General features: G+C 32.5%; 1 protein-coding gene across 1 annotated transcript; it reads left to right on the top strand.

The window, feature by feature from the left end:
* Positions 1-28,106: 28,106 nt before the first annotated feature.
* LOC128982012 (uncharacterized) lies at positions 28,107-30,609 on the top strand. The gene is made up of 2 exons (XM_054401050.1): positions 28,107-29,834; positions 30,520-30,609. Exons 1-2 carry the CDS (start codon positions 28,107-28,109, stop codon positions 30,607-30,609), a joined length of 1,818 nt encoding a protein of 605 aa, XP_054257025.1.
* Positions 30,610-57,150: the final 26,541 nt, after the last annotated feature.

The raw sequence follows: 57,150 nt of genomic DNA, 5'->3' as shown, positions 1-57,150 counted from the left end.
TATTCACTGCAATAGTGTCGCAGTGTTTATGAATATAGAATATAAGTTGCATTATCATTCGGTTGATAAAATAATTTAAATGCAAAAGAAAGCCTCGTAAATTGATTTAATTTGATTTAAACCTATAAAGTGATCCGTTTGATAGGCATATTTACAAGTTGATTTAAACTACAATAATTTACTTATGCAATCGAATATTTTTTCATCTGCACCTATACTAGTTTTTTCATAGTTTGAAATATATTTAGAGGATCAATGTATGTATGTAAATTTCCTATATCATACTCTACCATAAAGTCATATCATACCTTACTATCGTTGAAAAAAAATTACGGTTTCAAATTTGTTCAAGGCTATCTGTTTATTTGGTACTAGTCTATATTCCAGAAAGTGAAATATGCTTATTCTAATGTAGACAAATTCTGCTAATATTATAAGTGAGAAAGTTGGATGTATGGATGTATGGATGTATATGGATGTATGTATGGATGGATGGATGGATGGAGGGATGTTTGTGAAAGTAAACGTGAAAAATACTAAACCGACAGGGTTGAAATTTGGTATATAGAATATAGAAATATTTTTATCTCAAAAATCCTTTCGGGCTCTGCCCCAGTGGCTCTGGAGTTTCCCATGTTAACCCTATAATTCATGTTTTAATAGAATTAAAGGAATAAAAAACTTGTACTGTTTTAGCTGCACAAGTCGGTTCTATGATATTAAATATCATTAAATAATTATAAGGTTTACCAACAGGGTGTAGAACAAAAATCTTTTGCCTTTATGACAAAAGCTAATTTGAACCAACTAGCAACAAAAATCTATGGTACACAATGAGAACTTAACTTTTTTCTATGGTTTAGGTGCAGTGTAAAACATTATGGCTATGATAGATTATCTATACTATAGCAAACCGTATAAATTAAAAGAACCGAATTTTCTCAAACCATGTCCACTCCCATAACTGCAGTAAGCATTTTATACTTATATGCAAATCCCGTACAAAGAACTTAGTTATAAAACGGTAGTTTTCGAGGTAACATAATACGGAACTAAATAATGATAGGACAAGATAGTACACAACTTATGAAATTTTGTTTTAAAATTATTGCTCATAAAATACACGAAAATGTTTGATGAATTACGTGAAATCGCATATAATTTTGGGGTCCAAAAGTATTTTTCTAAGAATAAAAATGAATAAATAATTTTTTTAAATGACAAAATAACCAAGTAAGAGAAGCCTAGTTGATCATTGTGAAACGATAAACCATAAGATATTTTGAGGACTGTTAAATTAAGAAAGTGTTAAGATTCGCAGAGACAAGATGTTTTCTGTTTAACTTAAGGTGCAAAAACTTTAAAATTTATTGCAAGTCCCATTAACAAGGTTTCTCCAACTTTTGACACTAATAGGGTTTCAAATTTTACCTTGTAGATTAAGTAAGGAAGTTTGTAAGGTTTTGCAGTGTCATTTCTTGCTGTATAAGAAATAAGCTTCCTTAAAAGTACCAGGACTAATAAATGTGTGTTTTAATAAAATAATCATTGTATGAACAGATTAAGATCTCCAAACATAGAGGGTGCAGTTTGCCTAACTTACTTATATTTTTGACTTCACAAGTTAACTTGCAGCTTTAAGGCTTACTCCTAATCACCGGCTAATCACCCAGCTGAAGACCATTGGCGTTGTATAAGATTTCAACCGAATTATGTAGGTCAGAAGTCTCATGCTCAAATCACTGGACTAGCTTACCATATTTTGGTTTTATCCAACTATTCAGCAAAGTTATGACTTTATCTGATAATTACTCAAAGACCCTCATTTATCTTTTTACTGTACAAACATCCTATTTACAATTATGAATACTTAAACCATTTTGAGATAGTGTAGTAACTATTGAACTGTTAAACGAAATGAAAAATGGATCCCCTTATATTTTAATCGACTAAGTCAGCCAGACAAACAAACAAATAATAAATCAGATGAACTTATGATCATACAAATAAACAATTCTTCCATGGAGGTTTTTTACTGGAGTTTCTCTTAGAGATAGAAAGTTGTCCCATCTTTTTGGGGGTTTTCTAGATAGGCAAGTTTAAAGTACGCTTAAGCACCTGAGTCAAAGCTTGACCAGAAAGCTAAGATCTATTAGTCATTGCCAGGGTTTGAGTTTGTGACTCCAGGTTAAAAGTATGGTCCTCTAAACGTTAGACGAAAGTATACAAGTGTTTAATGGTTTAAAGTCAATATGAAATTACATCAGAACCTTGATAACAATTATCTTATAGGATTGATGAAAAAATACTTGTTATCAAGGTTGACTTCCTAAACCCATAGAAGTCCCATAATACAGGATGGCCACCTATGTGCGTAAACGTATTTTCTCGCTTCTCCAAAAAAAGGTTTGCTTCTTATCAAGGTTTGCAGTTACATGTAATGTCAAATCAAGGATATTTGTAAAATTATACTTCTTGTCAAGGACCATTTGCCATTATAGCTCTTCATATTACGGTATCAATAGTTTAAGGGCAGTTCGGAAATATTTACACTTTGTTTGAACTAGATAGAAAATTGTTGCAGGATCTTTGTAATTGTTACAAACTTTGGTCAATTCAGCTGCCACATAATTTCAAAGTAGTAATTGTTTTCTCCTTCTTCAGTTACTGAACAAGTGAACAAGTACTTAAAGAATGTTTCTTTTTACGTTTCTTCGTTGAGTCTCAGAAACCAATTACAGGATGTTACTAGTTTTAGTAGAAGAATCTAAACTTGTGCAATTGAAAAGTGCATAAAGTTGGAGATTGTCACAAATTTCAACTAGTTATGAAAGGTTTTCTGATGTGTATGTACATGTTTATTTTGTTGAGAGTTGTGCCCACATACATTTATTTAAATTAAGTTCCATAAATAGCTTAGTTCGCTCATTTAAACTGCCCTAAACAGAGGTATTTAAATATTTTGTACCAAAGAAAAAGGAAACACTTTGAGTTGACTTAGTTATGAAGCACTATTTCAAGTGCATTATGCTATTTTCAATGATAAAAGTCTTAAATTTATAGTGAGTAAAAACTCTCTTTAATTGATCGTATTGGTATTTATTTTGTATTAATAAAAATTTTCCTTTAATGCATGGATATATTCCTTACACATTTATCTTTGGTACACCAAATATATTTTCTATAAATATATATCCGTTTTATATTATACTAGTAAAATAGGATAATACCAAATATTTAAAAGATAAGTAAATAGATACGTCTGACGTTTTGTTCAGAAGCTGTTGATATTGAATATAAAAACTCGAGGTAGGATTGTTTTGGGAGTAATAAAGAACGTTTCAACTTAATGTAAAAATACGACTTCTTCAGTGGCGCCCTTAAACATTTTATATGCTTGTTAAGAGACCTAATTTTTCTCAATTTCGTTCTAACAGTGTGGTGGAAGTCATCAGGGATCTTAGAAAAACGTATTAGCATCTTTCCGTTACATTTTGGCTTTAAATAGGCTGTAGAAAAGCCTTTTTAGGCTTATAATAAAAATTAGATATTTCACAAAAGCAAAACCAGAAATCCGATTGGTGTACTAAAGAGTGAAATTTAAAAAGACGTGAAATGAAAACTGAACACAAAATAAATGTCCTATTATCTGCCAATCTCAATACACAAACCAGATATCAAAGTTGTGTCAGGAGTTATCCAGCTTCAATTTAACCTGAAACGTTAGAGCTAATAAGACGTCTATTGTGGTCTCAGAAAAAGTGAAGATCCTTAGATATGGTTTCGTAGACATGTTTGAGTGAAGTCATATTCAATGAAACTGCAATCAAAGTTTATATGATGGTTGAAAACAAGTGTCACCACTGGTTCGTTAGATGAGACAAGATTTTAATTGTCGAGTCGTGAGTTCTGACCCCGCGTTTTGCAAACTTTACATCAAGTGTTTATATCGTAGTAACGATTAAGTGACATAAAAAATAAAATATGTAACTTATCTTTATAGATTGAATGGTTGGTTAGAACCTAACTGTTTAAGACATTGTTTACCTTTACAGGCCTTAGATATATTTACTGTTAAAGGCAATGAAACTCCTTTCATAAGTCTCTGCCAAAGCTCCAAAAGATTTACGTTTGCATAACATCTTGTCTTGATACGCTAATCATCCTTAAAATGTACTATATTAAATTTGTAAAACCCCTTTTGATGGTTTGGATGGCATCATTCATTCCCAACCCAAAGCGTTGGTCGTTTTGCGTTCATTAATAATATAGTGAGCGATTTTTAACTTATTTTATGACAAACCATCATTTTATTACATATGTGAATAAAAATATGTAAATTAATGAAATTTCTTTTGATTATAGGAGTTAAAAATTAAATTCTATAGTTATTGTTATTAGAAGGAGTCAGGTCTAAGTAGCGTCGTTATAGGACGGAGATGAAGCAATTTGTCCATTGCTCCGTTGGCTCAGCCGGCTTAGTATACACATTCAGTAATTATTCTCAAGACCCAGTAGTTTCAAATTTATTTAAGTGTTTAAACATAATTACAATTAACTGTAATTATAATAATTAAAATAATAATTGTAATTATAATAATTAAAATAATAATTGTAATTATAATAATTAAAATAATAATTGTAATTATAATAATTAAAATAATAATTGTAATTAAGATAATGTATTTACAAATCACTAACAATTACTTCAGTTAATGCCTGGGAAAAATTCTTGAAAGATATCTACCACACCAATACTTCTGGAATAAATTATAATGGGGAGTAAAACTACATAACTAAATTAGACATTTACTTTGATAGATTCTCTCAAATTAGTGATTACATAATAATGATTACTAGTTGCTCTACCCGTGCTTCGCTACGGGGTGAGAATGCAGAAAAGAATAATTTGGTTTTACTTTAGGATACTATAATATACTATAAGGAACAGTTACAACACACTTACCAGGAAAAACATATAGGCAAAGGCTCAATCGTACCTATTGATTATTTAAATGAATATCTCTTAATGTATTACAGTACCATCATTTTATATAGTGTATATCATTTAAAATATATGCAAAAGTATAACTCATTGACCACATGGCACCAAGAAACAATTCTCCTTGTAAACAAATTAAATTAAATAGCAGAACAGCATTTCTGACAACAGCTGGAGTTTCATAACAATGTTTGTGTCCCATGTTAATCTTATGGAGAAATACAAAAGTTTAAAGGGCCCCAGGGCCTCACTCTCTAATTATTTCCCTATAAAAAAAGTTTCCTGCACAACTTCACGTTACGCTCTTTCCAATGACACCAAAAACATGTCAATCGGTTCAGAAGTTTCGGAGGAGTAATTGCCACAAAAAATCTGCTTGCGTATTAAATAAATATAGATTATAAATTTTATTTAGGAACCTCATAAGACAATCAATAACTTAAAATGTTTATTGCTTATAGTTTTTTCAATACAGTAGTTACTTTTTTTATGGAAATGATTGAAAGTCACAATAATATATATACAGGGTGACACGAGTTAGACGGACGGTTTTTAGTTAAATAATACTCAGCCAATGATAAAATGAATCCATGTTTATTTACACAAAATCAAAGCTTATTAATTATTGCCATTATAGTTAACAAAGCTCCAGGTACCAGCAAAGGTCCAGTGGTTTTAGTTAACCTGCCATTCCAGTTATTTGTGAAAAATTATGTCGTCAAGGAGATGTCCAGCATTTCCAATGCAAGACTCAAGTTTTTTTCTCAAAATCCTCCAACACACGGACTAACATCTCTGCAGGGATAACAGCAATTTCTTGAATGATTGCATTCTTTAATTCGTCCAAATTTCGTGGTTTGTGGTTATAAACACAGCTCTTAAGATACTCAAAAAAAAAAGTCGCACACGAATAAGTTGGGAGACCTGGGAGGAACTTTGCCAAAACGTGATATAATCCATCCTGGAAACATGCGTCTAACAACAGTCATTGAATTGTTCGTGGTTTGTCATGTTGCCACATCTTGCTGGAACCAAACTCGTTTCAAGCGCGTTCGTCGTCTTCTTAGTTCTGGTTTCATGAAAGTTTCAACCTTACGAATGTATCGAGTCGAATTAACAGTAACTGTGGCCCCGTCTCTTCGAAAAAATAGGGTCCAACAATGCCAACAGAGCTAATAGGACACCAGACTGTTACTTTTCCTAAGTATGGAGGACGCTGGTGGATAAGGGGTGGAATTAAATCAATCGTTTTGCCTTTGAAAAAATAAATATTCTAGTGGTTATGATGACTTCCCCATGCCTATTATTAAAACAATAGACCATTTAAAATATCCGTTACGGTATTTTATCTTGTAAACACTTCTTTTATTACAAGTATTTTTTCTGAAAAAAAAATATATATGACAGTTTTTAAAAACGGGGGACCCTCTATACCTTCAAACTATAGACCTATATCTTTATAACCTTTCTTTTCTAAGATCTTTGAAAAAGCTACTTGTATAAAATTAACAGAATTTCTGGAAACCAACAACTTCATAGATAAAGTACAACATGGGTTTCAATCCGGCCAGTCTGTGAATAGTGCTAGTGTTCAGTTCATTGTATCAGTAATAGATTCGGCGGATGAGATAAATACTGTTACCGGGGTCTTTATGGACCTGTGCAAGGCTTTTGATAGTGTGTCACATTCCGAGCTGGTAAACATTTTGTTTTTTTTGGGTATCAAGGGGAGAGCTTTAGATTGGTTTAAATCTTATTTAAATAACATACAACAATATGTAGAAATAACTAATGGAAAGGAAATAAAAAAAAAGATAACACTTAAAACTACTTATTTACGCTTATACTGTTGTTCACAATACGGTAAATATACATAAAATATGGTAAGTGGTGATCAATTTCGATTGGATACTCCAATCATCATCAAGAAGCTAATTACCTTATTACCAAGAAGAAGACCTAATTACCTTATTAATCAAGAAGTTAATCATCATCAGACCCAATAGGTGATCGACCATCATCAGTCCAATCAAAAAATTCAATTTCCATATTTAAATATTTTTTTTATAAATTATAAATAATTATAAATAAGACAAAGCACATACCTTTCTCCACATATCAGAATAATAAACAAGTTCATCACAATACTTTACTGGAAGGTAAATGACAGAAGAACTACAACATTTAAAATTCTTAAGACAAGTATTGGACAAATATTTTAATTGGAATCTCCATATTGAACATATTGGCCATGAAATTCATAAAAAAACATGGCGAATTCTTTAGAATCCACCTACTAAATAAGACTACCTTGTGTATTTTACTTGTTATAACTTATAATTTTTTTTCTGTTTTGAGATAATCTTATTATCAAATTATTACGTATCTTAAGTTTCTCATTCGTAATAACAGTATTGTCTTTGAATTAGTTATAACTTTGGCTGAGTTATCACTGTTCTCAAGTTATTGACTAAGACTGGCTTATACACTAAGCCATGATTGTTTGCGGCTGATTCGCCGTGTGGCAATTGCCAATTTTACTAAAATGTTTATGAATGCAGACGTATTATAAGATTAGAAACCATTCAAAATTAAGAAAACATATTTTATTTCTAAATGGATTTAACAGTGATATGTGTTTTCCTTAAGACTTAAACCCAACTGTTGTAGATATTTATCGGCAAAAATTCATTAGATAAAATGAGACACTTACGTAAAATAAAAAAGTCATTTTAATTACTCGTGCTAATAAACAAATATACGTAATGTATAAGAGTAGTTATAACTATTTAATTTTATAACCAAGTTGTTAAATTAGTGGGGGTAAGACAGATTGATAACCCATGTTAAATACTTACCAAAGGAGCACCAGTCATTACATTGTAGTACATTATTATTGTAGCCAAGTTGGCTACATATACATCGAGACCAAGAAACTACAGCAATGTCTGCCTGATTAACGAGAGGAATGGAAGTAGTGTTTCAGAATAATATTAAAAGAGTATAAAAACCCTTTGTTTTTATGCGTATTTTAGTAACATCGACGTTGTTATCACACGCTTTTTAATACACCCTGGATATTTATTATACGTGTAGTTGAGCCATGTTATCTAATAAAAAAAAAAATATTTTAGTTGAACACGATTCGTAATTATTTTCTTTACTACAAGCATACGTGTAATCTAAATTACAAATCGCAAGCTACACACATACATTTAAACTTTAACTGCAACTAGCCACTGTGTTTATCTGTACAATAAATATGTACACAGAAACAAAGGAGTATGTATTTACTTTTTCCGGATTTCACATTACTTTTGCTCTGGAAGAAATGTTATCAAACCTGCCTGTAACATGCCTGTAATCTCACAATTTTATTCTTGTTATTCTCTCATTTAATTATACTCAAATGAGTTTTGTTTAGAGTCTGATAAAATTTATTACATGTAACTTTGTTTAAAGATGTACCCACATTTAATAAAAATCCGGCTGTATCCATAACTCTTTTATTTACAGAATGATGTATGTTTTTAAAATAAATAATTTAGAATATGGTGAAGCCAACTCAATAAAAATGTAATTTTAGAACTATAAGATTAAAATAACAATCACATTTTAATATAAATCTTGTCAGTTTCCCTACCCTATTTTCAAAAAGGTAGTAAGACAAAATGTGAGAAAACAAATTAAAAATTGTTCTTCATTGTTTTTTATAGCACATCAGTTATATTTTTTCAAGTAAAAAACAACCACCTATTTCTGTTGAGCTGAACTTAGGGCGTAGTACAATTTCAATACTTTTGCAGTATCCCTCAATCTCAATGACAATTATTGTTATGAAGGTTTAGTCATGAATGTTATTATGTAAATTTTACCCGAAACTCTCAAGAACTAATTGTACGTCTGTTGTGGTTTCAGCAGAAGAGAATTGGACTAGTGTATTTGAATAGATCTTCTGGATCTAGTTTTAAATCCTCTGGATGGAGTTTTCATTCCGTTGGTATGTAAAATAAATAAAATAAAACAACTGCTTTTAATACAACTTCCTAAAAGCTTTTAGGCTATGTATTTTTGCAATTTAACTATTTGACTCTATATTTATTTACAGCAACCAGATAGTTCATTTCAAACCAAGATAGCATTAATATAGCCTAAATAGGCTAAAACACTTAGGGCTATTGGTTTTAATAGTTTAGACCATTAAAATTAATTAATGAATATCGATAGATTGTTAATACTATTCCTTAGCTAAAATGTCCAATTACAATGTAGGTTTTGGTGGGTTTCAAGACACCGTAGAAACAAAGTACTAACTTATTTTGTACAACTTTTATTGAATAATGACAAAAGATATTTTGAATATAAAGTAAATATAATTAAATTGTTATTAGCAAATAAACGTTTGACTGGCTTCTAGAATTTGTACCTTTCATCAACCATGTAAGTAAATAATAAATACACACTAACAAAAACTTGTATGAGCTTTTTTTAACTAAAACTTAAAGGGTTTCCTGATTGAACCATGTTCCTGAATGGTAACAAAGTTACGCAGTTTGCACCAACAAGCCATCTTGATGAACAAACTTTCTTCTATCATATTTGATGCCATAATATGAACAGCAATGGTGGTAATATGAAGTAAACTAATTAATTTAAAACCTAAATATCATACACCACGATAGGTAAACATATTAATAGTCATGTAATAAATACCTAGAATGGGATAGTAAAAACATCATTACCATGGTGTAAATTAGTCAAACACCAACCATGATTAATATATTTTTATAAAATTGTTACATTATAATTTAAAACTAAACTACCGAATTGTTTTGAAAATATTTTTCTTATAAGGATATTTTGTTAGCACGTAGATTCCACTATTGACGTTTTAGTGGTATTTTAGTTTACAAAAATGCTTCAATATACAATACTATTGTTTTTTTAGCTTTAAAATATTGCTGCAATGAAAATTGGGCATATTCTGGTTTCAAGAATAAAATGGTAAAAAAATAAAAATTTAAAGCCCCATCATACCCCGTTCACATAACCCAAAGTTACAAGTATACAAGTATCAAGTTGCTGATTCACAAACCCAATGAAGTTTATCCCGCCCTAAACCTTCAAGCTGATTTAATCAAAATCGGACCAGAATTACTAGAGTTATCATGTTGAAAGATGCTAAGCATATTTTGTTAGCACGTAGATTCCACTATTGATAATGAATAACGTACATGAGACGTTATAGGATAAAAGGGCTTTTATCAGAAGTATCTTATAATCTGGTTACTTTTGCTGCTGGCTCTTAAATAGATTCGCTCTTAGGAAACGTTTTGTTTCACTTACTACACAGTGGGGTAGTTTTAATTTGTGATATTAAATGGTAGTGTTTGTACATATTCGTATAAATAGAGTTATCATTTTATATACGAAAATCCTAAGCTGATTCATAGGTAAAAATGAATGTCAGAAAGATTTATCTCATCATCACCTTTTCATCTACGGCAGAGCGTAGTGAAACCTACTACATATGTTTCGGCGATTATTAGAACACTACCATCGTTAAGCTAATATAAAGATCTACTTTTTATGGTGTCATCAGAACCGGCTTATAGTTTACACAAGAGACAAAAACTGCAACAATGATTCCAGTTATGTCTATCTATATCTATCTGTGCATTCAGAGGATTCAGATCAAACTGTGGTTTTGGGTTGAACAGTTTTTGTGACAGTGACGTATTGCTTATCATTTATTTAGTTGAACCGCATTTTAAATCAACTTCATAATTGATTGGATAAATAGTTATAATACAATCAATGATAAAAGAAGGAATGAATTAATTTTGACCACATAAAGCATAAATTACTCCACATAAATTAACTCCCTAAACAAGGGTTTAAGGGGTTCACTAGCCATTCTGTTTTAAAAAGTAAAGTCTTTAAGTTAATACTTTATTATATTGTGTATATATAAGTCTCTATTATATTGGTTGTATATAATTAAGTTTTATGACTGTGATTCATTACAAGAAAAATCTTGTAAGAACGCATAAGAAATCAAAAATTAAAATTGTGTGTTTTTTTACTAAAGTGATCACTAGTCACAAAGGACCTTCAGAAATGAATCGAAGTCAAAATGTTTTATTGATAGAAGGTTTGTGGGGTAATTTGCCAAAAGAATGCGACAAAGAGCAAAGTTTTGTGGTTAGATGAAACGCCAGCTGCGTCAAAATTTATCTTTTCCTACCAAACTTTCAATCTTTCTCTTTTGACTGATGCAGCCTTTAAAATCCGAATTGGGGAAATTTTATTCTTTGAGTCTAAAGAGAGTAAAATATTAATTATATACTATGTGACATAAAAGAATAATTAGTAACATGTTTTACTTGTGCAAAACGCTTATCCTGGACGGGGATATAGAAATGCTAGCTTTACTGCTATTGAACTTCTTACTAGTTCAGGTTAAGTGTAAGAGAGGGCCATGTGGCCCTAACTTTGCTTGGTTGAATAAATAATTTTTTATTTACTAGTGTTAGTGTGATGGATCAAATACCTTCCAAGCACTACATAGCTAAATATTTCAGAGAGCCGGTACTACGCTATGCAAGCAACCGAGATGTCATGCCGGATCAACAAACAAGAAGTTTGGTTAAATTATAATCATAAAAAATAAAAAAAAAACATACTACTACCATCATATTGCTATTGGTTTGCACTTGTAGGGTATTTAGAATTAACCACTAGCCTACTGACCACATGCATCCAACTAAACACGCGTAATCCTGTAGCCTAGGTTTTTCGTATTTCAGAGTTAGTAGTAAAATAATTGACAAGTAATACAATGTAAAATAATACTGACAAAAGTTACTTAAAGTGTATTAGATACCCTATGGCACTTGACCAAACCCGTTATGAATATATTTTGGTATTATTCATGACACTTGCAAATCAATTGTATCAGGATCTCATAAGCACGGCTACGACTATTCCTCTTAAATAAAATCGTTGAGTAAATACTATTCAGATATTATTCCTCCACCCTTATCCAAAATAATGAAAAGTATGTCACTCTCCACTGGCGGGTCATAACACAACTTAACTTAACCCTCTTCACAAAGCTCTACAACGCGCTTGTCAACTTGGACCTCGCAACAACAGTCCTCGTTCCACGCTCGATTCCAAAGCTCCTCTCAGACCACCACTAGACTCTACTGTCCTAAAGTTCAAGGATATTCGATACTTATCTGAACTGATAAACCGAGACAACGATCATGAAAAATCGACTTACACTTTCAAAAATCGCCCTTTAACTGCACCTTTTAATTTTATATATTGATACTTTATTTTTGGCCCCAAAGGTGTGTTCAATATTGATATACATTTGTGGTGAGACTTGTTTCTTTGGTGTAAGGATGTGGTTTAAGGTTAGCAGTTTTTGTTTTCGGTTACGTGTTTCTTAAATACCAGCTACAACCACTGCTTCGTCATATAAGGTTTATGATTTAAGTCAAACTGTTGACTATATCGTATAACATTCCCCGAGTTATCTTGTAATGACTATCGTGCTTGGATTAGAAACACCTTGATAGCTTATAAGGGAAACCCCTCTAATCCTGCACACATTTTCTAGATAAAGTTGCTACTTAAAAGAGGCCGCTTGACAATAACAAATACACTTATTATGAGTAAGGCTGTGATCTCATTCCCCATAGTTTGAAACTTTACTCGATTTCTCTGGATGCCCACTTGCATATTTTTTGTTTGGACCCCTTTCCATAAAAACGAAATCATACCCCTCCTTGTAAAAATGTAGTTGACGTAGAGACGAGAAAAATAATGTATAGTCGAATTGTGTTATGTACTTATAATGTATTAGTAGAGTATTACTAAGATTCAACCTAATATGCATTTAGAAATAATTTATTATTATAATACATGACCAAATAGTACTTGATAGTATTTGTTATGCCTTGCCACGAAAAGAGAACGCTGAGAAGAAATGGCGATTCTTCGCCGTCCTGTGCAATACAAACTGCTAGTTATTCAGTGCTTGTTCTTTATGTATATTAATTGTATCAATGTCCATCTCACACGGATGCTTTTTTTCCAAGTTGGAACACATTAGGCACCAACAAACTCTATGGTTCTTGTGTCACTTTAATACTCAACATTTATCTGCAACATCAGTTGCTGTATTTTAAAAATATATAATACTTAACTAATAAGTAAACGATTAACATTCAAAGTTTGGATACTATATCACATTAGATTATATGAGAAAAACGTACTGTCACTTCTCATGCAATGAACAGTACTCCACGAATTACTAGCGAATGTTTATTGTATAGTCGAAATTATACTGTCATAATGTCTGTCACAACATCACTAGTGTGAGAGATATGATGATATATGAGACACATAGCGCCATGTTAAAACATTCATCTCTTTTGTATATCTCAACTCTTATCTAATTACAATTGCTTACTTTGTTATCTGCGTTGAGTATATTGATCATACATGTTTATCACCTCCTAGTTTAGTACACGTATAGAAATAGCCGAAATCATTGCAGTATATTAAAAAATTATATAATATGTAAAGTGATTCGTTGAAACAACAATGGTCGCCGTTTGAACCCTTTAACTATTACTGAATCTAGAGAAGTATTTAAGTGTTTTCACTTGTTGCAGTGGTATTCATGTTATATAACGACAATTATGTAAAAGGCAAAACATTTTATCTATTTTGGACAAAATTTCACGAAGCTGCACAAGTCACAGTGAAACACGAAAGTGTACAAAACTAATTGTTATGTAAAGAAAAACTCTGAGTGAAATGTAATTTGTAATTTTGTTTATGTAGCGATTACTTTTACTTCACTTTTAAGAACCAATGACCTCAATTAGATTTGCTAATTAATTCCTGAATTGTTATTTACCTCCATTATTATTTACTTTTATTTCACTTTTAAAAATCAATGACCTCAATTAGATTTGCTTATTGATTCCTAAATTGTTATTTACTGTGCTACATAAAAAAAACGCAACTGCTCAAAGAGAAGTTGGATCTTCCTTATGTTCGACGGGTTTAACTTTAAACCTCCCAACTACAAAGGAACGTCTGTCAGCTGATTGGACAGCTGTGAGTGTGGAACATCTCCTACGGGAAATCAGCTGATCGATATCCGGGATACTGCAAATGTATCCTTTGCAGTTTTTTTTGTATCCATTGCAGTTTTTATAATCAAGAATCAATCATTTTTGGATAATCTTATATATGAAAAAAATTGGTTTTTCTTTTCCGAGTTCGTTTGGCTCTTCTACCCGACCGATTTTCATGATTGAGGTCTCGAATTGAAGGTATGCACGTACAGATTTGCTATCAAGCATCGGCATAAATTTATCTATAATCCCGACCGGTGTATACGTAAACGAAATTTGCTCTCCATGTATTTCTTATGGGAGTTAAATTTAGTTTTTCGCTGCCAAGTTCGTTTGGCTCTTCTACCAGACCGATTTTCATGATTGAGGTCTCGAATTGAAGGTATGCACGTACAGATTTGCCATCAAGTATCGGAATAAATGTATCTCTAATCCCGACCGGTGTATACGTAAACGAAATTTGCTCTCCATGTATTTCTTATGGGAGTTAAATTTGGTTTTTCGCTGCAAAGTTCGTTTGGCTCTTCTTCCGATTTTCATGATTGAGGTCTCGAATTGAAGTACAGATTTGCCATGAAGCATGGGAATAAATTTATCTATAATCCCACTCGGCATATACGTAAACAAAATTTGCTCCCTATGTATTTCTTAAGGGAGTTAAATTTTGGTTTTATTCGCCGAGTTCGTTTGGCTCTTCTACCCGACTAATTTTTATGATTGAGGTATGAAATTGAAGGCATGCACGTCAAGTTTTCGCATAAGCATCGGAAAATATTTACCCACTGTATTACTCAACCAAAACACATCTTTGGATTTATTTTCTAATTCTTACTTCAATTTAAGATGTACCTTTACCAGTTATAATTTTATAATCCTATATATTTTAGTCTAAAACTTTTCAGTGAAATACTGGCTTTCATTTAAGCTATTAGTTATTCAAATTGGTCGAGTTTCAGTAGGATGCCCGGTCGTTTAAGACAAATCCAAGATGGCGGCATCTAACCTTAGGTATACTAACACCCATGTTGTATAACCTCACTTTAGGTGTATCCACGTGATTTAACCTCACTTTTGTCCACATGGTCGTGCTATTGCTCATGAAACTATGCTATTGTTATCTTTTTGGTGAATTTGATGTGTGTTGCTAAGAAGTCATATGAGGTAACTTATGTCTTGTGTTGACCTCTTTTCTGTTGTGTTGTATAAGTTTCAACCCCTAGGGGTATTTTGTGTCTGTAATTCCTGCGTAATGTACGTCCTCTTTGTCTTGTTACCTATTTAACTATTGTGATTTCCGATCATGGTCTTTAATTACCGATTATGGTGTGTGATCAGTTGACCGATTATGGCTTTTGATAAGGCCTTAAGTACCTATTATGGCCAGTGGTCACTGTCTGTGACTACCGATTATGGCCTGTGGTTATTGATTATGTCTTTTTTTACTACCGAGTATGACCTGAGGTCACTTATTACGGCCTATGATTGCCCTCCGATTGCGGACTATGACCTATGATTACCGATTACGACCTGTGATTACGGATTACGGCCTGCGATTACGACCTGTGTTTACGGATTATGGCCTACGTTTACCGATTACGACCTGTGATTGCGGGTTATGACAGCGATTGCGGATTACGACCTGCGTTTGCGGATTAACACATTCAATTTTCGATTAGGTTTTGATCCACAATCGCTTATCCATTATGTTGTTTTTTATGTTATTTAACCATCAAATATGGCCTGTTGTTGCCGATTATGGTCTGTGATTACTGATTATGACCTCTAATTACCGATTACGCCCTTTGATTTTGATTACGGCCAACGATTTATCACTATTTATAGCGTTAACTATCTGGCCTGCGTGACCTCTAATAATGATCTTTGATTGCCAATCACAGTCTTAGATTACATATTGTGACCCTTGACTACCTGCCTATAATGACTTGGAATTATTGATTACGACCGATGGTTATAGCACGTGTTTAACTACTTTTGCCTCCGATTATGTTTTATGACTACTGCTGCCAAACCAAGACCAACCTATGATATTATGTGACTACCTCACGATACTTATCAATTAGGAAAACCACTATGGTCTGCATAACTTGATGATGATATGGAAAGTGTTTATGGTTATCTATAGTTTCATTGGACCTATCTGTAAATAGCTTAATAACGCATCTAGAAACGTTTAATGCATTCAGCCACAGCAGAATTAACATTTGTTTTGTTAGTGCGATTTAACCCATATTTGTACATTGGATAGTAAATTCTGGTTATTTCAATAATATTGTACATGTTTGTTAAACATGTAAGGACTTAGCTGTCTTTTCAGGAAAAAAATCATTTTGATGATTTGAAGTTAGCAATATATAATGTCTAAATCACTTGAAATTTGTATGAAAACTATAATTTTAACTAATTATCATAGCTTCTCTTAACAAACCTATGGTATTTTACAAGATAGTTTAGTGTAATTCCGTCGTCTTCAATTATTTCATCCATCCCGTTGTCTGGAACTGTTGAACATTTTGTTTTATTACTATGCTTCTTGTCATACTGTGATCTGGAACTGTTATATGTATGGTATGGAGCTGGTACATGTATGTCACATTCTGGGACTTTATAAAGAGTAAGCTACTGTCAAGAACATTTACACGTGGGGCCAAGGTCTTATAATAGGGGTGATAAGAGAAACATATTATCTTGACTCTTCGGGAATGTGGTCATGCAATGTTTATGAGTTTTTTTAGATTTTCATAGGACAGATTAATTCTCTGCATCGTTTTATAAAATAATTATTAATTAACTCAAGGGGTAATTTCTATTTTTAGAAGCGTCTATCCTATCTTACCACGTTGGCAATTTTACCATGTTTATGACTAAAAACATATATTTTGATCGTAAGGTGGGTGGTGATATGTTGGTATAGAACTCCATAACCTCAAGAGTTGAATGAGAGTCTGCCGGTTGCTAGGTGATTTCAGTCACCTGGTTTGAACAACCTTTCCAGTATTTTTGTGAATATTGTAGATTTTTGTGAATATTGTAAGTATTGACATCCTGTACATGGACTGAAATTATGCGTCTGTTTCTTGTAATGCAGCAGCAGCTACAAACAGGCTACAATGAATATTTGTTTTAACATAAGGATGTACCCAATACCTTCTACGCTTTCTTGATTGTCTATAAAATACCAGGGCTTCTTAAACACTACTACACATTTCAAACACCATACACATTACACAGTATCGTTATAACAGAATTTGAACTCATTCATTTTCTCAACTCAACTACAATTATTTCGGTCGCGCCCGTGTGCGGATTCAACCAACGCAACTGCAATCGTAATCGCGTCAAAAAACAGTTGGTTCAACTTTAGTTGGGTTTCAGTCTTCCCGTGTGTCGACCGCCTAAGGAAGTGTCAACTGTGTTGCAATCGTCAACAATTAGTCGGGTTATAAACAGACAGTGACAAGGAGATATTTATAGCTCAGAGCCCCACTGGGGGTTATACGTCACTTCCGTAGGGTTGAGGAGTATGTTTTGCACGTTTTGTGTCCTTGTGTTTGATGGCTACAGATCTAATAAAGCAATTCATTATCTTTCTCAAATTTAGTTTTTTCTTAGTTACATAGGGTGTAGCTTTGAAAAATCCACTACATTATTAAACTAAAATTATATTAATATAAATACCCGTGCCACAGCAAACCTACTGACTAAGCGAGTTCCCATTTCTCTGAAGGATTTTCAATTAAATCTATTAAATGACATTAGATTTAATGATTACCCAGGATTGCTGCTACAGTAAAATATTAATAGCTTAGTATAAAATAAATAAATTTGCCAGGTTTGATCAAAATATATATTCATAAACAAGCAAAATTTTCTATATTCTCCGTAAAAAATAACATAGGAATTTTAAATTTTCATTTTTTTTAATTTTCTCCGTTACAAATAATCATACAAAAACACTTTGATATACTAAATCATTACTTTATTAAGATCTTTAATAAGTCCAAGAGATAAATTTGAACATTTTATTTTGTAGGGTAAAAAATGAGAAAAACCAATTTTCACCCCATAAAACCAATCATTCGTAAAACCTCGTTCCTATTAAGCGATCATGCTGGTTCCCGAACCCGTTTGAATAGACGTGGGTTTACACGTTTGTACCAAATTTCATCGAAATCGAATCATTTTTGCTCTAGTTATCGTTTTTGATTCTGGGGTCATCAAAAATGAAAAAGCAAATTGGTCCCGGGCCTAGGTCTAACCGTGCCACCTACGGTAATAGCTACTTCCCTATAGAGAAATTTGCTAAAAAGTAGGCAAGTAAATGACACGAAATTGATTGTGACTTTTAACTTTGAGGTAGTGATAACTATCTCCGTGCTTGGTTTATTGCTATTGATTGTTGTCTATCATCTACTACTTGACTGTTGTCTTTGGAAATTCCCCAAATTGTTCTTGAATCAAGCAATGAAAAAGTGCAATAACCTGGACTTGTATTAATAAATGTATCCTAAGTATATTTTATTAACATAAAAGAATAAATTAGATAGAAAAAGTAAAATCTATAAGGTGGATGTCTCAAATTATACATTCTTGAGACATAATCTTGTGTTAAACTAGAGTGATGGTGGCCCTTAACTTATATTTACTGTAATACGCCAGTTTATAAGCACCACTTTAGTTAACCAAAGCTAACCTCAAATTTTGTTCTCATGTTATTAATGCAGAGCACTCGACGTCACATATAAAATATACATAGATTATGTATCTTTATTCAGTACCATGCAAATATTTTGCCTTAACTCGGGCACGAATATGAGTATTATTTATTAAGAATTATACCTAGATGTAAATACTTACTATTTTTCGAAACAAGAGCCTACAACTCAGATGAATTCCAATATATGTACAGGCATTCCCAAGTTTTTAGATTGCTGGGGAGGGGCTGATTTATGCTCTAGCCTTGCTATAGTTTGCATACCTCACATGTTATTAATGTGACAACCCGTACATATCTAGGAGATTTTGTAGTGTCTGATTCATTGTTTGGTTTTCACACAAAGTCTCTTGCAATCCAGAACATTGTGCTTTGCAGGCTTATGAACTAGATGCGGAGCTTTTTATGGGCGATTCAAGAGTGTGAAACATTTTCTGATATGACTGTGTAATCACAGCAATTAAGTACTTGATCTTTCTTTAACCTAACTGTTTTTCCTGAACTAGTTCTGCCAAATGATTGATTGTACCAACGTCAGAAGTGTTGCTCCATATTCCATTTGATAGGGCATTTGGTGGCTGCTTTGCCACAGGCCTGTGTACTAGTACTGTTTTAAGCTAACTCAGTCATTGCCCCCTATACTAACCAAACCGAGAATTGTGTATTGGGGGTGATGTTGAATTGCGCATGTCGTTCCCAGAATTCAGGGATTACCCGAACTATAATTGTTCGTGCAGCGCATGTGGCTCTGTCGAGGGTAGTCTACAAACTGTGCATACACGTTTTCGGCTAAATTGCTGGTAAACTGTTTTGAAGTATTAAGCTACTGTTAGTAGCAAGTGCAACAGCGTGTTCACTACGGTTATTTATGAGCAACAGTCTTGATTTCCATACATTTGAGTGCAATGTGAACGTTGTCGTCATTGATGTTCTTTGGAAGAAGGCTTCTCTTGGTGCTGTTCTATATTTATTGGTAATATATGTGCTCTATAAGTCAAGTAAAAAATGTATCTCTTTGACACATACTGTAATATAACATACAGTGTGTTTAAAAGTCCTGGGGTGGCTTAATATTTTTTTAACAAACATAGATATGATCGTTCAGTTTTGTATCTAGATATTTACATAGACTAACCAAAATAAGGAAGTATGTTTTATCTATGATATTTATCATAAAAACCTGCCTTTTTAAGCAATTATCAATTTTCCTCTCCTCCTGGGGACGGTCCACAAGGAGTAAAAAGATCATCTTTAGTAAGCATAGAGTTTTTCCATTGTGATGGGAAATGTCGGCAATAAACTACCTACAATACTCACTGTCACCAACAATGAGGTCCAAACAACGAATATTTTCAATTGTTAAAAAATCGTTGAAACCGTTTCTTTTAGCAGTTTTTTATCGTTGTCTGCGCAAACATTACTCGTATCAAAATAAGCATATTTTTACTAGGATTACTAGGATAATTTTTTATGTTGAACTTTATGCTTAATTAACAAGATGACGTGTATTTGTATCTTATAACGAAGGCTTCTATCAGATTTATGGACCAATCAATTTGATGACATAGGTTTGAAAATGGGTCATTTATGACCCGAAACTAGTCACCCTTGACTATTTTAAGGACTGGACACGGAATAAAAAGGTACGGAACCTATCATATCATTCGTACATCAGTCCTGGTGGCAATAATGTTCGAAATATCAAGGGATGAGAAGTACTTTTTTATATTTCCTTCAAACAGACGCAGACTTTTCAAAATTGGAAACATGAATTCAACACTGACAAGTAATTCTACACAAAAGATTGTGTTCTCATGAACGCGCAACCGCACTTAAAGCACCTCTATTACGACATCAAAAATTGTTTAACTACTTAAAATTTTGCGGTACGCCTACAGAGACCTACCGGCACACCAGTGTGCCACGGCACGCCGGTTGGGAAACACTGCTATACTGACTAAAAGGACTTCTGAGACACAACGGGCAAAAATCGTTCAACCGTGCATAATGGGCTGACGCATGCACAGCACGACCGACACAACCCAAAACTAAACTGCTTACAACTTCTTAATCACCTGCGCAGTTGCACCGTGTCTATGTATTGGTAGAAGGTGATAGCTCTTTCAATTTATTTTAAGAGGGCTTTGAGAGCTGTAAAAAATCATTATTCTTGTCTTTGTATCATTCAACAATCCCTTGGTTGATACAAGCTGGATGGTTACTGGGCCGAAGTATTAAGACACGTTACAAAAACGCGTACAACTTGAAACCCTGTATAAATATTGCAACAAGTGCAAATTTTACTCCTAAAATGTGATTTTTTAAGACAATCATGATTTTTAAATTCGTATCCTCGTTGATTTTTTAGCTATAACATAATAGTTTCTGCTGAAGCTGAAGTCCTGTGCATCCTCTGTGTGTAGTTGTGTTGTATACTGGGTGAACAACTTAACTGTGATGGATCCTCAGACACTATTGGATGGCTAGGTTTAAAATTTCTTATGTTACATCTTGTATTTCGATAATACTTGATTTTGGAATGTAAATTTACATTTAAGAAAATGTTAATTCGCTGAAAGTTGTCTCTAAAGCTACTTGTTTAATAACCACAGCGTATTCAATTTTGGAAAACAGTGGCCTGTGTATTTTCTTCACACCTACAATGGAGATTCGCCTCTTATTCACCCCTATTCACCTACAACGAGATAAGGGTTGTATGAAGAGTTGCGAGGCAGTGCAAAGAGTATCTAAGCGTTAAACTGTATTATGGAGTGTCATCTATACTTATTTAATACAAAAGCAGGTTTTTTTGTGACAATTACTCCTCCAAAACTACGATTGGTATGATTTGGTGTCATTGGAAAGAGCGTAACGTGAAGTTGTGCAGGAAACTTTCTTTTTAGAGAAATAATTAGAGAGTGAGGCCCTGGGAACCTTTAAAGTTTTGTATTTCTCCATAAGATTAACAAAGGAAACAAAAATTGTTATGAAACTCCAGCTGTTGTCAGAAATTAAAAGAGAGAAGAAGAGCATAATATGTTGATTTTAAACAGTCAATAAATTTGCTAATTTAACAATTTGCTACAAACATTTTACTGACTTGGTTGAGATGAAATATTTACTATTTGAATTTTGGTTAGTGTAAATATTACAATGGAAAAAAGCGAGAGAGCCTGGATAACTTGATATACAAAAAAAAAAAAAAGAAACCTGAATTTACACTGTGCTGCATTTCTTAGTAATCCTTGAAAGAGCTGATTTGCCAACTATGGAAACATAGGAAAGTCATAGAACACCACCATGGAGTAGAAATAGAAATATTGTTTTAGAATTTATAATTGTTATTATTGACAACCTAATATGGCTATGAGTAAGGCTGTTTGTAGAAAACACTAAAAAACAAGATCAGCTTTTGAAAAATTATAAGATATTTACAAGAAATGTTGATTACCCATCGATCTGTTATGTACTTGAGTATTTCCATAATCTTTGAGTGGAATCTTTTAAAGTCATCAGCAACTATGACCGTTTAATCACGTTGACTTTACAGCATGTAACATCCTGTGTGTTTGTATTGCATCATCCTCAACAGAAAAACAAGAACAGAAGGGGAGATGAATGGCAGAAGGTGGAGTTTTGAGACACGTGCGAGGATTGGCGGCTCGTTTATAATTGCGTACTCCCCTCAACTAAGGAAGTCGTAACCCTTCTCGGTGCTATTTTTGGATCGCATGGGTTGTATGATGACACAAGGAGTAGCGTTGTGATCAGTTGATATTTGGCTAATGAATAAATGTTTTCAATAACATTTTAAAGTACATTACTATCATTTTATGTGGTTACCTTTTGCTTAAATTATGAAAATTAAAAAGAATGCTAAATGCATATGTATGGTTTTAGGTAAATTAGTTACCTACTTGCTATTAAGATGCTAGCTCCAAAACAATTATTTAATTTCCCTAAATTAATTGCAATACGTTGTTTGATAATACCCGAATAGCACTTTTTACTATATGCTGATACATCTTGCATTAAGACTACACCTTTACATTGAATAACACTGTTCATATTCTTGATAGCTGCTCTCATGTAGTTAATGTTACCAAAATTAGGTTATTTAAACGCATGAGTTTGTTTAGAAATCCTACTAAATTTGGTTAATGGTGTTATAAGACAAAATTTCCGAGCAGAAACGCTTAAGAAATTGGCTGCACTGAAAAAACTATAATTTGGAAAACAATTTTTATCGGGTAAATGGTGATACTCAGTATTGATATCAAGTGTATAATATTGGGAGTTTGTGTAATGTGTTATGTTTTTTACTCAGGATTACACCAATTTACCATAGGTCTTGAATATTCAATATCCAGTTATGTACTTTAATTGTGGACGCTAAAGCGTGGATAAAAGCTAAGGTATTGTGCTCTCATCTACTAGATCATACAATTAGCGTAAATTACAACCTGAATACGATGGAAGAGTATAAAATGTAGAGATGTGTAAATGTTAGGAAAGCACAAAAGATGATCCCAAAGCTATGTTGTATAGTTAACCTTGAGATGTAAGGCAATGAAAATATAAATTTCACAATTAGGTACCTAGGAAAAAAATAGGAATACTAAATAACTGCAATATAGTAATTGTTAGCACTCACTTAGTACCAATCAGATTTTATAGTGTTGATGAATTAGATATAAATCGTTACATTGGCTAATTTCACATAGATTGTATCACAAATAGGTTAGTGATCTTTCTTCAAAATATTTTTTTTTGTATTTAGGTAAAATATCTTTATCAATTTTAGTAATTTGAACCTACCTTGTTGGATTAACCTTGTGTAGTGCAAGAAAATGATAAACTGTCCACAACCTATAGTAAAGGGGTAATAAAAGGGGAAGTTGGATTGTTTATTTGGCAGTGATAAACTCAGACACCGCTGGACCGATGGCTACGAAACATACATGTAGAATGTCATAGAGTCCATCAGTTCTGTGATGACCTTTAAGTCTTAGCCCTGGAACCGTCTTAAAGGTACATATGTCAGGGATTTTGAAAAGAATATTTAAAAAGAATCAAAAGTTAAAAGGCTTACCAACAGATTACAGCACTATTATTTTTCCCCTGTTGCAAAGCACGGATACATCAGCTGGTTCGAATAAAACCTGTAACTTCATAAACACGTTGCAAATATCCTATTCTAAACCTCTTGCTGTTACCACTAGCCAATCTAAAGTTAAATAGTGATGGTTTTTGTCAAAAATAAATACAGGGTGAAATTAAAGCAAACCTGTGCACTCACCCGATTCTCAACAGATTTTGATAAAAAAGAGATAAAATTACGACAGATGACATGTTTAAATGTTTGGTTATGCCATAACAAACTGTTCTATCTATTTATCTTTGTAACATATAGCTATCCTTAATAGCTGCAATAAGAATAATAGACTCCGATTTTGTTCCTGAGATATTGTTCAAACGTTTTGGTAGAGGGGCAATTAATTTTTTAAATGATGAATTTCTCCCTTGACTTCAGTAGATCCATATGTCTAATTAGCTTAGGTGATTAGGCTGTATAAGAATGGATTCATTCTCTAATAGCAGTTACTATACAGAAAAATAATGTAAAAGGTCAAGTCACAACTTCGGCCGGCTCATAATAAAAACTGAAAAGTATGTCGGGCAAACTATAGTATATTTCACTTCTAACTCACATGTAAAACACTATCTCGCCTCGAAATGGGACTTTCGTGATTAGTATTGAACGATACTTTTTATCACAATGAAAAAAACTACTTCATCGAACTTTAAAAATATATAATGTTTCGTAATCAATTCATTTTCCTTATCTAAACATAAAACGGCTGTACAATACAATTCAGCTGATTGTAACTTTGTCGGGCAAAGTATTGTTTGTATAGTGAAAGTAATGTTTATGTAGCAAAAGTAATTATATGTCAGGAATAGTCAGCTGATCACTGTTTTTGGTGTATGGAAATTAAGATTTTCAAAGATATCAGCTGGAAATAGGCTATTTTTGAATACAGAGTCATGAAAAGTGATTTATAGGTGACTAGCTGTACCCGCGGGCCGTCAACTTCATAAGTGAGCTTGTTCGCTTGGCTCAATCACGTCCTGGTTGAAGTTCGTTCGCTACGCTCACTCACCTTTAGGTGTGAGCACGTTTGCTGCGCTCACTTGCCTTCAGGTTAGCTCGTTCGCTACGCTCACTCACATTTTGGTTACAAATTAGCTGTTGTCATAAAATAAAAAAAATAATAGTGCTGTACCCTGTAGGTAATCTTTGTAACTTTAATGCTATTAAACATCATAGAACAGAACGAATTTGTTTAATTGAAACAGCTGTTAAGATTAATTTATTCCATTTAAATATGAGTACTCATAAGGTTAACATGGGAAACTCCAGAGCCACTGGGGCGGAGCCCGAGAATCCAATCAGAATAAAAACAACTCAGTTTTCCTATTTAATGCCTAAAGAATCGGTGTACCAAATTTCACCCTCCTAGGTAAATGGGAAGTGGGAGAATTAGTGATGAGTGAGTGAGTGAGTGAGTGAGTCAGTGAGGGCTTTGCCTTTTATATATATAGATAGATAGATAGATTTAACATCCCTTTTGAATCATTAATTTGGTAACAGCTATGCAGATTTTCCCTTTTACGGTTCTAACACACGTAACACTGTTATGTTGCGTTACATATCTACCTATGTCAGCTTCAACGTTGCACAAAAATCTGACAACAGTATTTGTGATGTTACTAACAGAGCTCAGACTTTTATATTTCAGCGTAATTATGTGACTCAGCATTTCGTGTATTGTCACTGTAAGCTTGTATTGAGTGTAATACTGTATCATAAACCTTATGACAAAATAAAACCAGTAATTGAAATTTCCCACTCTTTATATAAATATTCATCTTATGTTAGTTTGACAAGAATGATGACCTTATAGTGTCTTATATTGCGCATGAAAATAGATTTTGCTCAATACATGGAGATAAAAAGCATCAGAACCATGTTTTATAGTGGCTATTTTACAATTACTATTGCTGTGTTCCTGAATTGCTTATCTTCCACTATCCATCAGTCAATGATTTTTTATATTTAAGATTGTTAATTTCTATTAAAAGCTAAAGTTAATTAATGTATTGATATTTTGTGTGTTCGACCTATCAACGTTAATAAAAAACAGTTTGTAGCTAAAATAACTACTATTTAATAAATATTACCAATTTATAGTGTTTTGGAAATAATTATTGTGTATATTCTGTAAAATCATGTTGTAAGTAGCAAATTGAGACAACTGTTTCCATTATACTATTTGTAGCTTTCACAAGTGATGCGCGCGCATGCCTATGCGTCCCCTGCCAAGGGGAACCCATCTGCCGCCTAGGGGGACCCCACCCTAAGAATAGATGCCACACATCCTGTGTCACCCCTGGCATGTATATACACAGTAGTATACTGTGTTTTTCCTCATTCTCATTGAGGAGCTTGATCGTGACGGACGTGTTTTTGCTCTTGTTCCTTTTGTGTTGTGTCAGGAGCTTACTTGTACCATACGTAAGTTGACTCTTTATTTCTTAGGCCTATTTTTAAATACTTGCAACATGTTGGGAAAAACAGCTACTTTGGATAATGTAGTAAAACCTGTGACATTCTTACATAAAAATGAAACCTATGTAAATAAATTTAGATTGTATGGAAGTAAATCAGTATTTAAATTTTCAAATCCTCCCCCTAACACAAGTGAAATTGACTGGCTAAGACAAGGTTTTGGTCAAATCGTTAGAGAAATGAAAGAGCAAGCATTTGAAAATGATCAGCTGGGGTTTACTCTGGAGAGTCTTAACTTGAAATCTAAGGAACCTGGCTATGTAAATTTTCGTCCTGCTAGTGAAATTAATGAGGACGTATTGTGGCAAATCTTTGCGGGTATTGTACAGTCAAACTCTGAAACAATCAAATCTACGGACACTTTTAAAGTAGAGTGCACTCGAATTAACCTCCCTGTGGGATCTGGAAAAGTAAGACCAGGGTTTTACAATACTTTTGATGAGGAGTGTAAAGCAAGGAAAGGAATTGTTGTTATTAATAATAAGGACAATCTGTGTTTACCCCGTGCAATTGTAGTGGCTATAGCCAAAGTAACAAATGATCCAGACTATAATCTGATTTGTAAAGATCGTAGACAGAGACAAACTGATAGAGCTCAAGAGCTTGTACGTCGTGCTAGAGTAGAAATACCCAAGATCGGTGCGGGGATTCCAGAGCTTGAGAAATTTCAGTTTCTTAACAAACTACAAAATTGTTGTGTACAACTATGACAGAAAAGGACGTGATGTCTACTTTGAGGGAAATGTAGAGAGCCCCAAGTTGAAAATTAACTTGTTGTTTCACAATGGTCACTATAATGTAATTAACAGTTTGACTGCTGCATTTGCATGTGTATACTTTTGTGAAGCATGTCATGTCCCCTACGATCATAAAAGAGAGCATCGTTGCTCAAACATCTGCCCGCAGTGCCAAAATATTTCACCTCCCTGTGTAGAGGAGCATGGGGGAATAGTTTGTCCAAAATGTAACATTACCTATCGTAACCAGGAATGTTTTATTGCACATGAAATTGATAAATGTAAATCTGTAAAAAAGTGTCTAGACTGTGGAAAGCTTATTCGTATTAAGGAACGTTCAACTCCTCACAAATGTGGTGAAGTGTTTTGTAAGCCTTGCGGTTCATTTAAACTCCCAAATCATAAATGCTACATGAAACCTGACACGAGAAAGCCTAAATCTAAAGACTTTTTGTTTATTTTCTTTGACTTGGAAACACGTCAAGATGAGTCCCTTCCCTCAGATTCAGACGCTAAGGTCCATAAAGTAAATTTGTGTGTGTCCCAACAGTTTTGCCATGAGTGTGTTGATGGAAAGTGTTGCACAACATGTGAAAACCGTACAAGAGTCTTTAAATCCAATCCAGTTGATCAGTTCATGAACTATGTGATGCAAGTTCGTAAAACGTTCAAAAATGTATGTGTCATTGCTCACAATGGGCAGGGTTTTGATTTTCAATTTTTGCTCAAGTATGTTCTGGAGGAGACCAAGTTCACTCCAAAACTTGTAATGCGGGGAACTAAGGTAATTTTGATGGAGATCGATAACGTACGGTTTATTGATTCACTAAGTTACTTCCCCATGCCTCTAGCTACCCTGCCCAAAGCCTTTGACTTGCCTCCCGAAAAGAAGAAAGGATACTTTCCACACCTTTTCAACACCCTTAAGAATCAAAATTATGTGGGTCCTATGCCGGAAAAAAAGTATTACTGTCCAGAATCTATGTTTGAAAAATCACACAAAGATTTTGAAAACTGGTATAACGAACAAGTTGCAAACCACTTTACATTTGACTTTAAGAAAGAAATCCTCGAGTACTGTGTATCAGACGTTGATATCTTGGCCCAAGCTTGCTTAAAGTTTCGTTCAATTTTCCTGCAAGAGTGTAATGTTGACCCTTTTATTGAAGCTGTTACCATCGCTAGCGCATGCAATTTGGCTTTTCGCAGGAACTTTTTGAAACCTAATACAATTGGTTTGATCCCAAAGAACGGGTATAGGCTTACAGACGCTCAGTCGGCTATTGCGTTACAGTGGCTATCGTGGGAAGAGGAGAAACGTGGAGTTAGAATTGAACACGCTGGTCGTGGAAAGGAAGTTAAGATCAATAAAATGAAAGTAGATGGGTTTGACGGTCTAAATATTTATGAATTTCAAGGCTGTTACTGGCACGGATGCCCTAAATGCTTTCCCTATGATCGTGATATTGCGTTAAAGGAGGACCCCTCTGACTCACTCCATTTGCGATATGAACGGACCAAATCTAAAATAGCAAAGTTGGGCAATAACGTTGTACAAATGTGGGAATGTGAATTTAGAAAGTTAAAAAAGACAGAAAACCTAAAACACCTAGAAAAGTTGCCGATCCTCAACAATTTACCCTTGAACCCAAGGCAAGCATTTTTTGGGGGAAGAACCGGGAATGCCAAAACCTACCACAAGTGTGTGGAGGGAGAAACCATTGAATACGTTGATGTTTGCTCTCTCTATCCCTGGGTATGTAAATACGGCAAATACCCTGTAGGCCACCCCACTATTTATGTAGGTGATAGAGAGTGTAGACAGAGAGGTCTTAATGTCGAAGGCCTATTAAAGTGTAAAGTACTCCCTCCACGCGATCTTTACCATCCTGTACTCCCGGCCAAAATGAATGACAAGTTGATGTTTGTTTTGTGCGCGACTTGTGGAGAAACTCAAAATCAAAATAATTGTGTGTGCCAAACAGAGGAAAGAGTTATAACAGGAACCTGGACCATGGACGAGATTCGTAAAGCAGTAGAAAAAGGCTACATTATCTTGGAAATGTTTGAACTTTGGGAGTATAAGGTAGCCACATATGAAAACGGGGGATTGTTCACGGACTTTATAAATAAATTTCTAAAAATGAAACAGGAAGCTTCTGGGTTCCCGGGCTGGTGTGAATCTGATGAGGACAAAAACAAGTACATTGAGGACTATTTTAAGAAAGAGGGTGTCCAACTAGAAAAAGACAAAATTGTAAAAAATGGTGGCTTAAGGTCATTGGCTAAGCTAATGCTCAACAGTTTCTGGGGAAAGTTTGGTCAGCGTGAAAACCAGACTAAAGCTACAATTGTTAGGGATCCAAAAACACTATTTAAGATGTTTTCAAGTCCTGAAATAGATGTAAATAGAGTACAGATTGTCAATGACGAGGTCGTTGTTGTTAGCTGGGAGTATATTGAGGAGGTTGGCGAGCCATTGAGAAATGTAAATGTTGTGTTGGCAGCTTACACCACTGCACAAGCAAGATTGAAGCTCTATGAGCATCTAGATTCTCTGGGTGGTCAAGTATTGTATTACGATACTGATTCTGTATTGTATGTATACAAGGGCGGTTTGTACAGAGTTCCCACGGGAGATTATCTAGGGGAAATGACCGATGAGTTGACCGAGTATGGACCCGGGTCATACATAGCAGAATTTGTATCTGGAGGGCCAAAAACCTATGCATACCTCGTGTGGTCAACAAACAAACAAACATTGATTCCCGTTTGTAAAATTAAAGGTCTCACTCTCAATATGAAAACCTCAAAAACAGTTAACTTTGACAAATTAAAAGAAATGGTATTGAGTGAGGTAAATATGACTTTAGAAATTGCAGAAAACAGAATAAGAAGAACCAAAGAAAGAGATATCATTTCCATAACAGAATGCAAAGTATTTAAAATCACAGGTCCTAAAAGAAAGTTTGAAGGAGAATATGGAACATTACCATTTGGTTATAGTAAGGCTCCTAGAGTACAGTAAACTGGGAACTGAGTGCAAAACTTTGTCACTATGCAAAATTCCTAGAGTCAACAATTTATACAGATTTCTTGGTACTTAAAATTCTATATCCTTTAATAAAAAAAAAACAGTGCCAGTAAAGCATCCTTAAAAATAATCATTCAGTTAATGGTATAAAATGACATGTCCTAAAGAGTAAATATGTAATTGAGTCTATTCTCTCCCTTGATGGCTAATGTAAGGACAGAAAGCAGCATTGAGGCGTTCAGATCTGGCGCTACTCCATGGTGTGTATGTGGGATTGTACATTGAGGCGTTCAGATCTCAAAGGACCTGAGCTACTCCCTGTGCATGTGTGAATGATGGTCACTGGCGCGGCTGACTAAAAGGCCCGTAAACCATGTGTGAAGGTCACTAGCACGGCTGACTAAAAAGCCTGTAAACCTTGTATGAAGGTCACTGGCGCGGCTGACGAAAAGGCCCGTAAACCATGTTTGGAGGGGTGAGCGTCATTTGGAAAGCCTCAGTAACTAGCTCTCAAATGTCCAAGCCTAAAGCAAGTTCAAGATGTAAATTTGTAAATAAGCTTCATAAATAAGGGAGAGGGCATTATACGGTGTCAACCAGGTAATCTGGACCGGCTGTATAATGCTTAACCTGGTTTCACACAGTGAAAGGATAGTCTCAAACCCTATCCAATATGAAGCTTTTATGATTTGTTATCATAGTATATACATACAAAAAATCTTCCAATACTTTCTTCTGTAATTTGCTGTAAACCTTGGTGGATGCTGAAGTATGTAAATATTAAAAGTTCTTGGAATCCAAAACTTTACAAGTAAAATAGGACAATGTCATTTCATATCAAGATGTAAGTAGTGATTTTGTAGATGATCATCTACTAGAGATGTTCCTTATTAAAAAACGGATTATAGTTTGAGGTGTTTCCTTGTGTGTGTGTGTACTCGCCCAACAGTCAGGCTTAAAATCCATAAGTCCAGGGGCTGGAGGTTGGCCTAAAAATCGTAAAACATTGCGTTATCCTCCCTATGTGTGTGATGCCCAACAGGCAGGCTTAAAACCCATAAGTCCGGGGGCCGGAGGTTGGCCTAAAAAGCATAAAACATTGCGTTATCCTCCATGTCACCTAATTTCCCTCTCCCCTCGGACTATAATCTGACAAAAAATTATAAAATCTCTGTCATTCTTAGTAAATAAAATGTCGTAGGCTAAAATGAACGGTTCGCCTAGTAAATGGCCTGATGACTTTTAAAATGAACGGGTTGACAGAGACAAAAAAAACATATTAAATGTCCTTTGTCAGTGGCAAAAAGGGTTAATTGAAAGGCTTCCCTAAGTAAATAACCCTTTACATTAGTCAAAGGATCAAAAATAATGGGATGTGGGAAATTTGTAAAAATTTTCATCATAGACTGCAATTGTTGAAAAAGCCTACCCCCAGAGGTTAGGACTCTTGGTGAAGCTCTGGGTTAACAAAAAGAACGCGCTGGGACCCTACGGCCTAGCCTAACAGCTTACCGTGGTGTGGAAACTGGGTCGCCTTAACTTATTTTGATGTTATGCAATAGACTACTATAGAATGTGTGACTTACGATTGAAGTTCAACTCAAAAAGATAACAACATACATTTAAAAACTACACATTTTCGGTCATTACGGTGTTTTCGCTTAACCTGAAGGTTTTTGAGTCATTTTCCGATTATGTAGCCAACAGTTATTTTTTATCAATCAAAATTAGAAGAAAAGTGTATTTTTATGGCATATTAGGGGATTTAAGGAAAATTTAATTTGTAATGCATAATATCATTGTAAACCCCTCTAATTTTTGTTTCATACATAATGTACCTATATGACATATTTGTAAATAAAGTGAACTAAGTACATAGTGAAAAAAAGCCTTGGGACATGTAATAAAAAAACCTACAAAAATGTTTACTGTACAAAGTTACTGGGCATTAAAATAATGTTAACACATTATTCAGTGATATGCTACCTCAACAGGGGACAGCCCACTAGGAGTCAGAAGGAATTCGTTTAAAATAGTGTTATTTAAACCCAAATATAAGTGTAGGATGAGTAATCACAACATTCCTCTTAACAAGACTTAACTGTTATAACTCATTGATTCCTATAAATAAGATGTGAAACAATCCCAGAAAATAACATACATTTACATTTATTGTAAAGTTGCAGACCTCGTCATACATATAACAGTTCAAAACCATACATTTAATAGATCCAGAATAAGACATACATATAACTGTTCTAGACCATACGTTTAACAATTTTCAGACCATAAATGAGTAACAGTTCCAAACATTTGTTTACGTACAACAGTTCCAAGGTATATGATTTAGAGAGTGGTATATGTTTAACAGTTCCAGATATTTGGTATACCTATAACAGTTTCAAAGTAAACGCTCCAGAGAGTGGTATATGTTTAAGAGATTCAGTAAAAGATATATATGTAACTGTTCTAGGTCATGGTATATGTACAGTTCTAGCCTATGATATACCTTGAAATCTCAACGGATATGTAAAAGAGTTTTATTTTCAAAAGTAACAATGAGTTTCTTACTAAGACATCCAAGTGAATATTTAGGAGTAAAATTGCTTAATTAGCTGAATAGACTTATCAAATATTCAGATGCCATACAAAAGCCAAGCTGAGATTATATTGCTAACTTCAAAGCATCAGGATGATTTTTTTTCCTGAAAAGACAGCAACAGTCCTGACATGTTTAACAAACATGTACAATATTATTGAAATCACCAGAATTTATCATAAAATGTACAAATAAGGGTTTAGATAAATCACACCACACTAACAAAACAGATGTTAACTCATGCTGTAGCTGATTGCACTAAACGTTTCCAGATGCGTTGCTAAATGTCTAATACCACTGTAGATGCCTCAAAATAACTTTCCATGTCATCAAGTTATGCAGGCCATAGTGGTTTTCCTAATTGATAAGTATCATAAGGTAGTCATACTAGGATGGCCTTGGTTTGGTGGCAGTAGTCGTAAAACACAACCAGAAATCACAGGCTAAAATAAGTAATTGGAGACAGTAGTAGGTAAACATAGGTCATAATCAGTAATTCAAAGCCATTCAGGTAGTCAAGGGTCACAATATGTAGTCTGATACTGTGATTAGTTATCACAGATCATTATTACAAGTCGCGCAGGCCAGTAGTTAGCGCTCTCCATGATGAGAAATGATCTACCATAATAAAAATCAAAGGGCGTAATCGGCAACAACAGGCCATATTTGATGGTTAAATAACATAAAAAACAACATAATGGATAAGCGATTGTGGATCAAAACCACAGGCCGCAATCGCTGTCATAACCCGCAATCACAGGTCGTAATCGGTAAACGTAGGCCATAATCCGTAAACACAGGTCGTAATCGCAGGCCGTAATCCGTAATCACAGGTCGTAATCGGTAATCATAGGTCATAGTCCGCAATCGGAGGGCAATCATAGGCCGTAATAAGTGACCTCAGGTCATACTCGGTAGTAAAAAAAAGACATAATCAATAACCACAGGCCATAATCGGTAGTCACAGACAGTGACCACTGGCCATAATAGGTACTTAAGGCCTTATCAAAAGCCATAATCGGTCAACTGATCACACACCATAATCGGTAATTAAAGACCATGATCGGAAATCACAATAGTTAAATAGGTAACAAGACAAAGAGGACGTACATTACGCAGGAATTACAGACACAAAATACCCCTAGGGGTTGAAACTTATACAACACAACAGAAAAGAGGTCAACACAAGACATAAGTTACCTCATATGACTTCTTAGCAACACACATCAAATTCACCAAAAAGATAACAATAGCATAGTTTCATGAGCAATAGCACGACCATGTGGACAAAAGTGAGGTTAAATCACGTGGATACACCTAAAGTGAGGTTATACAACATGGGTGTTAGTATACCTAAGGTTAGATGCCGCCATCTTGGATTTGTCTTAAACGACCGGGCATCCTACTAGTTTCAAGCAAACGCAAAGACAACCAACATAAACATGATTTTTATAAGGGTTTTATATGATTAAAAATCAATACCTCCAGTATTGTTTATGTTTTTCTATATGTTTTAGACTCAAAATAATCAATAAATTATAGGCTTTAATTTGAGCTATTGATCGTTTGAATTAGTTAAGCGTGGTTAAGCTCAAGATACTGTATTACTTAATCAAAATTTTTATTATTTCTCGGATATTATATTTATTTTAACTCTGCAGAGCAGCATGGGTCCTCTAGTATGATCCCTAACAAAATTAAGTAAGTTATGCCAACAATAGTATGAATTAGAATCAAACTTTTAGTTGAACTCCAGTTAATCTGATGGAAAATACAATACACCTCTTACACCACTTGGCATTGTATTTGACTGTATTTACATGAGACAAGTGGTTTGTTCGAGATACTCTTGTGGTTGTGGTGAAGCGTCTTACGTTGGTGTCAGTATGTGGTTTGACGAATTAGTGGTTGGTGGCTTACGGTTTTGAGGTATGTTTGGTGTTAGACAAGCTATAATATACTTCCTTCCTTAGATTTTTGTATTGGAAAGATTACAATGTTTTCTTTCGTATTTACTTTTAAGATAACATAGTTTCCGTTTTATTATTACATTTGGTTCGTCTATAACGAACGCAATATATCGTTGTTAGATGGATTTTAGATAGAAACAATGCGTAAAACATCCCTTAAATACTCAGTATTTGGAGAGTCAACGAATTATTTGTATTTTGTATAAGTTTATTAAAGCACACAACCAGTATTTTCGATTTAAAACTGACCATTTTCGTTTTGTTGTAATATTGCATCTTAAACAGATCAAATAAGACCAATATCGTTGATATTAACATTGTTTGGAAAGTATTTTTGACACCACGTGAGTTCAAGGATCTATAGATGACTTTCCCTTTTGGTTTCCTTTTTTGTATAACTTGGTTAACTCATGAACTTTTCGTGTAGCGTTTTTTATTGATTGTAATAGCGTCAAATATGTAAGTGTAAATGATGATATTAATGATTTTGAAATACTACATTTCATATATGCTAGGAAAATCTGTTTAAATTCCCACAAAAACTAAATTATAGTTCTCATTGTTAGTAAATGTGTTAAGTTTATAAACTTATCAACATATGGTTACTAATAGAAACAATTTGCATATTTAGTTTAATTTCTTCAAATTACATTTTTGTTATTCATTAATTGGTTGTATATAGATTATATGTCCTTTGTTATCATATTTTGGTCAAAACATACATAGCAGATTCTCTATATCAAGCGACAGTAAAAATATCTGTAGTTAAGCAAATGAAAAAGCTAGGCATTCTGAGTTTTAAACTGGAACTGTTAACAAACAAGAGTAAACAAATGTGATCCTACAGTTATATGATAAAGCGCGGTTTTTTGCACAGATAATAACACGCAGATTGGCTGATTACTGCATTTACAGTACTTAATATTCAGCACTCGCTTCACTTTCTCGAACTAATTTCACTTTCTTGTACTCCAGTATTTCAACCAAACAACAAGATAGTATGCATTCGCCTTATAACAAGATTGCCACACGACTAAATAAACCAGCTGGTGCAGTTTTTATTTGTCGTTCAACTTTCAACCTTTTGGACTTAAATTAACCTTGTTGTAGAACTGTTAACTTAAACATTACAGAGAAAAATGTCATTCAGATTTTTTATTCATTATTTTTTTGAAATCTCATCCAAAACTTTACTTGTTAATTAGTAAAAAAATGGTTATTAATTATTTTTAGGTTTATTTTTGAAACGATTTTGTTTAGGGTTTGATTTGTTAATTTGTGAAACAGCATAACAAAAGATCAACTGTCTATGCGTACATAGCCTACCCTTTATTTATGTTGTCATATAGTAACCGTAGGAAAAATATAACGTGTACACAGGCACAAAGTGCCACTTTGCGTACTAGTTACAGAAATAAAAAAAATACTTGTTTACAATAGTTATGGCTTATGTTTAAAATAAAAGCCAGTTTGAAAATCTGTACACATAGAAGATTGGTTAAATGTGCGATGGGTGTAAATATTGAAACAATAGCCTTACCGGGGACGATTTTCATTTAGCGTATTAAATATATATACAGGGTGTTATTTTAAAAACTTGCATCTTTATTTATGTAAAAACCACAATAGATAGAAATATGCAGTTTGCGGGAATCATCTATTGACGTAGGGGGGCCCAATTGTTTTGAATTCAACGTTACATTCACATCCCCCCCCCTTTCCCCCCTGCCCCCAACTTAATTTTTTTAAATAGTAAGATACCCCTTGTGACATATCAAATAAAAGAGCATGAAAAAATAAAATGTTTGATGAAAACAAATTTAAAATCGGTTCATAAATTTGCGAGATATTTCCCCCCCCCTCCCCGGAACTTAATTTTTTTTTAATAGCAAGGTACCCCTTGTGACATATCAAATTAATGTCACAAGGGCGGGTACGTTGCTATTAAAAAACAAGTTATGGGTAGGGGAAAAGGGGGGGATTATCTCACAAATTCATGAGCCGATTTAAATTTTTTTCACCAAACTTTTTTTTTATGCTCTTTCATTTTATATGTCACAAGGGGTACCTTGCTATAAAAAAAAATTAAGTTCCGGGGGGGGGGAGGGGGGAAATATCTCACATATTTATGAACCGATTTTCTATTTTTTTTCATTAAACATTTTCTTTTTTCATGCTCTTTTATTTGATATGTCACAAAGGGTACCTTGCTATTCAAAAAAATTAAGTTGGGGGTAGGGGGAGGAAAGGGGGGGAATGTAAATGTAACGTTGAATTAAAAAAAAGGTCCCCCCTACGTCAATAGATGATTACCGCCAACTGCATATTTCTATCTATTGCGGTTTTTACATAAATAAAGAAGCAAGTTTAAAAAAAAAACACCCTGTATATATACTCATTGTGTAGTTTTAATGGATTTAGTGATTAATATTCACTCAGAAATTATTATTCATAACATCAACATAAACTATTTGTTTTTATCTGTCAGATATTGTAGAGACTCTTAGTTTCACAAGGTTCACAAAAACTTAGGACTTATACCAATGCCGCCTTTTCTAAAGGGGCATTACCAATATATATAGCTCAATGGGCTGAGGCATAGCTGATAAATATACATTGTATCCCATCTCTGGCAGAACTTCATAGGGCCATTCGTTGTGAGATATAGTCCGCAACAATATTTTAAAAGTTTATGGGGTTTTATATACACTGATACACTACACATTTAATGCTGCGTACTAAATATTTGTATGTTTACAAAAGAAAGTAGTAATCAAGCTGCAATAATATTTCACTGTTCCAATATTTATACCCATCTGCACTCCATTTTGGTGGTTTTATAAAGGGTTATAAGTGCACACATGGATGTGAAAATGGTTGTCTCAATTCAACTACTTTTAAATTGAGTAAAAAAATATTGTGAATAATATAATGAAAGTTTTTGTCCAATCCAAAATTTTTCTAATATCAATCTAGGTTTTAACTGTTTAGTCAAAAGTTATTGACTTCCTATAAAAGTTTATACAAAAGTTATTGATTTTCTATGAAAGAGCAACTAGAAATAAGTGAGATAAACGTGATCGGAAGTTGACAGCTGAAAACCCGTGCAATCTTAGGTCACTTTAAATAAAGATTGCTTTATCTTTAATAACGATTGTTATTAGCGCATCATAAGCACACAATGTTCAAAATTTTGAATAATTACATTCCAACGAGCAAGATATATTCTTTAAGGTTTTCCTGAAATGTTATAATTGCTTACGTGTAGAACAGTATTATTCGTGGTATCGTATAATCATATATAAGCTTAAGGAAATACAATTTTTTTTAGTTATATGGCACGATCCATGCCGCATGAAATTTCAATAACTGTTACAAGCATTATCTGATCTAAAGAGAAGTTACTGTTATGTTTTACGATGATGAAATCCGTCTTTTACGTCAACTAGAGTTGATAAACTTGGGCCATAGCGGAAATTATCAGCATTAACTTTAGTTGCTGGAAGATTGACGAAAATCTTTATTTTTAATGTGAATCAAGATAAGCCAGCTAATTTGGCTACTCTGCATTTCGGAGTTAAAGAAAAGGTTGAGTTAAAGAAGGTAATAAAGCATGTTGTATTATATTTAATTAAAAATATTTGTCCTACACCATATTTCATTACAAGTACCAAATAGACAATTTACTATGCACGATCAAGTATTAGTTTCATTTATAATAAATTTTCTTAAAACGGTATTAAAAAAAATATCTTAAGTTAATTGGTATTAAAACTAATTTAGAAGATTACATCGCCCTAGAATGAGATTAAAGGTACAAATTACCTTTGTTTTAACATTTAATCTGCTTCAAGTAACAAATTTAGCATACTTATAAAATTATTATGAGGTAGTGACATATAAATGAGATTGTTTCAGTACTTGATATTTTTACGACTTGAATCGCCCTGATAGATGAGGGTAACTACAATAAAACACTTAATTTATCACTGATCAAAACTTGAATACCTAAATCCAATACTGGTGGAAATATCTGCAGTTTTAAGAGGTAAACACATATTGTTTACTTTCGGTAAACAGATGCAACACATTCTATCTATAAAGGGTAAATATTACCCAGGTAAGATGTTTTATATTCCACGAGGAGAGACAGTAAAAACCATCTTGTGAACATATGTTTATTTCCCGTTTTCTGTTGCATTGTAATTGGGCACTAGGCCTGTAATGTAGCATTGTTATCTAAATAAATAAATAAATTACTTGTTTGCTTTAATTTTCAAATATGTACGGTGAAATAAAGTACACTCATGTAGAGACATGGTATCAGATTTCTTCTAAATTTAAGGCTATTTGTATTTTAAAATTGTAATGATTTCACAAAAGATGTATAAAACTTAGAAACCTTCAAGACTTATTGATTGATATTATTGACCGTGTTACGATTAATCTAGTAGATTAAAAAGCAAGTGAATAAGAATTTATTACATTAAACATATTGATATTTAGTATGTTTCTTGGAATACACATAGTCTGTGAAAAGAATACCCTAGGTTGTTCATTAATATACAACCTCAGAGTAAGTTTTATTTACTCTGAGATACAACCAAACACAAACTATTGAACCTATATTAATATGTAATGTTTGGGATATTAAATTGGCAGTCCTGTGACCTTGATGTTACGCTAAAGATAACCAAGCGTTATCCGATTCTGGAGTAAAAGAAATGGAAGGAAATTAAACTTTCCCAGAAATGAAATTGGTTTATGACAAGTCTCAAAAGACTAATTTGAAATGCAATTAAGTTAATGTTCTTTGTGACAGTTAGACGTTTGTTGTTTATTCAGAAGTCATCATAATTGTTTCGTATTGTGAAAGGGATTGAGAACCTTATTTTTATTAATGTATTATTAATCAAAATAAGATTGCCATCTCTTATATCAACACAATCTCTTGAAGATATTACTCATTTACATATATCGTTTAATTCCTTCCAAATGTGTTACATATAGTTCAGTAAAAATTTTATGTTGTGTAAATTGACTGAATTTTGAAAGAAAATTATTTCCTTGAGCTTCTTTTATGAGTAATTGGAAAAGTAATACTTAGTATATTAAATTTAAGCAATTTTAAAGTAATATATGCACGTAATCGAGAGTGTTTTCACATTTTTGCTTTTCCATTATTATAATAATTACATTTTGCATTTCGTATGGAAAATATTTTTAGGTGAAACATATTGCATCACAAACTATTAGGGTTAAATTTGGTATTTATAATGGATTATTTAAAAAAAGTTACAACGCTATAGGGACTTTATGGAAAACATATTTGAATCACACTTGAATCAACAACTTATATAATTATTTAATATTCAAATGAAAGCAATCAAAGTTGGGCTCTGCCAATAGTGGCGTGTCAAGCCAGTTGTTGTGTTAATGAACAATTCTAAGGTATTACCATAAACTTGGTAAGGCTATGTAGTGGTGTTGAACAGTTGTCTGCTATGATATTGTTCCCAAGTTTTGATTAGTCTTGGTTACTAACTAACATGTAAATTTGTCATAAAACAAATATAGGGTTTCACTAGGAAAATCGCTCGAGACATATCTAGTGTTGAGTTATACAACAAAGCTCACACTATTGTATGGTTAGGCTTATGGTTATTCCAAGAACATGAAAAAGTCAATATCATATTTTTATTTACTGTTAAGTAGATTTCCCATGTTACAATTCCAATAGTGGTAAAATGGCCATAATTGTTACTAAACTCTATATCTTATAGCCTATAAGTAGATGTTGAAAAGCATTTATCATGATTTTTGTTATACACTATATTTACCAACTTTTTAAAAGTGAAGTCTTCACTTTTTCACAACTTCATAGTACCACCCATATGACAAAATGGGACTTCAAAGGGGACTTCGGCCTTTGAGGTTTCGGGTTCAAATTCCGCCAAGTCACCAATGGATTTGATCTAAGTCATAATGCCGCAACCTCTCAGGTCTAGCCTGAAGTAATGTGAAAAACTATCCCAGACTTGCGCCTGGGATTAACTTTCGCTAATCAACAATGTTTTTGCTACGTGATAATGTTGAGACTTAGTGGTTCAAACACTCTTTATGCTGATAATTCACAATATGTAAAACTAAAATTAAATAATTTTATTAGGTAACGAGAACTAACTCTGTATAACGAATCCCCTCTTTAGCACACAATTAAATACAAACCTGTGATTAGCTTTGTCGTAAAACGATAAATTTCCACACATCACTTTATCATACAAGAAGTACAGGTTTCTGATATGCTGCTTACTACATCAGACCTTGCCTTGAAATGTCCATTGTACATTGTGCACTTTTACATATCGTCATCCTTTATGTGTTACGGGTATTACGAGATATATTAAACATCGTTTGTAGCCTAAGTTTTGCCTAAAAATCGTTAAATTTTAGCAACACGTATGTAAGCTTTTAGTTGAAAATCTTCGTGTTTGCAATTGGTTTAGCTTTTTTTCAAATTTTGCACTGGGACACACGATTTCTCAATATGTTATTAATTTATTTTGTATTCTTTTTATTAATTTTGTTAACGTAAGTATGTCTCAGCTGTTTATATTCCTAGTATCGTTTTGCAATCTTATGTCAATTTCCTTTTTTGATGTATTCAGTTTTTATCTACAACATACTATCAGTGTACTATTATGGAATGGTGTAACCATTGAGATAAATAAATAAATAAAAATATTTTCTAGCACACTACAATAATACTGTAGTGAATATGTGTATACAAGTTAGTGTAAAGCTAAGACGGAGTACCTTCACAAGTAAGAAGGTTGAGTTTAACGATACAGGACCATCAAGATTACAAAAAAGGTAATTATTAATATAACAGATAGTAATCCATGAGGAAATAGTATTATAGTGCGTAGGTGACACTGAAGGATCAAAACAAGTTGTCAATAAAAATAGTTTCAGAGCTGATGGGCAATTGAATTTATCAAGAAAATTAAAATGCCCCACGAGATTATTAAATTACCTATTATTTATATAAATTTTATGACTTGATTAAATGATCTCTTTCTTTAGTCTCTTTTCCATTGTAAAAACAATTACAGTGGTCCCTGAATAACCGACTGTCTTATAAATGAAACAAAGAGAATTACATTTTAAATTGCATTTTAAATTTGTCTTTCGTGACAGTTAGAGCTATGCTGAACTCATTACAACGATACAATCTTATATTGTGGATCAGAACCAGTTAAAATATTATATTCAATAAACTTTTTTAACATCAAGCCAACGACAAAAAACTAGTTTGCAATCGTTGTCTTTGAAGTAATATAATTAAGCTATTATAGAAGACGCTATTATAGAAGAAGCTATTATAGAAGAAGCTACTTTTGTGTTATGCTTTCGAGACATTATTGCCCTACTTAATTCTACCAAATTCAAATAATGTACTTTTTATAAATAATTAAATATTACTTAACACTTTTAAATAAGAAGTTATTTTATATTAATTTCGTCTAGTGATTTCTTTACCAAAAGCAGATGACGATGGTTTCAGAAATTATCTCTCCTTCTTTAGATCCTTGACAAATATCAGTCTTCTCTCATACTGCGGTCATCAAAACAAGTCTGGACCTGTCAACCGAGTGGTGCTTACCTGTGGCCACATTAGTGGTCAAATATTTATTTTTATGTTTTGTTTATAAGGCCTTGTGTGTATGTTTCATGTTTTGATTACCTAAATGTGATAGATGATTGATATTTTGGACAAGGAAATGAAGAAGGTGGGTTTCTCACCAAAACTATCACCAACCACCCTTAAAGGAGGAAAGGAATCAATCACTAGTCGATATCAATATCAAATAACCTCTTATTTATGTGTTAAATTGATCCGAGACTACACAAAATGAAATAGAGACAATATCGTGAATATATAATTGTTAATTTTATCCCTTGTTTATGAAATAGTCTTGTAAAAAGGAAAACGGTAAGTTGAACATTTTAGCCAATAATTAAATAACAGTTTGATCTTAGATTCAACATTTTAGTTTTCCACAATCAAATACGAGTTTTCTCACCGAGTATTGATTTGGTTAATAAAAGAATCAGAATTTCTAAAAATGCTGTTACATGTTGTGGTTTTATGCATTACAAATGCAACTTCAACGGTAAACAACGGCCAGCAATATTACAGAAAAAAATGTTTCATTAAACTTGTTTGTAAATCAATAAAAAAAAATCATCACACTAGCGTGAATGTATTATTCATATAATTCACAAAATATCTTATAAAACAAAAATCGGACAATAATTACGGAAATTATTCGCAGTGCAAATTTGCCGCATAGGTGCTGCTATATCTATCGGGCTAGAAACACAACTTTTTCAGGGATGTTTAGCCTTAACCAGTCATGTATGCACATTCCATTACTCCGGATAAACTTACACATTTAGGACGTGCTTATCATGTTTACTTAATGCTTTTGCTTCTGTAATATATCGATTATTCGCATGAATAAACTGGAAACTGGATATTATATGTAGTTTACGAAATTATAGTAAACTCTTATAAGCTAGTGTATTATCTATCTGCTTATTAAAACAAAACTTTCCTATGGAACTTCGGTTGGAGTGTGTACTGAAATAATTCTTTATTTCGGATCTTGAATGAATCAAATTGATTAAATCATCTGCCTGGATACATGAATACAACCAAACGAATTTTCTTCTAACTCACATAAAAACTTGTGCAATTGGTTTTTATTTTTTGTTTTACTATTTGTTTCATATTACATTTTGGCAAACACATTCTCTCAAAATTTAAGGTTTATAATGTTTTCGAATCAAGAACCACACTCGGCTATTGGGTCTGATGATGATTGGAGAGTCCAATCGAAATCGATTACCACTTATAATGTTTGTTGCACTCATAATTGCTTATTAATGTTGTTTCTAACTATTCTAATTCATTTAGTAACAATATTATTTCATTGGTATTACAAAACTGTAGAAAAATGGTGACTTCGATAACTATTGGCAATACTACCTTTTTTATATGCTAAATAAAATAGTTTACTAACTGTTATAGCAGAAAATATCCTTTGACTTAAAAATACTTCCAATATAGAGACAGACCTCATCCAAGAATTATCCCTTCCTTTGCCTCTTGAAATCAATAATTTTTCATTTTATTTCACCCCTTTTTTGTTTCACTTGATAGTTGGAGGTGAAGATTAAGGTGGGCTCTGAACAACTAGTTAATATTATTTAATTGGCGAACGATTGGGTTTAATCCAGGTTTTTAGGACATAATTCCTGCAACCAAGCTAATTTGAAATGTACTGTAATGAATGGGGAAATCAGGTTTGTGGAGTTTAAATACATATTATTTCTGAGAAAGTGATTTTAAATAATGTTTGCTAATTTTAGTAATGGTTAATGACAAAGAATTATGTTTAAACATGTGTAAAAGGAGATAAGAATATAAAATTACTATTTCAACAGTTTATACAGTACACGATCCAGTTTGATCGAGTCATGGATATAAGACACTTTTTTTATTAACTCAAATTATAGGTGTGATATAAAATAACAACCATAGATTGTAAGTAACCAATGAAGCTTAATGCCCTAATTTGTTGAGCCAAAAAGTATGTAATGTGGTTTGCAAATCCTTCTTTCACTACATTACTAGTCACTTTAAATTCACTTTTTCTGGCTCTCTATAGTAAAGAAATGATACTACAAAATATCATCAAAGCTTCACCCTTATTTTTATATATTCCCTGCAAATATTACAAAGGATTAAAACGGATGAAATATAAACGTTTATTTGACACGACACAGGTGTCTAGTTTAAAACCGATGTATTAAGTAGGTTAATGCTGATAGCTTACCTTTGGAATTTGGAAGACAAATTAGGGCTTATATATCAAGTAATAATTAGAGACGTATAATTGCTTTGTTAAACCTGAACATTCACATATTTAAGAGGAATTTACATACCTAGCAGTCAACATATATATGATGAAATCCTAAACAATTAAAACTATCAACCTGGTTTGTTTAGGGGTTGAAACAAATTGTTACAAAAAACTATAAAAATATATCACAAAATATGTTAATAATTGACGAACCGACCACATCTGAAGCACTTCTAAAGAGATATAATCATTGATACTTGCAATCGCCATGTCATGTATGTGGTACAATGCATGTTTAAACTGATGTCTGTTGTAGCAGAACATCGCTGCTGTTTATCAGTTTATGCTTGAATGCTAATTGTGTGTTTCGATAAATGGAAATGTGATGTTATATCATTGGTTGTCATGCCAGATATCACATAACATTAGTATCGTTAGATAAACTGAAAATAATAGGAAAAAGTATAGTGTAAAATTACTTACAGACAAAGTGGGAGAAAAAATTAAATCAGAGCCCATGTGGTTTTTAAGATATGGTGGGGACCTTATGTATTTGAGTATGGTTTTTGGCTTGCATCAGAACAAGCCCTGTTACTTCAAAAATATGTGGCACATATTTGGAAGTTACTAAAACAATTTGGAAAAAAGGTTTCTCATACCAGGAACACTTTTTGGTTTTACAACCTCTTGTAGAGCACTCAAACCTATGTTATCACTTCCGTTCTATTAAAAGAATATCTTTGATTCACACGATAAAAACTAACTGCATTAGCGCGGTAACAGGTGTAATTTTAAATATTAGTAGGATTGTTTATTTTATAAATCAATATTTTGTTTTAAAGGGTGTTCATAAAAGGCGGGGACATAATTTACTTAACGTAGCTCAAGAACACATCTAAAGTACACATTAATGTAAGTATCTCGTGCCAACGTAAAGAGAAAATCTAGAACATAAAACCTTTTCCAAAATCGCTTCCATAAGCAAATATGTGCAATTTTGTATTTTTACATAAACAGTTTATTTTTATATTCGGAGTGTTTTAACCTATCTTTTTGCAACTTGATATATATGAAGCTAGAAGAGACCAATGTTAGAAAACGCGTTACTTTGATAACATTTAAAATTTATAAACGTTGGCTATTTAAATTTATTAAATTTACATTACAAAAACTACTAATTTCATGAAAAAATGACAGGTGTTATGAAAAAAGTCACACTTTTATTTAGCATTTGAGATTTCCCATCAAACGACACCAATTCAAAAAAAAAAAGGACGAATAAAAAAATACTTAGATGTCACGATTTGTAGTTGTACAATTGGACAAACCAGACTAGCTTATTCTACTAGCGTTATTCCCCATTTGACAACAAAAATCGTACTTTACTAATTACTGTAGGGATACATTAATAATTGTATAATGAATTTATTTTTTTCATCCCATTCTTTATAGCTGCTTTTGCATATAATTGAACGAAATCGGTTGTTGATTTTGTTAATATATATTTATGAAAAAAAACACTTTTTTATATATCAGGATTACGTTTATATGACAAATAATGGCTAAACGTACCTCGTCAGACAATCCTTGACATGTAGTACTAATGTGCTACACATGTTTCGGTGGTTATTTAAATATCACATCAAGTGGATCCTTTTGTTAGCCTGACGATGGCAGAGATATTAAAATGACCGCCAAAACATATGTAGCACATTCGAAACTAGTCTTACGAAGTAAGTTTAGCCATTATTTGTTATATAAATATATATACATCTCTTACAAAACTAAATATCTTACTTAAGCCATTAATTAGACTATCATTCTAGGACGTGCCATGGTTTTATTACTGCGAGAAGTTAAAAGATTTTTTTAAATATTTTGGTACACAAATTCAATTTTGGTCTAACATTATATACATGCGTATATTTTAATTCAGTTTATATGCCTATTCAATACACATCACTTAATATACAGTTGACTAACATCAAACGTAAATATGGACCAACTGTAATTTATAATTGGTTCTTTTTGTAACCACATGATGGTTATCATGCTATTAGGTACATAAAACAAAAATATTCGAAGTGTTTAGTTTTTTGATTGGTATTATTAAACTTGTTATTGCCTAAAAATTTAAAAGTTAAATCAGTCAAAAGCTTAAAGCGACATATATTTACTACATCTCACCAAAAACTTCATGACTCGATGACATATAACCTCCAACTGCAGTAATAACCGTTTCATATAAAGCTGCAGGGCCAATCTTTCTCCATTTCATACAGCGGTACTTCGTTCTGGGTTAATGTTAAGAGCTTATATAGTAAATTACATCCTTTGTGTTTGTAATTACCTCCTTAAATCATCCCAGTATGCATTACAATCATACTAATTAGGGCAAATAAATAATTTGGGACACCTCAAAAAGAGTCTCAAGATAATCTTAGAAAAAGTATCAGAAAAAATCCAATTAAATTTGTTATCCTTCTTGAAGACAGGATAAATAATTTTTGCATTAAAGAAGGATAAACATGTCCGTAAAAAGTAATAAGTGTTAAGTAAAATGTGACAAAACTATTTAACAAAAATACAATTGCTGCTAAATCACTCTTTTAGTTCAGATATTTAAGAAACAAGATCTTTTAAGCTTGTAACTTTTAAACCACGATTTGCACAGGTACTCTTCTGTTAAAGTAAAATTCTTTAATAACCACTGTATAAGTAAATTATATCGTTGAAAATTTCTGTTTTAATACCTATTATTATGATTCAATCCCCTTAGAGGATTATTCACCAAAAATAAGGTACCCATTCCAAAATTATTTTCAATAAGTCACGTCCTAAAATCCGAAAAAAATATCTACTTGTAAAACCGACTGTGTGAATTTACCAAAACTCAATGTGCATTATATCACACGATACCAAATGATTAGATAACATGAGAAGTAGGTTGGTTGCACGAATACTAGAACAGACCCGGTATCTAAACGTATAACCTTCTTATATAAGCTTCTTAAAGCAATTCTTTAACTCCCAGACTAGCTAGAAGGCTGAAATCATGCTTTTCCTATACAACTTCAGGCATCATCGGACTTATCGTAAACAGTTTTACAGCTAAATATTCTTGTTGAATATTGTTTATCATTGCATTCAAAAATAAAATACAAAGTTATAAAATGTCGACATTAGATAGTTACATGGACATGGTTTTGGAACATTTCCTCGCACAAACTAAAAAAACGTTTTTGGCGTAGACAAATATTAACAAATTAAATGTTTGACTAATAAAATGAAATTCGACAATATGACTACATCAATGGATCTATTTATTGATAACAGTTCAAAATTATATAAAAATATAACTCTTTAATAGTATATTTTGCGAACAAAAATCTCATAGTTGAAGTTAAAAAGAAATTGTTGATGGTATAAATATTTATTAATTTTTCATAGGGAAATTGCAAATAATGTTCATATTATTCTTAGTAATGAAAATTAAGAGCATCTTAAAAATATATTTATTTCCTAAAAAAAATAGGCCTGTTGAAAATACTAAAAAACAAGGGGTAGTGTTTTACTTAGAAACATTAAGTTAAATAGTTAAAACTATAAAGATGTTTTTGAGAAATTATATAAATAGTTTGTAGAACAGAATAGTTAACATTTTGAACACATTATACGACACGTAAGAAATAAAGATTATGTAAACAATAATGTAAAAACATTGCAATAAACAAATGGTATTTTAGTTTAGTAACGAAACAGAAAACACTGTAGAATAGACTGAAATCGGGAAAGTACAAACAATAGTTGATATTGGCACCTCTGGTTATATCGTCTTAGAAAGTTTTCCAACAACGATTCAACTCAAACAAAGATACTTTATGACACTTTTGCCAATTAGTGTTTCTCTTCTATTTCGATTTCAGTAAAAAACTTACTTTTCGTTCACAAGTCAACCTAATTAACAAGTCAATTTATTCGTGCTTTTATGTTTGGCTAACATTTTTTTATATGGCTGGATTTAAAGGAAATTAAACAAAATACATGCACATTGATCACCATGTCTATAGATCTAATAATCAAACAAAAACAAACAATAAAAACTTAACGGGTGCCCAATCCATAAAATATCCTGTTAGCGAACATTTAAAACAGTTATATTTTATTTATAAAATGTTTTTTTTCTTCTAGTAGATTTTATTCGCTTAATATTATGGAACAGAGTCTTTAGGATGTTTGCTGTATTTAATAGGTCCTAAGCTGATTATATCTTAAGCCACGTGATTACATCTCTGTTTATCATATAGCTTTGTATTCCACTGCCTCATGGTAGTTACATAGCTCATATAATTAACTACTGATATAACATCATACAAAACAAATAAATAAAATACTTTTCAGAGTAAAAAACTCATTTTTCTGTTTGTTTTCAAACAACTCTTCGTAAACAACACGAAAGATTACAATTTAAATTTCAAAAACACTGTTTTGACATTGTAGATGTTATAGCAGCGCCGGCTTCCCTTAGACCACAACAGACATTTAATTAGTTCTAGTGAGGTTAGAGGTGGAGATTCTCTTGACACTGCATTCTGTGGCTTTAATACTCTAACTGTTAGTGGCTTAGCTTGGTGAACCTTGTTATGCTTACCTAACCTCAATGAGTCCAAATGTTACATTACATCTGCAGCTACATTAAGGTAAACAATTAGTTTGTTATGTAATTTTGATTTTCCTACTTTAGGAATATTATTTGACGCCACTACTTTTAAATGGTTGATTATTGAAGAGGTGAAAAATAGGCCCAACAAAAATTTAATCGTGATTACTTAAACAAAAAACATGTGTACAATCTGATTGCTGCTTATGAGTAAAATGTTTGAAATGCTTGCATCGAATAATCATTGATGCAATCCCTTTTCGGTTGGTAAAATGGTAACTAGTGGTTCTTAGGAAGGAAAATTCTCAAGTCTGCTACTATGAGTCACAGACAACCACTTTATTTAATGGCCATGACCAATATTAAATATACAAAAAAAGGAGAAACTAATACATAATATATGAACGAAATGCATAGACTCTAACACATTATCAAGAGAAAAGACAATAATTTAACAATATTCAGAAGGATTACAAGCAATATTACGTGGAGATATCTTCTAAAAAGTCATACAACAAACGAAATTACACATAAATACCTTTGTTTGACAATATCATTTCCCCAAGTTTTTCAGAAGGCCTTTCAAGTTAAGGAAGTGTCAAGTTTTACTAAAACCAGATGTTTTCTGTTTAACTTCTAATTTATCTCAAGTTTCATTAACAAGGTTTCTCGAAGTTTTTACACTTTGTAATTGTAATTTTTTACAAAAAGTCCTTCAGGTCTTGCAGATTTGCGTCTTATAAAGCACAAAAGGATAATTACTTCAAGCAACTGTTTCAATAAAGTAAATGTCGTTTTTAAATACTTCCGGTGCATTAAAACAAAGTGAATTTCCATTTGCCTGATTGGATTTAATTCAAAATGTTCCTTAAATTTGTCAGATTTATGCCCTATTAAAATATAATTAGATTTAAAGAGGTGGGTAAACATAGTTTTTGACTAATTCTTAATATTATAGGATGAATCAAATTAATTTGCCAAGTTGTGATCAGTATATTGTATTCGTAAGTAAACTACAACATTTTAATCATTCTCCGTAAAAATAACTTCATGGTTTTAAATTTACAATTATTATGGAATTTTATTCCTAACTATTATGCGTTAGGAAGAACGCATAGCAACACTTCAATATACTATTTTTTAAAGCTCTGTAGAATACTATGAAAAGAAATAGCAAATTTTTTTTTAGGTTTGACAATAGAAATCGTTTATTATACCCCATAAAACCCCCATAAATCTTTACTCTTATAGTCTGATCATACTGGTTCGTGAACTCGCTTAAATTGATGTAGGTTTACACGTTTATAAAATAAATTAATCAAGATCGGATAATTTTTGCTGGAGTTATTGCGCTAACAGACACACACACACACATAGTATACATTTGTATATATATAAATTAGAACGGTGGGGGTTTTGTGCCTCTGGGGACCTCAAAACGAAATAGTAAAATGGTCTAGGGTCTAGGTCTTACCATGACACCTACGGTAATAGCTTATTCCCTGCATGGGACATTCTCTAAAACACTAAATAGAAACTAAACTTTATTTACGCTATATATTTTATTAACGTAATTTATTTACATTATAAAATAATAAACATAACTTAAAGATACGGAGCCATAAACGGTACCTAGGCCTTTTGATTTTATATGCGAGCTAAGACTCAATTTTAATAAATTTTCATCTAATGATGCTGTTAGAATAATAATTTTTGGGTTTTTGGTAAAAAGTATTACCTACACCCAATAAAATCTTTTCATTTCATAATAGCATAGCTAGGTATATAGATTGTACGTTTATAAGTATTATACAAGTAATAAATTATCGAAGTAAAAGCAGATTATGTGATTTATTTACAAAAGTTTATGGACCTTTTCCTAATTCACTACCACTTACTAGTCCACTAGTGGAATGTGGTTAGGTTAGGTTAAGTTTTCCAACTCTAAACTAACCTAACCTAGACTAAACAAAGTTTAATTCACTACCAATTCTGTTGCTAATAAGCTATTGCTTTAAAACTAGTGGTAGTGATTAATGGAAAAGGTCAAAATTTAAATTCATGTATGTATTAAATGTATGGATGACTTAGTATAAACACCAACAATGGAGGCAACTTTGTTCATTATCTCACAATCCCAACGTAGAAGTACCTGTAAAGGTTCAGTTAGGAATGTTCCAGCATCAGTTTCACCTTAAACTCCCAAGAACTAATTAAATGTCGGTTGTGGTCTCAGCAGAACAGGTTTGTAATTGGAAGGATCCTCTGCATCTGTGAAGTCAATTTCAATGCACTGCAATCAAAGTTTGTAATCGAAATCAAAGTTGGGTGTTTTGTTGGTTATAAACAAAGTAGTCCAATTCAGTGGTTTGAGTAGAATAATAATGCAATCTATTGGACCCAGAGCACTTTAAGCTCTAGTGTTAAAGTGGTCACAAAGAGAAAATTTTATAGCCTGCCTAGAATTAAAAGAAATAGGCCTATGTCACTAAGGAAAAAAAAAACTTATCTCTTTTCTAAATCTTCTTCTACCAGTACCAGAAGATTGTTCGATATTTAATATATTTATTTATGTTTAATTCCATTTACTTAATTAATACGGCAAAAATGTTATACCTCTTTGAATATGAAATACTAATAAAGTTGTCTTAAAATCCCCATTTTTTGATAAACCTTGGGCTTAACCTTAGTCACTAGTTCTGTGATTTGGAAAAGATATTCCTTTTTAAAATTTAAAATCTTTGTAAAAGAAGTTTTTGTATAGGCACTTAATATATGATATTATACAGTATTTTACATTTGTGGGTATAATATTTTTGTGTAGAACCAATGTATTTGAAAATAAATACTGGGGTTTTCTTTGATCTGGATTGAGCATAAAGTCGGGCAAACTGACAATGTATTAATTGAATACCTATACAAAATTAGGTATGAATATGTATAAACAAAACAAATACAGTATTGTTGGATGTTCATTTCACACAAAGACATGTAAATTGTATTATTCCTTTCCACTTAAGACTTTTCTAGCAGAATTCATGTTAATTCTTCCATTCTAAAATATACTACAGAAAATTTTAATTGTTGCTTGTATCAGTAATGTAATACATAGGCTTAATGCATTCGACGCACAACAACCATCAATTCTCTGGTGACTTGTCCATTATCTGCCACTTTGGTATTCAATCCTCGCTTCCATCTCACATAGCAAGCACCGTGATTATATAGTTCTCCTTTGATACATTAGTTAGTCAATTATAATCTAGTACAATGATAAACTTTGTTTGTGGCTCATTGTATGTTTAATTGCTTAAAAATTCATATTTTGATTTCTAAATATAATTTGACTTGTAACTTAGAATGGAAAATACTGTATATTAATGCTTAATGGTCTTTTAAGAAGTAAACAGCAAAATAACAGATTCAAGATAAAAAAATAGTATGGAGAGTAAGATGCAAGAATATATATATCCAAGAATGTCTAAAATTTGGTTCCATAAAAATGCATGACAGGTGTTAAAAACCTATTTTCCTTCTATACACAATCAAAATTGTCTTTTTCTCAAAAACATTTTTTATTACACTTTATTTTCACTGTTGTTTTTATTCCTATATATTTAGATTCCTGTATACTTAACTCGTTATTGACTTTGGTATTGTTAAATTGATGTTATTTATAAATTAAAATGTGATTTCTGGTTAATAGTTTATAATTCGAAATAAATATGCCCCATAGTCATAATTAGGTACACATTTAATGTTTTCATGAAAATAAGTCATTATTGATGTATTTGCTTGTTATGGTCTCAGTAATCTATACTATAATATGAGTATAGTTTGCGCACAATGATTTAAAAAACAGCTCCTATGATTTCCTAAAAATTGTCATAACTATTTTAGTTTTAGGCTAAAAACAATATCCATTAGAATTGAGCTTCTCACTGGGAAAATACATTTCTGTTAAGAACAGGCCTGTATTATATTTTTTTACCTCTCAAACAAATCAAACACCTCGAGCAATGCTCGGTCCCCTGGTACTAATTAATGATATTTACTATTCACTTTTACCCGTACGACGAGAACCTTTTATTTTAATCAATGTACGTGTGTGTTTATGTCCGTGTCCGTGTTTGTGCAAATATGACGACGTCCAAGCGACCGACTATGACAAGATACTTCTCGACTTGCTAACTACGTGACCATGACGCAACTAGCGTCGAAACCATGGTTTTAGATATTACAACTTTTATTGAAATGGGACGAAAGTAAAGGTAAATAAACCACTATTATTTTATATTTGTCTTACCAGTTCAGGGGCAAGCCACAACAATGGGAAAGGTTAGTTGTTAACTAATGACTAAACGAGAGTTGAAGAACAACAGCTATCTCGATAGATAAAGTGAACCGTTACAAGGGTTGAGTTATTGAGCAATATCCTGTGTAGGAAGGGGTTATTGATAAGTCTTATCTCCTACACCCACCCTGCCTACATGTGGTGGTATCTCAGTATTGTTGTATAGTTTCAGGGATCGTCGGGCTTATCGCATTCAACCACTAATGTTCATATGCAGCTCTGGAAATATTTAAACAAGGGAATTTAGATAACAGTTTTACCCTTCTATTACTGTTAGTCTCTTTATTACTTAGTCTTTGTACTAATAATTTCTGTCACAATTGATTAAAATAAAACTAATAACATTCTATTAAAATTTATATATAAGAAATCAGAAAATCTTTATTGTTTCATATTGATTTACAAGCTTATACACAGAGTAACTTAAGAATAACTTAGGTTAACTAACTCACACACTTATTTAACTATGAAACAATTCATCCCTAGGTCAAAGACCTGTTTGGGATGTTTTATTACGTACATATCAATAAATCAATAAATGTTACACTCTAAAGCAACAACTCTAAGAAAATAACATTTTCACCACACTATGATGTTTTCGGCTGTATTACATACGTTAATTGGTGGCTGAAAGTTACGTTTTGCTGGCCATGCCAGCTGTCATCGTAATTTGGGGACCGAGCAGGTTTTTACAGGCCGGGGCCGCAAAATCAGCTGTCCGCTTACTTACTTAAAACATGAATGCATTTTAAATACACAATCAAAATCCATAGCATTGCAATAGAATTGTGTTACTGTCACCGTTGCCTAGCAACTATTTATTTTTATTTTTGCTGATTCCTCAAATTATTTCATCACATAACCTTAGAGTTGTAGTTGTGTTGACTATTAGTGTGCATTATTATAGTGGTGAATAGTGGTAATAGGGTATAGTGTGGTGAAAAATAGCGTTCGTACCACGGACCGAAATGGTTTTGCAGCTCTCGATCGATTTAAGTTCTCGACTTCGTCTCGAACTTAAAAACTATCTCGAGCCGGCAAAACTTCATTTTCGGCCCTAGGTACGAAATATACTATTTTAAGCTTTATTGTTAACATAGACCTAAATACCTTATACCTGATAAATATGAAAAAAACTGTGCAAATAACAAGAGAGAGTAATTAGATGCAATTAGGATATAAAAACTATGTGGCTTAGAAGTAATATGTTGATCATTAAGATATAGAAATAAAATGTGATAAATTGGGAAATGGATACACGTCATAGATAAACTTGGCAAAATTTTCGATAATATGCATTAGAATCGTTGGAGGACAGAAACATTTTTGTGAGATAACAATAACAATATATAGGCCTATGTATAAAATATGGGATGCGGTGATAGATTTTGATTGGAGTTTACAATCATCAACAGACCCAATAGGTGAATTGTTTATATAATATATAATAACCATAATGTGTGTCAGAAGTAAATAAGTGTAAAATTTTATTTTCCGAAGGGGGAGGTTTATAGACGTATGTTATTTTAAATTTTCTTCTACTTATTTTCTATTACACTATACAGTTTATAAAAATAGGTTTTCTAAGTCATATTTTGAAACAATTAATATGCACGGATTATAGTTTGGTTTTATAATGAAACAGGGAAACTGCTGACTAAAGTTAGAGAAGTACAAGCCATAGTTGATTATTGCCAAGTTGTTGTTGCCACCTCCGGTGAATTCTGCATAGAAAGTTTGCAACAACAATCCAACCCTGACAAAGTCACTCTATGACAGTTTCACCAATTAGTTAGAGTTGCTATATTTAGACCTCAATACGTAAGTTAATTTTATATTTTTCAATTGTCAGAACTTAATTCATGTTCTGTGATTGATAAAAAATAAAATTACAATAGTTGAAACTAAATACCGGAAAACAAAATAACTATACCTACATTTAGGACTGAAACAATTATTTTCGCTACACTACTGTGAAATCACCTGCTTTAAGTTGTATGGTTATCATAATCGAAAATGCATCATTAAATTGTTTACCGCGCAAAAATAATACTTTCTATGCAAAAGTAATGTTTATTATATTTTTTTTTTTAATTTAGCTGACATATACAAATAAACATTATTGTTTTATCAACTATTTCAATTTCAAAAACAAATACTGTACAATCAATGTAAATTTAAACTTTAAGTGGAAGGCCTGACCTAAAAAATACTATTAGTTTTGAAAAACCTTCCTAACTGCAAAGAAATATTCACATGTCTATTTAGTATTTAAAATTAATTAGTATTTGTAGTAAAGCGAAAAGTAACGTTCATGGGAGTGGGTCATCTCGCACTTTAAACACATCGTCTCAAATATAAATGATGACACACTTTCTACTCTTGTTATGAAATATACTTTTCAACTGAAAACAATTTTAAATCATTAGTATAGAACAAAGTTTGTGTTTAATTAAAATAAACCTAGGTAATCAATATTGTTAGAATAATAAATTTAGTATGAAACCAAATTTAATCTGTTTGTTGATTTGGATCTAAGAAGGGGTGAAATGCAGCTCTCATTTCCATAACTAACAAGAGGAGCTGCTTTTGGTAAGTTGGCAAACTTGATCAAAGTTACAGTATAAAGCTAATGAATGCCTTTAACTTTGTAAATAAAGATCTTTAGACGCTTATAAAATCTCCAGAACAATTGAAAGCTTTCCTGAATACATCCTGCCTATCAAGTTATTTTATATTTTATTTTTCGTGTATATCTTTGATTATTCTATTAGTATTCAAAGGGTTACATAAATAATCACGTATTCAAATCAAGTTATTTCTTGGGCATTTTTGAGAATTCATAAATATGTTTTATGGGGATATAATAATTAAATCTAAATTTCCCTAGGCACATTACTAACATTGTTTTTAGGTATATTAAAAAAAACCTTAACATTTTTATATTTGGTCACTACTTTTCACATCTTATTAACTCATCTTAGTTTGTATTTTATGTTTTATAACATAAGTAAATTGGGTGGGCTGAAGCCTCCTTTTTTTACTAAAAGTCGATTATTTATATGGCATTTAAATTCAAAATAGCTACATAAGGTCATTAATATACGGTTATTTATATCATTATACATAAGTGATTAAACTGTTAAAAACAAATCATATACGCTTATCCATTCGGTGTGGTAAAATAATATTCCAAAATGTTGTGTAATTTTTTATGGGAGTAGCTTGTATTATCTAAGACCTTTTTTAAATACCGGTAGTAGTTGTAACACAGTACCTATGAAACCAACCATTATCGTTTTTCAAAATGTTGAAAAAAAACACAGTTGGTTCGAA

The sequence above is a fragment of the Macrosteles quadrilineatus genome, unplaced genomic scaffold (genome assembly GCF_028750875.1).
Source record: "Macrosteles quadrilineatus isolate MER2022 unplaced genomic scaffold, UCM_ALF_1.0 Scaffold_81__1_contigs__length_513824, whole genome shotgun sequence".
Taxonomy (NCBI): domain Eukaryota; kingdom Metazoa; phylum Arthropoda; class Insecta; order Hemiptera; family Cicadellidae; genus Macrosteles; species Macrosteles quadrilineatus.
The sequence above is the reverse complement of the archived record's forward strand: the minus strand, read 5'-3'. Positions and strand labels throughout refer to the sequence as shown.

Coding starts and splice junctions, on each gene's coding strand:
- LOC128982012 (XM_054401050.1), top strand. CDS start 28,107: ATGCCTCTAGCTACCCTGCCCAAAGCCTTTGACTTGCCTCCCGAAAAG. Junction 29,835..30,519: donor TAGATTCTCTGGGTGGTCAA/GTATTGTATTAC, acceptor ATGTAAGGACAG/AAAGCAGCATTGAGGCGTTC.